Source organism: Salmo salar, chromosome ssa18 (genome assembly GCF_905237065.1).
Source record: "Salmo salar chromosome ssa18, Ssal_v3.1, whole genome shotgun sequence".
Lineage (NCBI taxonomy): Eukaryota > Metazoa > Chordata > Actinopteri > Salmoniformes > Salmonidae > Salmo > Salmo salar.
The window spans coordinates 67,259,292-67,315,739 of NC_059459.1; the positions used below are offsets into that span (position 1 = coordinate 67,259,292).

At 41.2% G+C, this 56,448-nt stretch overlaps 2 protein-coding genes across 2 annotated transcripts; both read left to right on the forward strand.

Annotated features, from left to right (window-relative positions):
- Nucleotides 1-11,604: 11,604 nt before the first annotated feature.
- On the forward strand, nt 11,605-46,005 carry LOC106577784 (basement membrane-specific heparan sulfate proteoglycan core protein-like). Its single transcript, XM_045700592.1, is given in 32 exon segments — nt 11,605-11,784; nt 11,928-11,972; nt 13,260-13,520; nt 13,696-13,956; nt 14,172-14,456; nt 14,636-14,893; nt 14,984-15,256; nt 15,463-15,735; nt 15,827-16,147; nt 16,244-16,522; nt 16,697-16,942; nt 17,676-17,792; nt 17,911-17,935; nt 18,015-18,151; nt 18,277-18,327; nt 19,291-19,362; nt 19,479-19,541; nt 19,666-19,740; nt 19,840-19,902; nt 35,630-35,824; nt 35,917-36,237; nt 36,334-36,516; nt 36,771-36,965; nt 37,065-37,172; nt 42,876-43,130; nt 43,743-44,003; nt 44,179-44,439; nt 44,653-44,937; nt 45,091-45,363; nt 45,568-45,661; nt 45,663-45,838; nt 45,968-46,005. Coding segments are annotated over 32 exon segments (5,781 nt in total). The 5' UTR covers nt 11,605-11,753.
- Nucleotides 46,006-46,475: 470 nt separating this feature from the next.
- Nucleotides 46,476-56,232, forward strand: LOC106577810 (low affinity immunoglobulin gamma Fc region receptor II-b-like; the record flags this gene model as incomplete). Its single annotated transcript, XM_014156165.2, has 11 exons — nt 46,476-46,638; nt 46,737-47,015; nt 47,190-47,435; nt 48,158-48,273; nt 48,394-48,418; nt 48,498-48,595; nt 48,758-48,808; nt 52,945-53,016; nt 54,639-54,716; nt 54,818-54,889; nt 54,989-56,232. Coding segments are annotated over 6 exons (831 nt in total), but the record flags the coding sequence as incomplete, so codon positions are not given.
- Nucleotides 56,233-56,448: the final 216 nt, after the last annotated feature.

The following is a 56,448-nucleotide window of genomic DNA, read 5'->3' on the forward strand; positions in this document are numbered from 1 at the left end:
GACCATTTCCGGAGACCTTCTCCCTTACCTCACCTCGCTCATCAACTCATCCTTGACCGCTGGCTACGTCCCTTCCATCTTCAAGAGAGCGAGAGTTGCACCCCTTCTGAAAAAACCTACACTCGATCCCTCCGATGTCCACAACTACAGACCAGTATCCCTTCTTTCTTTTCTCTCCAAAACTCTTGAACGTGCCGTCCTTGGCCAGCTCTCTTGCTATCTCTTTCAGAATGACCTTCTTGATCCAAATCAGTCAGGTTTCAAGACTGGTCATTCAACTGAGACTGCTCTTCTCTGTGTCACGGAGGCTCTCCGCACTGCTAAAGCTAACTCTCTCTCCTCTGCTCTCATCCTTTTAGACCAATCTGCTGCCTTTGATACTGTGAACCATCAGATTCTCCTCTCCACCCTCTCCGAGTTTGGCATCTCCGGCGCGGCCCACGCTTGGATTGCGTCCTACCTGACAGGTTGCTCCTACCAGGTGGCGTGGCGAGAATCTGTCTCCGCACCACGTGCTCTCACCACTGGTGTCCCCCAGGGCTCTGTTCTAGGCCCTCTCCTATTCTCGCTATACACCAAGTCACTTGGCTCTGTCAAATCCTCACATGGCCTCTCCTATCATTGCTATACAGACGACACACAATTAATCTTCTCATTTCCCCCTTCTGATAACCAGGTGGCGAATCGCATCTCTGCATGTCTGGCAGACATATCAGTGTGGATGACGGATCACCACCTCAAGCTGAACCTCGGCAAGACGGAGCTGCTCTTCCTCCCGGGGAAGGACTGCCCGTTCCATGATCTCGCCATCACGGTTGACAACTCCATTGTGTCCTCCTCCCAGAGTGCTAAGAACCTTGGCGTGACCCTGGACAACACCCTGTCGTTCTCCACTAACATCAAGGCGGTGACCCGATCATGTAGCTTCATGCTCTACAACATTCGCAGACTACGACCTTGCCTCACACAGGAAACGGCGCAGGTCCTAATCCAGGCACTTGTCATCTCCCGTCTGGATTACTGCAACTCGCTGTTGGCTGGGCTCCCTGCCTGTGCCATTAAACCCCTACAACTCATCCAGAACGCCGCAGCCCGTCTGGTGTTCAACCATCCCAAGTTCTCTCACGTCACCCCGCTCCTCCGCTCTCTCCACTGGCTTCCAGTTGAAGCTCGCATCCGCTACAAGACCATGGTGCTTGCCTACGGAGCTGTGAGGGGAACGGCACCTCCGTACCTTCAGGCTCTGATCAGGCCCTACACCCAAACAAGGGCACTGCATTCATCCACCTCTGGCCTGCTGGCCCCCCTACCTCTGAGGAAGCACAGTTCCCGCTCAGCCCAGTCAAAACTGTTCGCTGCTCTGGCACCCCTACGGTGGAACAAGCTCCCTCACGACGCCAGGACAGCGGAGCCAATCACCACCTTCCGGAGACACCTGAAACCCCACCTCTTTAAGGAATACCTAGGATAGGATATAGTAACCCTTCTAACCCCCCCCCCCAAAAAAAAAGATATATATGTACTATTGTAAAGTGGTTGTTCCACTGGATATCATAAGGTGAATGCACCAATTTGTCAGTCGCTCTGGATAAGAGCGTCTGCTAAATGACTTAAATGTAAAAATGTAAAATGTAACATCAGGAAATACTAACAGAAATACATATCAAGAACTTGAGAAATATGACATGCTTTCTCTGATAAAAATAGAGTGATGTGCAACATTTAATAACCCCCCTCATCTAAGACAGAAAGGACCTCTCACTATACTTTAACATTATACTTCTGTAGTTCTACAACCAACACATAAATGTCTTCACTGTTTTTAATAAACTGAAAAATGTAAATGTGGACATTCACACCTATGATTGCAAAGGGGTCTTCCAAGTAAACAAAGGCCAGACTCATAAGTCAGAATGTGATTTAAAACATGGTAACAATATTGAATGTTTCCATTACTGTGTTGAATTCCAAGTGCTAACCTACCTACCTATGCATGACTAACAGTTCTTACATATTGCCTCCTCATCATACAGACAAGGTCAAGGTGATTCATGACATTAGTGGTTGTCTGACTCTGATATTTACCTGCATGGTTGGTAAGATCACTGTTCCAGTTAGGGGGGTTATGTGTCTATGTGTTTAGACCTATGTGGTCAGACAGACAGACAGACAGACAGACAGACAGACAGACAGACAGACAGACAGACAGACAGATATTGTGTATAATAATGGATTTGAAAAATGTATCTGCACTGTATGTTTGTTAGCTAGCTAGCCAGACAGTTTTAGAGGAATGATAAAAAAATCGAATCAACTGCCAATATGTCAACATTCCATTCAAACAATGCAATCCACAGCCATACACTGGATGAAATCAGTTGACAATAGGACTTAGAAAAGTTTGAAATGCAACATGTACTGACATTGTGTAATAATAACTTGACAGCTTTCCAACAATACACAAATGTAGATATTTATAGTCTGTTCACATATACTGAGTATACTAAACATTAGGAACACCTTCCTCATGTTGAGTTGCACCCCCCGTCCCCCCTTTTTCTCTCAGAACAGACTCAATTCGTTGGGACATGGACTCCACAAAGTGTTGTAAGCATTCCTCAGGGATGCTGGCCCATGTTGACCAATGCTTCCCACAGTTGTGTCAAATTAGCTGGATGTCCTTTGGGAGGTGGACCACTCTTGATACACACAGGAAACTGTTGAGTGTGAAAAACCTAGCAACATTGCAGTTCTTGACACGCCTGGCATCTACAGTACTACTATACCCTATTCAAAGGCACTTAAATCTTTTGTCTTGCCTGTTCACCTCAATCCATGGCTCAATTATGTCAAGACTGAACCATCCTTATTTAACCTGTCTTCAACCCTTCATCTTCACTGATTTGAAGTGGATTTAACCAATTACTTCAGTGAGGGATCATAACTTTCACTTGGATTCACCTGGTCAGTCAATGTCATGGAAAGAGCAGGTGTTCTTAATGTTTTGGATAGTCTGTATATTTTAGAGGCTATTTATACAGACAATTGGTATAAAACCCATATAAAGTATATTTTGAATTATTTGACAATTATTTAGGTTGACACAATTTCTGATATCTTACATGCCTTACTTTTATTTTCCTGCATAAGTAAAATCAGGATTTAGCCTCTTCTGTCATTCATTCCAATTAGACTGGTTTGGATTTCTCCCTGAACAATATGGCTGCCATCTTTACCCCATTTTGGAACTTTGAGGGTCTATGACATAGCCTTAAGTCTTCTTGCGTATGATGCTAAAAGCTTGGCCCACCTGTATTTTGGGAGTTTCTCCCATTCTTCTCAGGCAGATCCTCGCAAGCACTGTCAGGTTGGATGGGGAGTGTTGCTGCACAGCTATTTTCAGGACTCTCCAGAGATATTTGATCGGGTTCAAATCGGGGCAAACAAAAAATGAGAAGTACAAAATGACTTTCCAACGCACTTCACCACGCTCATAAGACTAAGTTGCCCTTAAGGCCAGGACTTTTTCCTGTTCAAGAAAAAAACATGTCTTTCCTGATATACACTTCCTGATATACAATGATAGCATATACAATATTCAAACAGGCTTTGTGGATGCAGCACTACTTTAGTGTGGGGGGAGGGGATTCACTTTGTTGGCTTTTATTATAATATTTACATTGTGGAAAAAGTGAAGAAAAAAACATTCATGCCACGGGAGGAACCGGATCCGTCCAAATAGGACCCGGAACGAAACAGTCCAAAACGGAGAGGTGCCGGATCCTGTTCCGGCAGGATGCAGCTCAAATTAAGGATTACACATGCCTGAAAGCTTGCACACACACATCCCAGGAGAATGCTGAGAAAGGACTGTGGTGAGGTGCAATACAGAACTGATATTCAGTTCCTATTTTCCCCTGGACTTTATTTGATGTGGTACACTATAACTTCATTTGCATATGTGGTAATTTAGCAACCCTGTCAATGTACTGCAGTCATAATGATACCATCTCTAAAGGCAGTACCAAGACAATTGGCGTGTCATGCTCATTCAAACATCTGTAACGGTTGTCGGAAGAGAGAGTAGACCAAGGTGCAGCGGAGTTAGTGTTCATCTTGAAATTTAATTCGAATAAAGAGAACACTACAAAAATGAACAAAACACGACAGCAAAACAGTCCTGTTAGGAAACACTCTAAACAGAAACAATCCCCCACAAAACCCAAAGGAAAAACAGGCTCCTTATGTGTGACTCCCAATCAGCAACACGAACTTCAGCTGTGCCTGATTGGGAGCCACACACGGCCCAAAACAAAGAAATACAAAAACATAGAAAAATGAACATAGAACGCCCACCCATATCACACCCTGGCCTAACCAAAAACAGAGGAAAAAACCCTCTCTATGGCCAAGGCGTTCGAACATGGCCTGTAGTGTTTACTGTAGGTAGGATTCTAGCTGGCTGTAATTACTGTGTGTGTCCATCATCTTACACAGGGCAACACAGGGACTTTGGATGCTTATAAAATGCTCCCAGTATCGTTCATGATAGATGGTTAAAGAGAGCCTGATACTGACAGCTGTGGAAGCAACTGTTGTTTTCTGTGAATCTATTTGTATAACCGGTAACAGTGACACTATTCTCATATTTACATACTGTCTCTGTTGCTTGTTGTCCAAGGCAGGTACATGATGTGGTGAGGTGTATTCACATGAGGTATTAGTCCTTTGATCCTATTTCATGCTTTTAAAATGACCAAGCATGTACCAATGTGTATGAAATACTCAATTACTACTACTACTACTACTACTACTACTACTACTACTACTACTACTGTATCACCATGGCTCACAATACATTTTACATATAGCACTATACCCCACTGTGTTATTCTAGCATGACTCAACAAAAAGATAGATGGGTGTCAGTGCATTAATGTGGTATTGTTGTCAGATAACAGATCTCTGTAATGTGTTGCATGGAGAAGACATGTTGAGTTCCAGAACCATCTTACTGAATAGATACTGTCATCAGTTGTCCACATTCAATACATTCCACTAGGTGTCTCATCAGTGCCATTATTCACAATATTTACCTCAATAACAGTGGTAGTAGCAGAGACAGAAGAGGAAGCGGGTGACCTCACTCACTCCTTTTTTCTGCTTCATATACAGTCAGTCAATGAACTAAGCAGACCAGACCCAGCTGCTAACACATTGGTGTCTATGGGTGAGCCACCACTTAAGGCTTAAGCAGACCGGAGCTGTGACCATTTCTTTCAATGGTAAACTGCCTGAGTAAGACCTTCATTTATCCACCATCTTTGGTAGTAGTGGGCAGTGCACAGGTTTGCACAATTTCATTACAGGAGAGGTCAGAAAAAGCTTCTGCCACATTATCTATGATGTGGCTGAGAATGTGTTTCAGTTAAGCCTGATACAGAGGCTATTCCTTTTGGGCTGTGGCCTGTATATATTTAGTAAATCTAGACTGATATATTGTATGTCTATTATATGGTGCCTTCACTGTTGAATCAACAAGAACTGTTAATAAATGTACACTTTATTAAGCACTTCAACCTCAACTTAAGTCAGTTGTTTGTGTGTATGCCTCTCAAGACATAAAATGCTGTGTACAAAGCCTGAGAAACGTTACACTGGTTTGTCATAGTTACCACAAACCAACAACCCTCCTCAAACAGATAGGAGTTGAGTGGTTATGGTTTGATCTCTTCCTCTTTAGCAGTGAGGGTTTGTGAAGGAGGTCAGAGAGAGACAAATGGAGAAAGGGTTGTAGATGTCAAAATGATGAATAGGCCTATACATGAAAAGGTGTGTGGGGCTTTCTATGTTTATCAGAGAGATGAATGTCAATGTTATTTTAGCATACAGCATACAATAGTTCACTTGTCATATTCATTTCTCGTTTACATTGAATCTATCACTGACAGTGGCGGTCAGTGACCTTTAAGATGAGGGAGGACGATTTCTTTCCTTATGAGCATGGCCTTATTTCTATTACAGCATATTGGATGACTGTTATTCATATTCCATTCACACAGTTCAATGTAACAACGATAAGTTTAAGCTACTACATGATACAAACATTTTCCCTATACCCATCATGGGGTTGCTAGCCTATGACAAATTTGATGTGACAGACAGTGACACACTCTTGCCTGAATCTAGTTGATCTAGGGTGTAATCCTTAATCCTACAGTTGCAAACGAGAGTTTCTATTGGACGTATTTAGGTCCGTTTATCCCCGTTTGTTTCCGTATAAGAAACGTTTTTTTCAACAGAATCAGCGGAATGAATACACACCTGATCACGTGTAAACATGGGTCACTTTCATAGCAGCCACATTGTATTCCTTCTTGCATCAATGAGCTCTCCTCCTCTCACCTTTTCTCTTGTCCAGGCAAAAAAAACGTTCCAAGCCAAACCATGCCATAACCGCTACACACAGCCTACATCGTTGTAATGATAATAGCTAAAGTAACGTCATAGTCAACATAGCTAATAGAACTAAAGCGTTAGTAAACCTGCTTCAATCATGCAGTAACGTTACAGTGTACAGTCACTAAGCAGTTTAGCGATTACACCAGCTGGCCCCGGTGGCAATAAATTAGTAAAACCAAAAGCAAATCTTGACTTGGAAGAGTTCCAGTTTTGTGTTGGATAGTCATAGCCAGCTAGCTAATATAACCTCCCTCTGTTTGAGCAGGGTGTTTCAGTAGGCTAAACTACCTAGCTGCATTTGCTGGCTAAGTAAGGGAAAGTGAACGTGAATTTTTGTAACTAATTTTCTCGCTCTTGCTTCTCCTTAATTTTGGAAGAAATGAATTTGTTCAAAACTGTTCAACTATTGTCTTTCTCTCTCTTTGAGTCAACTACTCACCACATGTTATGCACTGCAGTGCTAGCTAGCTGTAGCTTATGCTTTCAGTACTAGATTAATTCTCTGATCCTTTGATTGGGTGGGCAACATGTCAGTTCATGTTGCAAGGACTCTGATAGGTTGGAGAACATCCTCCAGAAGTTGTCATAATTACACTGTAAGTCTATAGAATGGGGTGAGAATGATGAGCCTCCTAGGTTTTGTATTGAAGTCAATGTACCCAGAAGACGACAGAAGCTAGCTGTCCTCTGGCTACACCATGGTGCTGCCTACACAGTGCTGTTGAGGCTGCTGTAGACCTTCATTGCAAAACAGTGTGTTTTAAACAATTATTTGGTGACCTGAATATATTTACTATAGTTTGATCTAAAAAGGATGACTTTTTAAATGTTTTAAAATATGTATTTTTATGAAATTCACAGAGGAGGATTGTCCTCCCCTTCCTCCTCTGAGGAGCCTCCACTGCAGTCTGACAACTCATTTCCTGTGTTATTCCTCTGAACAGTTGACAGACATGCCTTGTAACGCAAGAATCTTCACACACAGCTAACTTCTAAATAGCTCCTAAACCATGAAGTCAACCCTTTGACACCTCTCCACCTCTCCTACTGACATTAATAAAGATTCTACTGAAAATGTAAACATGACCTGGTATGGTCAATGCAATGTTGCCTTTCGCACAAATATAATTTTATCATCAATGCTCCTTCCTCAGATCATTACTTTAGTTTTGTTAGATCTGTCTTCCACCAACAATAAGACCACAGTGTTGCTGTGTCTGCTCCTTTTACAGAAAGAGGAAGTTGAGTCAAGATGAAAATGACATCAGATGCAAATTCTTTCTGTTTCTCTTTAAGGATCTGTAGCTTTCTAATCCTGACAAAGACCCATTTGTGTCACAGCCACAGGAACTGTAGGGGTCCAGTCCAGAGGAAGCGCTGGTGCTCAGAATCGAGCACATTTCCTTTATTGGATGAGAATTTGTTTCATTTATAGAATATGAAGTATGTCAACCATGCACAATACATATGGCATCAGATGATGACTTTGTTTGGTAATACTGTGTTACATAGGAATGGAGTTGTTGGTCACTGCAGCTTCTAATTCGGTTGTTGCATGAGCCTGAGAAACATTAGAAATCTATAGACATTGTGTAGTTTTTTACCAAATATATTTTTTAGATTCAATAAAATTGTATAGTATTGGTCTTCTAGCTCATTTCCTGTTCTCAGTCTCTCAATGTAATTTAGTCAGTTCTCTCTGTTTTTCTCCCTCTTTAACTCTCCCTCTATCTTTCTCGCTCTCTCTATTTCTCTTTTTCTCTCTCGTTCTCCCTCTCCGTCTCTCTGTCTGTGTTTAAGTGCTTTCTGCATTTCATCACTCTAACCCGATACAACCACACAAATGGTTCACTAACTGAACATGACAAATTCTCAGATAACTTTTCTTTAAAGAGTAATTTGAAATAGCTACTCGTATCCAGTTTAAGTAATGTATAGCATGTGTCTAATCTGCAAATCTATTTTTTCTCAGCCCTGCCCAGCTATACTGACAGTAAATATCAACTTATTTTAGAAGAAATAGGGAATTATTTAAGAAAAGTGCAAGGGTGCCAATATATTTGGCTGCAACTGTATGTACACCTAAAATGTACTTTAATCAAAACTCTACAAAAACAGCTAAACTGTTGGAAATGAATCGACATCATGTGTATCAAATAATGTTCACATCATCTGATTCATTTGATTCTCTTCTCTCACAGCTCTTTCCAAAGCGACAGTGAGTGACATACAGGGGGGAGGAGACTCTGACTGGAACTACAGATGGTATAAGAATAGTCAGTTAGTGATCCCCTTTAACACAAAGCCTGAGTACAGAATCAGTCCTGTCTACATGTCTAACAGTGGATCATATAACTGGGAAACAAGATCTCCAATAACAGTGATGCTGTACAACTGACTTTGTCTGGTAAGTCTATCGAATGATGTAAACATCTCCATGGGCAACTAGAATATTTTCTTAGATTAGAAGTTTTTAACCTGTCAACTGCCTAATGACAGATCAGCCACAACCTGTCCTGAGTATCTCTCCTCAGTGGCTGAACCCTGGAGACTCAGTGACTCTGAGCTGTGAAGTTGACAAGACGTCTACAGGCTGGAGGTTCTCCTGGTACAGGACTGTTCCCTACAGAGCTGGGTTACCCTCCCTATCAGACAAGTCTTACTCTCTACAGCCCCTATCTGACAATGTGACTACTGAAGACTCCTACACTCTGATCCCTGCTGGTCCTACTCCCACAGGAGGATATGTGTGTAGAGCTGGGAGAGGAGACCCAGTCTATAACACACTCTACAGTGAACCTCAGTTTCTCTGGTCAGGAGGTAACTAACTGCATTGAATCATATTTAAGTTCCCACTCGGGTGTGTAATATATATCATTATATCACTGAAGGTTTGACTCTGTCTCTTTGTTTCAGATCTGCAGCCTTCAGTGTCTCTCAGAATAAGTCCCAACACAACCCAACACTTTAGATCAAAGTCTCTCTCACTGAGCTGTGAGGAGAAGGGGAACTCTACTGGATGGAGACTGATGAGATACACAGAGAGAGGAGTAGAGTCAGGGTGTGTCTCTAACTGGGGATCAATAACAGGGTCCACATGTACCATCAGCTACACGTACGTACACATGGGACAGTGGAGTGTTCTGGTGTGAGTCTGGATCAGGAGAGTACAGTAATGCTGTCAACATCACCTTGGATGTTATGTTTATTGCAACTAACATGTTTTGCATACTGTATGCATGATAGGATGTTCAATTCAAGTCACCGTATGGATGGTGGCAGGTTTCCTCCAGACGTGATGCTTGCCTTTCAGGACAAAGAGTTCATTCTTGGTTTCATCAGACCAGAGAACCTTGTTTCTCATGGTCTGAGAGTCCTTTAGGTGCCTTATGCAAACTCCAAGTGGGCTGTCATATGCCTTTTACTGAGGAGTGGCTTGGTTATACTTGATTGGCCGAACCTATTATAACTAATTTGTAACATGTATAGTTTGTTATTAACTAAATGAATGCATATTTCTATATACATATATACTGTCTATGTAAGTCTATTAATTGTTGTATTTTTACAGTAGTTGTTATAGGAGCCAGATGAGTGTTCCACTATGTAAGTGTAATGGAGAAGGTAGGTTGTATTTTGTATTAATTTTCATATATAAAATAAAAAGTGATCATTTCCTACATCATTGTATTGATTTTAAATAACATTTGATGTAAGGGCATATTCATTTTACTGTCTGTATTGCCGAGTTGAAACAATGCATTTTCTACTTGAAAATTCCTATTCATTTATAATTATGCAAAGCAACACTCTCTAACAAAATCTCTATGCACCACAGTGCAGTCAGTCTACTGTAAACCACATTCAGATTGTCTTCTACTGATATGAACCCATACAGAAGTGTTCCATGTCTGTACTATTATGATGAGATAGAGAGAGGAAGGAATAAGAGGGCAGACCCAGTACACTGAGGGGTTATGTTGTTGCTATGTGACCAATGACCATATTAGTTTATATTGTCTGTAAGAAATTGTAACCTCCATTTATATTTGGACAGTACTGTTGTATATTCTGTTGCCCCTTCTGTTGACAAGGCTCTTTCAGAGCTACAATTTGACTTTTTTGCTTTGCCGAAACCCTTTGTTGAACAGAAATTGGTGCTTAATGCAGCTTAGACTAAAACCTTAAAAATGTACCTGATTATTTATCCATATTGGAAAATGCCCAGATTGATCACATTATAGTGATAGTATGTCTGACCTCACAAACAATGTAAAGTATGTATAGATAGGTGTAATATAGAGACAAGCCTGTTGATTTTTTATCTGAGGGGATCCTGCTATTGACACACTTGTTGAATTATGAAGTGAACTTGACAACAACAATAATTAAAGAGGCAGTCCAGACAACGCAGATGAGTGCAGGTAGGGTAGACAGAGCAAGTGTTTACTGGTGGCAGCCATGTTCCTCCACTTTATGTTACTTTAGTCATATTTACTAATATACCTGGTGTATTTATGCAAATGACACATACTTGTTTTTATTTGAAGACAAAATACAAAAAAACTGATACAATAACTAAATGTTTATATTATGTGCTATATTCAACAAAAAACACAGACACGTGTTCACAATAAATGAACAATTGACACACTGACACACATCACATAAACAAACAAATTGAAACACAACCATAAACAACACAATAACAAAGACATATCTATGTAGACAGTATCTAACTAAAAGTGTCCCTCAGAATCATCTGACTAATGAACAAGTCAACCACCAAACCCCTGAGAAGAGTCAGCTAGCTGACTGTGGTTCTGACACATGCTCCTCCTATAGAAATAGTGTATGTGTGTATGGAGGGGATAGCTGAAGCTGAGGCTAGCTGGGATACCAGTAGTCACCATAGCAAAGGTTTGAGGGGAGGCATCTATCTGTGCATGGTGGGTGTAAAAATGAACTAACATCTGCACATACTGATATCAAACCACAAGTTCTGATCTCATCTCAGATCTCTTTTCTCCTTCCATTCTCCCTTAATCCAATAATGAGGAAGTAACCAGTGTGAGGTCATGTAGCCAACCATAAGAAGAAGTTGGTCAGATATTTAACACGCCATCAACCGCTACTCTTTTTTTTCTTTGTACGTTTCTCAATAATTTTCTCTCTGTTTTCTGTGTGACGGTGAAGAGGTGTGATCTAAACAGACTGTCATCATATAGGAAGTAGAGGGGTTTGTCAGAAGAACTGTAGTTGTAGAGAAAGTCACTTGTCAGTGGGACAGAATGGACAACACATTGCTCTGTGTGCTGCTCTGTAAGTACTGACGTTGTATTAGTGTTTGTGTGTTTGTCTATGAGCACAATGCACTAATATTAATATTACTACTCTATTACTATAGTAGTATACACTTCTGTATTACTTCTGTACTGTAATGACTTTCTTTGTCTTTGTTGAAGTGCTGAGTATCCTCATCTACTGTGGACACTGTGGTGAAGATGATGGTAGATATTCATTTATTTGATCAAACCTCCGTCTCTTTATGTTTCATCATCTTTGTCTCTGCTTTTCCTTCCTCACGTTCATTAATGTTATGAGAAAAGGTGATTCAGTTGTGTATGTATGATCTGTAAAGAGGTATGAAACATAGTTTATGTACATGTTTTACTTGACTGATAGGTAATTGTGGTATGATGGTTGTGTTTATGCAGGTAGACTAAAGCCTGTATTGGAGCCAGTATGATACGTCATACCAGTTGTATTTCTGTCTGTTTGAACTCCAACAACTCAGATACAAATGAAAACATGAAAAGACCCAGGGAATCAATAGAACATCATTTAGAGATGCACAAAAACATTATAACATTCAAAATGGGTGAACCTTTCCTTTAAGTTGGAAAAAATGTGGCAATTTTGTCATGTGAAAATCCACCCTCCAACCTAACTGGACCCAGATATTCAGAGGAGATACTGTCACTATGAGATGTAACATACAGGGGGGAGGAGACTCTGACTGGCAGTATGAGTGGCATAATAACAGGAAGTTAGTCTACTCTAATAAAAATCCAGAGTACAGAATCAGTCCTGTCTACACGTCTAACAGTGGTTCATATACCTGTCAGGGTGTGAAGGGAATCAAGCGCTCTGAAACAGTGATGCTGAACAATTGACCATTTCTGGTAAGTCTAACTAATCATGTAAACCTCTCCATGGGTAACTATAATAATTTACAGTGAGTGTAAAAAAACATTAAGAACACCTTTCTAATATTGAGTTGCAACCGTCCACTTTTTGCCCTCGAAAGAGTCTCAATTCGTCAGGGCATGGACTTTATGAGGTGTCAAAAGTGTTCAACAGGGATACTGCCCCATGTCGATTCCAATGCTTCCCATAGGTGTGTCAAGTTGGCTGGATGTCCTTAGAGTGGTGGACCATTCTTGATACACACGTGAATCTGTTGAGTGTGAAAACCCCAGGAGCGTTGAAGTTCTTGGCGCAAACCGGTGCTCCTGGCACCTGCTACCATACCTCATTCAAAGGCACTTCAATCTTTTGTCTCACCCATTCACCCTCTGAATGGCACACATACACAATCCATGTCTCAATTGTCTGAAGGATTAAGAATCCTTCTTTAACTTGTCTTCTCTCCTTCATCTACACTGATTGAAGTGGATTTAACAGGTGACATGGATGGATTTACCTGATTTACCTGGTCAGTCTATGTCATGGAAAGTTCATCATGTTTTGTACACGCAGTGTATATTGCATATATTTTGTTTGTGTTTCCACAGCTCTGCCCAGAGCCTCAGTGAGTGTCTCTCCTCAGGGTCTCCTCTACTCTGGAGATACAGTCACTCTTCAGTGTGACATACCAGACTACACAGACTGGATGTACTACTGGTACATAAACAACCAACCAGGTTACAGTACACATGATAAAACCCTCACCATCTCTCTCCCTGACCATGCTGGTCAGTACCAGTGTTGGGGGACCAGGAGAGATCAGCCCCAGAAGTCTCAACTCAGCAGAGCCCTCTCTATCCAGCTCACTGGTGAGCTTGAGACTAAATCATTGACAAAGAGTAAAAAGAGGCCTTATGTACAAACTCCAAATGCATTTATTCCCAATGATAACCTTTTTGAATCAGTACCATGGTAGCAAGATTCCACAATAACTGTTCTCATCTTATGTATGAATCAACAACTAACTGCATTGTCTTTCAACAGCTCTGCCCACGGCCTCAGTGAGAATCTCTCCTCAGGGTCTCCTCTACTCTGGAGATACAGTCACTCTGCAGTGTGACATACCAGACTACACAGACTGGACATACCACTGGTACATAAACAGCCAACAGCTTTCCAGTCAGACCAGTGAAACCATCACCATCTCTCTCCCTGACCAAGCTGGTCAGTACCAGTGTTGGGGGACAAGGACAATGCGGCCCCAGTGGTCAAATCTCAGCTCGTCTCTCCCCATCATCGTCACTGGTGAGCTATTTTCAATCTTGACATTCTCAAGTCTGAGCCAATGTGGGTTAATCTTACTGAATACAGACATGCATACTGTAAATTCTAAATAAATCGAGTCAACATACACCCTACGGAAAATATATTTTATCAAAACTTTACAGCAACAGGTCAATTATTTTCAATCACCAAGCATATATGCAGATGTTTTAATATTCTGCTCTGAATTTACTCAGCTCTGCCTGAACCTACACTGACTGTAGAGCCAAACCCTGTGTTCCCTGGAGAGACAGTTACTCTGACGTGTTCAGTAGAGTCTGACAGTATCTGGAACTATCAGTGGTACAAAGACAGGAATGATAATGTAGTACCTCAGTCTGTCAGACACACTATAACAGGAGACAACCTCACCATCAGTAGAGTTACTGAGTCTGACCAGGGTCTCTACTGGTGTCAGGGAGAGAGAAGATCCAGACCCACATCTTCACAACCAAGTAATGTTATTACCCTCACTGTGAATGGTGAGTTACTTTGTTGTGTCTCTCTTGTGTGTCAAACACTATTTATATTGAGTCAATCAAATAGACATTGTCAGTGTGTTAATATTTAGTTACTGTATTACCTACTGAAGTAAGATCATCATCTGGAAAGATTGGTTCTCTGACTACATATGTCTTAATATTTAACTGTGTTTCTACAGCTCTGCCCACGGCCTCAGTGAGTATCTCTCCTCAGGGTCTCCTCTACTCTGGAGAGACAGTCAGCATGCAGTGTGACATATCAATGTCCACAGACTGGACGTACAGCTGGTTTATAGGCTACAACCTCAAATCCAGTACGCCTGATAAAACCATCACTACTCTGTCTAACCAGGCTGGTCAGTACAGATGTGTTGGGGGGAGGACAGGTCGGCCTCAGAGGTCTCAACTCAGTGCTTTCCTCCCCATCAGAGTCACTGGTGAGTTCACTATTGACGCTCCATCACTAACTTGTCGTACTGTATCAGGACACTGGATCTTTACACTCAAACCTATTGCAATACCAACAGATTATCAGCCGTCGACTACACTGACTTCAGACAAGGAGGACGTATTCACAGGAGACAGTTTGACACTGAGCTGTACTGTAGAGTTTTCTGGATGGAAGTTTTACTGGTACAGACACAGACCAGACTCTACACCAGTAACCACAACCTCTGGATACTCCTACACACTCAGCAGGGTCAGTGTCTCTGATGGAGGACAGTACTGGTGCAGAGCTGGGAGAGGAGACCCAGTCTACTACACCCTGTACAGTGACCCAGTCCAGATACATGTTACTGGTGAGTCTAAAACGGTGTAATGATAAATAAGATGCTATTTTACATTGATAGAAAGGTAATTTAGGGTATAATATTTTGTCTGCTTACTGTATCCCAACAACTGTAGCTAACTTGAAGCTATATTCATGAGTAGAACTATTAATAAAAAAATACATGTATAATTGTGCAACTTTGTTCAGTTAGTTGTCTGTGTTCTGTCTGTGCAGAGAGACCTGTTGCTGTTCTGACCCTTCAACCCAACTGGACCCAGATATTCAGTGGAGAGATTGTCACTATGAGATGTGACATACAGGGAGGAGGAGACCCTGACTGGAACTACAGATGGTATAAGAATAGTCAGTTAGTGATCCCCTTTAACACAAAGCCTGAGTACAGAATCAGTCCTGTCTACAGGTCTAACAGTGATTCATATACCTGTGAGGGTGTAAAGGGAAACAAACTCTCCAATACCAGTGATGCTGTACAACTGACTGTGTCTGGTAAGTCTATTTAAGCCTATACTAGTCATGATGGTTGTCTAGAATATTTTTTTATATTAAAAGTTTGAAACCAGCTTTTCCTTCATAACAGATAAACCCAAGGCTGTCCTGAGTGTCTCTCCTCAGTGGCTGAACCCTGGAGACTCAGTGACTCTGAGCTGTGAAGTTGACAAGATGTCTACAGGCTGGAGGTTCTCCTGGTACAGGACTGTTCCCTACAGAGCTGGTTTACCCTCCCTATCAGACAAGTCTTACTCTCTACAGCCCCTATCTGACGATGGGACTACTGAAGACTCCTACACTCTGATCCCTGCTGGTCCTACTCCCACAGGAGGATATGTGTGTAGAGCTGGGAGAGGAGACCCAGTCTATAACACACTCTACAGTGAACCTCAGTTTCTCTGGTCAGGAGGTAACTAACTGCATTGAATCATATTTAAGTTCCCACTCGGGTGTGTAATATATATCATGATATCACTGAAGGTTTGACTCTGTCTCTTTGTTTCAGATCTGCAGCCTTCAGTGTCTCTCAGAATAAGTCCCAACACAACTCAACACTTTACATCAAAGTCTCTCTCCCTGAGCTGTGAGGAGAAGGGGAACTCTACTGGATGGAGACTGAAGAGATACACAGAGAGGGGAGTAGAGTCAGGGTGTGTCTCTAACTGGGGATCAATAACAGGGTCCACATGTACCATCAGGTTCACATACACATGGTTCAGTGGAGTGTTCTGGTGTGAGTCTGGATCAGGAGAGTACAGTAATGCTGTCAACATCACAGTGCATGGTACGTCTATTGTACAACATTCACACACAAAAAACAACAACATTTCAATGTATGATATGTTGTTCAATTCTGTAACTGAATTGCATCTCTTATAAAATACAAGATCATAATATTTTGAGGGTGATGACTCCAGTATTCAGATTTACAGTATTATTTATATATTATGTTAAACAGCTGGTGATGTGATCCTGGAGAGCCCTGTCCATCCCATGACTGAAGGAGACTCTGTGACTCTGACCTGCAAATACTGGACAACCAGCTCAAACATCAAGACTGATTTCTACAAAGATGGAGTACTCATCAAGAATGAGACCACAGGAGAGATGACCATCCCTGCAGTATCCAAGTCAGATGAAGGATTCTACAAATGCAAATCCCCTGACAAGGGAGAATCACCAGAGAGCTGGATGACAGTGAGAGGTGAGAAAACGATTATGATCTCAAGTTACCTTTTCCTCATCTGTGTGATAGTGATTTTAGTGTTGATGTTAACATAAGTTTGGATTTGTATTCCCATAGAAAATATGACCTCTCAACTAAATTAGCAAAAGATACAGTCTGGTCTATACACCTATTTGACTAAAATATAAACGCAACATGTAAAGTGTTGGTCCCATGTTTAATGAGCTGAAATAAAAGATCCCAGAAATGTTCCATATGCACAAAAAGCCTATTTCTCTCAAATTTAGTGAAGAAATGTGTTTACATCCCTGTTAGTGAGCATTTCTCCTTTGCCAAGATAATCCATCCACCTGACAGGTGTGGCTTATCAAGAAGCTGATAAAACAGCATGATTATTACACAGATTATTACCTCACAACCACAGACCAAGTGTAACCACGCCAGTCCAGGACCTCCACATCCGGTAATCTGAGGGGGGGGGGGTTCTGTATTTAATAACGCACTTTCAGGGGGAAAACTCATTCTGATTGACTGGGCCTGGCTCCCCAGTAGGTGGGCCTATGCCCTCCCAGGCCAACCCATGGCTGCACCCCTGCCCAGTCAGTAAAATCCATAGATTAGAGCCTAATATTATTTTTCAATTGACTGATGTACTTATATGAACTGTAACTCAGTAAAAACATTGAATTGTTGCATGTCGAGTTTATATTTTTGTTCAGAGTCTGATGGTGTTGTGCTGTTCTCTCTCCAGTCGTATCTCCTGGATCCTCTACATCAGTCCTAGTAGGAGTGGTTGTGGGTCTGGTTGTTGCTGGTGTTCTACTGGTCATTCTCCTCATCCTGCTGGGGAGATTTAAAAACACCAAAGGTGAGATTTTATTATTAATCATTAAACGTTTTAGTTCATGTTTAGTTAGAAAAATGTGTAATTACAATAGTTCAAAACAGCAATGACCCGATATAATCGTATGCATTTCTCATTACAGGTTCCTGTTTTAACAGAATATTCTTGTGAGTACACCTGTCTCTCAACTATGTTAATTCAGTAACATATCATCTTAGTCCTTCATGAGTATATCTCTCCCTCTAGGCACCCCCAGCCCCAGAGCACCAACCAGGACCCCCAACAGGACCAAGGATCTACCCAGGGCCAGGCTCCTGATGCTGGGTATACACTTCTGCAGCATGGTCGGTTTCTCAACCCAGACCTCTACCACTCCTCTCTATGTAACCTCATACACTAACTCATGAACATCCACTTTATTATCAACATGTTACTGTACTCTCTGTCCCTCGACAAGCTGAGGGATAACCAACCTAACCAACCTGTCTCTCTCTACTTTGACCAACAGGTGGTGCTCACATCTATGATACGATCAATCCCTCAGACAACAATGTTAATGGTACTGTATTGTGTATGTTACGTTTAATATGAATACAGTATAGAGTTACTGCTGCTGTTCTTCATGTGTTTAATATGAATACAGTATAGAGTTACTGCTGCTGTTCTTCATGTGTTTAATATGAATACAGTATAGAGTTACTGCTGCTGTTCTTCATGTGTTTAATATGAATACAGTATAGAGTTACTGCTGCTGTTCTTCATGTGTTTAATATGAATACAGTATAGAGTTACTGCTGCTGTTCTTCATGTGTTTAATATGAATACAGTATAGAGTTACTGCTGCTGTTCTTCATGTGTTTAATATGAATACAGTATAGAGTTACTGCTGCTGTTCTTCATGTGTTTAATATGAATACAGTATAGAGTTACTGCTGCTGTTCTTCATGTGTTTAATATGAATACAGAATAGAGTTACTGCTGCTGTTCTTCATGTGTTTAATATGAATACAGTATAGAGTTACTGCTGCTGTTCTTCATGTGTTTAATATGAATACAGTATAGAGTTACTGCTGCTGTTCTTCATGTGTTTAATATGAATACAGTATAGAGCTACTGCTGCTGTTCTTCATGTGGTTAATATGACTACAGTATAGTTACTGCTGCTGTTCTTCATGTGTTTAATATGAATACAGTATAGAGTTACTGCTGCTGTTCTCCATGTGTTTAATATGAATACAGTATAGAGTTACTGCTGCTGTTCTCCATGTGTTTAATATAACTAACACACTAAGACTAAGGGCTGTATTCAGTCCGTATCGTGGAAGTTCAGCGTTTCAGTGTGATTTAAATTTAAAGGCAATGTTCCCACATTAGTGGAGACGACATTCAAGGTAAACGCTGTATATGTCGGCTCAATCAGAAATGACCTTTACATTTCTGTCAGTCAATCTGTAACCCTTCATCAATACAGACTGAATAGAGTCCTAAGTAGAGATATTAGTGTATTACCTGTCTGTTTCAGATGCTGCTGCAGGACCAAGTCATGTGACATACGCCCAGATTCAACTCAAAAAGTTGGACAAGAAAAAGAAAGGTGACTTTCAACTGTGACATCAATTAATAATGTGCAGTGTATGAAAGTTGCAACATTTACATATTTGAAAATAAAACCAAATCTACAAAACTTCAGCCCATCTTCCTCCTCCTCAGAAAAGCCAGCTGATCCAAAAGAAAGTCCAGTCTACTCTGAGGTGAAGACAGGGAAAGTCACAGGTAAGACCCATTCTACAAGTTGGCAGTTAGTCAATAAATTCACAATTTGAGATTTTTTTTTGAAGAGGCAGAATATGCAATAAGCTAATTTCTTTATTTATTGACTGGAAATGTCCATTGTCAGCAGCAGCTGGACCTGTTGATGTGACCTATGCTGAGGTTGACCTCCAAAAGAAGACCAAAGCCAAGAAGAAGCGAGGTAAGACTGGACATCCCTCCCTCCATATTCCCCCTATCAGAACCTCACACCTCTGACCCCATATTGAATATCTATGTATTTTGTCCTCACTCCCTACAGAAACAACAACCCCACCAGAGGCAGATTCAGTCTATTCTCAACTGAAGCCAGACACAACCCCAGGTAAGATGCTATTGATACTAATATGTAACCCTCTCACCATAGACTTGGATAGATCAGCAAGGGAATAATGGTGAAAAGTACATCTCAGTGTATAAACCTTTATGATATTGACTCACTAGAGGAAACAAGAGGCTAGGGATATTACTAATAGATACATAAAGGCTTATATTACTGTTTTCAGAATGTTTCTGACACTACAAAATTAATGACTCATTGAAAATACAAACACACACAGAATGCAATTTAACGTGAATATATTTTGATTAAAACATTTGCAGTTACACAAATACCACACAATCAATTACAATATAGGAATAAAGATAATATAACCCCGGGTACAGAGAGTGTACTCTTAAAACTCAGTCACTGACACTGTTGGACCTAGCAAGCAGCAAAACAGCTCCTGATCTGACAAGGTAAGCTACCGTGACAAAGTTCTCCACACAGCAGCAGGTCAATTCAGGTAAATTCTATAGATATTTAACAAGACTTTCTGTACACTTGTAAGAGGTAAGTGAAATTGAACAACAGTCTCTTTGCTAAATGCAATCCATAATCCCTTCAAATGGAAAAGTTGTAAGTTCAACAACTATAATGTCCGTCTCAGTTCTCCTCGTGTCTCGAGTAGCATCATCCCTTCCAGTGCCTCAAAAGTCACGTGTTCACGCGATAGGCCCATTTAGTTTATGATAATGCCCTTTTAGTTTAAGAGCTGTTTTGAAAAGACCAATAGAAATTTCCACCTGTTTTGGTGGGATGGAGGTTTGGCCTTCCATGGTGACATCACCATGTCCAAAATGTGTTAAACACCAATAAGAAAGAGTTCCGAACAGCTCTGCCAATAACAGCTAATTTTCAGTTTTCCCCTCCCCACTCAGACCACTTCCAGAGAGTCCTAGAAAATTCTTGCTTGAGAAATGACCCTTTCCAAAGAAGCTTTTTGTTTATTTTTGACCATTTTAATTGAAAACAATCACAGGTTGGTACTTAATTGTTACCCAGAAATGATTTGATATTGAGATGAAAATGGCTGCATTGGATCTTTAAATTACTGATGTTTTTCTTTGAAGTTTGCACATGAAAGTAATACAACATAGGCTGAACAACAGAGGTTTGTAGTAAAACAACATGTTTCTAATACATGGTATATACATGGTATATACTGTCAATAGATACAGTATATCTCTGTTTTATTCTCTGTTTTATTCTTAGGACTTTGTTTGACTGCATGCACTAAAACATGTTGTGTGTTGATATGTTACAGGTCCTTGAAGGAGATGGAGGGATAAATAACTTTGTGTGGTGAAATGTTACAGGTCCTTGAGGGAGATGGAGGGATAAATAACTTTGTGTGGTGATATGTTACAGGTCCTTGAGGGAGATGGAGGGATAAATAACTTTGTGTGGTGATATGTTACAGGTCCTTGAGGTAGATGGAGGGATAAATAACAGTGTGTGGTGATATGTTACAGGTCCTTGAGGGATAAATAACTTTGTGTGGTGATATGTTACAGGTCTTTGAGGGAGATGGAGGGATAAATAACTTTGTGTGGTGATATGTTACAGGTCCTTGAGGGAGATGGAGGGATAAATAACTTTGTGTGGTGATATGTTACAGGTCCTTGAGGGAGATGGAGGGATAAATAACTTTGTGTGGTGATATGTTACAGGTCCTTGAGGGAGATGGAGGGATAAATAACTTTGTGTGGTGATTTGTTACAGGTCTTTGAGGGAGATGGAGGTATAAATAACTTTGTGTGGTGATATGTTACAGGTCCATGAGGGAGAAGGAGGGATAAATAACTGTGTGTGGTGATATGTTACCGGTCCTTGAGGGAGATGGAGGGATAAATAACTTTGTGTGGTGATATGTTACAGGTCCTTGAGGGAGATGGAGGGATAAATAACTTTGTGTGGTGATATGTTACAGGTCCTTGAGGGAGATGGAGGGATAAATAACTGTGTGTGGTGATATGTTACAGGTCCTTGAGGGAGATGGAGGGATAAATAACTTTGTGTGGTGATATGTTACAGGTCCTTCAGGGAGATGGAGCGATAAATAACTTTGTGTGGTGAAATGTTACAGGTCCTTGAGGTAGATGGAGGGATAAATAACTTTGTGTGGTGATATGTTACAGGTCTTTGAGGGAGATGGAGGGATAAATAACTTTGTGTGGTGATATGTTACAGGTCCTTGAGGGATAAATAACTTTGTGTGGTGATATGTTATAGGTCTTTGAGGGAGATGGAGGGATAAATAACTTTGTGTGGTGATATGTTACAGGTCTTTGAGGGAGATGGAGGGATAAATAACTTTGTGTGGTGATATGTTACAGGTCCTTGAAGGAGATGGAGGGATAAATAATTTTGTGTGGTGAAATGTTACAGGTCCTTGAGGGAGATGGAGGGATAAATAACTTTGTGTAGTGATATGTTACAGGTCTTTGAGGGAGATGGAGGGATAAATATCTTTGTGTGGTGATATGTTACAGGTCCTTGAAGGAGATGGAGGGATAAATAACTTTGTGTGGTGATATGTTACAGGTCCTTGAGGGAGATGGAGGGATAAATAACTTTGTGTGGTGATATGTTACAGGTCCTTGAGGGAGATGGAGGGATAAATAACATTGTGTGGTGATATGTTACAGGTCTTTGAGGGAGATGGAGGGATAAATAACTTTGTGTGGTGATATGTTACAGGTCCTTGAGGGATAATTAACTTTGTGTGGTGTTATATTACAGGTCCTTGAGGGAGATGGAGGGATAAATAACTTTGTGTGGTGATATGTTACAGGTCCTTGAGGGAGATGGAGGGATAAATAACTTTGTGGTGATATGTTACAGGTCTTGAGGGAGATGGAGGGATAAATAACTTTGTGTGGTGATATGTTACAGGTCCTTGAGGGAGATGGAGGGATAAATAACTTTGTGTGGTGATATGTTACAGGTCCTTGAGGGAGATGGAGGGATAAATAACTTTGTGTGGTGATATGTTACAGGTCCTTGAGGGAGACGGAGGGACACACCATCAGAGGAGAAGCAGGATCAATCTGGGAACATGGGTTATGCATGCTCAACGCACGCAAGCACACACACATGCAGGCATGCTCACACACACACACAAATAAAAACGCGCACGTACACACACACATGCCCACGAACACACAAATACAGAAAAAACACATTCATTTTTACAAGTGAACATGTGCAGTATTCCAAAAGCACTTGTGATCTTATGTTAGGTTAATGTGATCACATGTGATCTTATGTTAAGTTAATGTGATAACGTGATCTTATGTGAAGTTAGTGTGATAACATGTGACAACATATGAAGCAACATGTGATGACAGAAACTGCACATGTGAAAACGTGATTTCACTTTACATTCTCATGTGTTTTTTCTGTGAGGGACACACACACACACACAATAACACCTTGTACATTAAGGATTTGTATGTTATTTTAATTTATCAGATAAATACAACCAATATATTACATTTAACCGTGTGTATTACTGTAAAAGCTTAAATAAATGATATGGTGTAATGATAGATCTTATAAACAGCTACAGTAATTCTATCTGCTTTGTATTGTGTATTACTGTAACAGCTTAAATAAATGATATGGTGTAATGATGATAGATCTTATAAACAGCTACAGTAATTCTATCTGCTTTGTATTGTGTATTGAATTGTTGGGTTGTAAATGTACTGAAATGTATTATCATTGATTCATTATTTCTGTCATTCAGATGATAGAATAACATATTTTCTATATGAATGTCACATATACATGTTCGCTTCTAATGATCTGTACTTTTACAATATCTTTGCATCATGCTTTTTTATTAAACTTTAATTTTTTTATCCACCAGATAGAATGAATGCTTTGTTACAGTAAACAGATATTGTCCTCATGGTCAACTGTTCCATACAACCAACCTACTTTGTTCAGCCCTCCTTTCAGCCTAATAGAGTTGTTGGGCAACATTACAGGAAAAGTGTTAGGAAGACAACATTTCAGCGTTTAATTAAACTACATTGTTGACAGCAAAACTCTATAATGAAATTTCAGGTATTACATTTGACACTGACTACACAACTAATACCCCTGATAATATAATGGAATACAATACAGTATAATGCAATACAATAGAACTCTCCAAACTACTACTTTAGGTTGATCAGTTATAGTTCAGCTATACTTGTCTTTGTCATAGTTTGATAATTGTGTAGTTTAGAGTAATTATCGAGGTTAGTTAGCCAGCTATTTTCGTCCCCCGCGACGCCATTTTTCCAAACCTAGCCAACTATTACCGACGAGCAGCATTGTAGAAACTAAATACATTACAAAGGAACGTCTTGATTAGTGTTATGTTAGCTAGCTACATAGTTGCCATTGTATCATGATAAAGGTGTAGTACTGAAACTATCGAGGTTACCTAGCCAGCTACACTTTCAAAGTCAACAACGCAGCCACTGCTAGCTAGCCTACTTCATCAGCCAGCGGTACTGTATCATTTTAGTCATTTTAGTCAAGATTTTTGCTACGTAAGCTTAACTTTCTGAACATTCGAGACGTGTAGTCCACTTGTCATTCCAATCTCCTTTGCATTAGCGTAGCCTCTTCTGTAGCCTGTCAACTATGTGTCTGTCTATCCCTGTTCTCTCCCATCTGCACAGGCCATACAAACGCTTCACACCGCGTGGCCGCTGCCACTCTAACCTGGTGGTCCCAGCGCGCACGACCCACGTGTTGTTCCAGGTCTCCGGCAGCCTCTGGAACTGCCGATCTGCGGCCAACAAGGCAGAGTTCATCTCAGCCTATGCTACCCTCCAGTCCCTCGACTTCTTGGCGCTGACGGAAACATGGATTACCACAGATAACACTGCTACTCCTACTGCTCTCTCCTCGTCTACCCACGTGTTCTCGCATACCCCGAGAGCATCTGGCCAGCGGGGTGGTGGCACTGGAATCCTCATCTCTCCCAAGTGGACATTCTCTCTTTCTCCCCTGACCCATCTGTCTATCACCTCCTTTGAATTCCATGCTGTCACAGTTACCAGCCCTTTCAAGCTTAACATCCTTATCATTTATCGCCCTCCAGGTTCCCTTGGAGAGTTCATCAATAAGCTTGACGCCTTGATAAGTTCCTTTCCTGAGGATGGCTCACCTCTCACAGTTCTGGGTGACTTTAACCTCCCCACGTTTACCTTTGACTCATTCCTCTCTGCCTCCTTCTTTCCACTCCTCTCCTCTTTTGACCTCACCCTCTCACCTTCCCCCCCTACTCACAAGGCAGGCAATACGCTTGACCTCATCTTTACTAGATGATGTTCTTCCACTAATCTCATTGCAACTCCCCTCCAAGTCTCCGACCACTACCTTGTATCCTTTTCCCTCTCGCTCTCATCCAACACTTCTCACTCTGCCCCTACTCGGATGGTATTGCTTCGTTGCAACCTTCGCTCTCTCTCTCCCGCTACTATCTCCTCTTCCATCCTATCATCTCTTCCACCTGCTCAAACCTTCTCCAACCTATCTCCTGATTCTGCCTCCTCAACCCTCCTTTCCTCCCTTTCTGCATCCTTTGACTCTCTATGTCCCCTATCCTCCAGGCCGGCTCGGTCCTCCCCTCCTGCTCCGTGGCTCGACGACTCATTGCGAGCTCACAGAACAGGGCTGTGGGCAGCCAAGCGGAAATGGAGGAAAACTCACCTCCCTGCGGACCTGGCATCCTTTCACTCCCTCCTCTCTATATTTTCCTCCCTCCTCTCTTCTCCAGACCATTTCCGGAGACCTTCTCCCTTACCTCACCTCGCTCATCAACTCATCCTTGACCGCTGGCTACGTCCCTTCCGTCTTCAAGAGAGCGAGAGTTGCACCCCTTCTGAAAAAACCTACACTCGACCCCTCCGATGTCCACAACTACAGACCAGTATCCCTTCTTTCTTTTCTCTCCAAAACTCTTGAACGTGCCGTCCTTGGCCAGCTCTCTTGCTATCTCTTTCAGAATGACCTTCTTGATCCAAATCAGTCAGGTTTCAAGACTGGTCATTCAACTGAGACTGCTCTTCTCTGTGTCACGGAGGCTCTCCGCACTGCTAAAGCTAACTCTCTCTCCTCTGCTCTCATCCTTTTAGACCTATCTGCTGCCTTTGATACTGTGAACCATCAGATTCTCCTCTCCACCCTCTCCGAGTTTGGCATCTCCGGCGCGGCCCACGCTTGGATTGCGTCCTACCTGACAGGTTGCTCCTACCAGGTGGCGTGGCGAGAATCTGTCTCCGCACCACGTGCTCTCACCACTGGTGTCCCCCAGGGCTCTGTTCTAGGCCCTCTCCTATTCTCGCTATACACCAAGTCACTTGGCTCTGTCAAATCCTCACATGGCCTCTCCTATCATTGCTATGCAGACGACACACAATTAATCTTCTCATTTCCCCCTTCTGATAACCAGGTGGCGAATCGCATCTCTGCATGTCTGGCAGACATATCAGTGTGGATGACGGATCACCACCTCAAGCTGAACCTCGGCAAGACGGAGCTGCTCTTCCTCCCGGGGAAGGACTGCCCGTTCCATGATCTCGCCATCACAGTTGACAACTCCATTGTGTCCTCCTCCCAGAGTGCTAAGAACCTTGGCGTGACCCTGGACAACACCCTGTCGTTCTCCACTAACATCAAGGCGGTGACCCGATCATGTAGGTTCATGCTCTACAACATTCGCAGACTACGACCCTGCCTCACACAGGAAGCGGCGCAGGTCCTAATCCAGGCACTTGTCATCTCCCGTCTGGATTACTGCAACTCGCTGTTGGCTGGGCTCCCTGCCTGTGCCATTAAACCCCTACAACTCATCCAGAACGCCGCAGCCCGTCTGGTGTTCAACCTTCCCAAGTTCTCTCACGTCACCCCTCTCCTCCGCTCTCTCCACTGGCTTCCAGTTGAAGCTCGCATCCGCTACAAGACCATGGTGCTTGCCTACGGAGCTGTGAGGGGAACGGCACCTCCGTACCTTCAGGCTCTGATCAGGACCTACACCCAAACAAGGGCACTGCATTCATCCACCTCTGGCCTGCTGGGCACAGTTCCCGCTCAGCCCAGTCAAAACTGTTCGCTGCTCTGGCACCCCTACGGTGGAACAAGCTCCCTCACGACGCCAGGACAGCGGAGCCAATCACCACCTTCCGGAGACACCTGAAACCCCACCTCTTTAAGGAATACCTAGGATAGGATATAGTAACCCTTCAAACCCCCCCCAAAAAAGATATATATGTACTATTGTAAAGTGGTTGTTCCACTGGATATCATAAGGTGAATGCACCAATTTGTCAGTCGCTCTGGATAAGAGCGTCTGCTAAATGACTTAAATGTAAAAATGTAAAATGTAACATCAGGAAATACTAACAGAAATACATATCAAGAACTTGAGAAATATGACATGCTTTCTCTGATAAAAATAGAGTGATGTGCAACATTTAATAACCCCCTCATCTAAGACAGAAAGGACCTCTCACTATACTTTAACATTATACTTCTGTAGTTCTACAACCAACACATAAATGTCTTCACTGTTTTTAATAAACTGAAAAATGTAAATGTGGACATTCACACCTATGATTGCAAAGGGGTCTTCCAAGTAAACAAAGGCCAGACTCATAAGTCAGAATGTGATTTAAAACATGGTAACAATATTGAATGTTTCCAATACTGTGTTGAATTCCAAGTGCTAACCTACCTACCTATGCATGACTAACAGTTCTTACATATTGCCTCCTCATCATACAGACAAGGTCAAGGTGATTCATGACATTAGTGGTTGTCTGACTCTGATATTTACCTGCATGGTTGGTAAGATCACTGTTCCAGTTAGGGGGGTTATGTGTCTATGTGTTTAGACCTATGTGGTCAGACAGACAGACAGACAGACAGACAGACAGACAGACAGACAGACAGACAGACAGACAGACAGACAGACAGACAGACAGACAGACAGACAGACAGACAGACAGACAGACAGACAGACAGACAGAGGTCATAGTGTCACTGCCATAGAATTAGGAATTAAAATACTAGAATGGACATGAACCTTATGATGCGATAATGTCAGCCATTTTAGTTAGGGAGTTGCTCAATCATGGTTCGCCAGTTCTGTGATAAGATATTGTGTATAATAATGGATTTGAAAAACGTTATCTGCACTGTATGTTTGTTAGCTAGCTAGCCAGACAGTTTTAGAGGAATGATAAAAAAATCGAATCAACTGCTAATATGTCAACATTCCATTCAAACAATGCAATCCACAGCCATACACTGGATGAAATCAGTTGACAATAGGACTTAGAAAAGTTTGAAATGCAACATGTACTGACATTGTGTAATAATAACTTGACAGCTTTCCAACAATACACAAATGTAGATATTTATAGTCTGTTCACATATACTGAGTATACTAAACATTAGGAACACCTTCCTCATGTTGAGTTGCACCCCCCGTCCCCCCTTTTTCTCTCAGAACAGACTCAATTCGTTGGGACATGGACTCCACAAAGTGTTGTAAGCATTCCTCAGGGATGCTGGCCCATGTTGACCAATGCTTCCCACAGTTGTGTCAAATTGGCTGGATGTCCTTTGGGAGGTGGACCACTCTTGATACACACAGGAAACTGTTGAGTGTGAAAAACCTAGCAACATTGCAGTTCTTGACACGCCTGGCATCTACAGTACTACTATACCCTATTCAAAGGCACTTAAATCTTTTGTCTTGCCTGTTCACCTCAATCCATGGCTCAATTATGTCAAGACTGAACCAACCTTATTTAACCTGTCTTCAACCCTTCATCTTCACTGATTTGAAGTGGATTTAACCAATTACTTCAGTGAGGGATCATAGCTTTCACTTGGATTCACCTGGTCAGTCAATGTCATGGAAAGAGCAGGTGTTCTTAATGTTTTGGATAGTCTGTATATTTTAGAGGCTATTTATACAGACAATTGGTATAAAACCCATATAAAGTATATTTTGAATTATTTGACAATTATTTAGGTTGACACAATTTCTGATATCTTACATGCCTTACTTTTATTTTCCTGCATAAGTAAAATTAGGATTTAGCCTCTTCTGTCATTCATTCCAATTAGACTGGTTTGGATTTCTCCCTGAACAATATGGCTGCCATCTTTACCCCATTTTGGAACTTTGAGAGTCTATGACATAGCCTTAAGTCTTCTTGGGTATGATGCTAAAAGCTTGGCCCACCTGTATTTTGGGAGTTTCTCCCATTCTTCTCAGGCAGATCCTCGCAAGCTCTGTCAGGTTGGATGGGGAGCGTTGCTGCACAGCTATTTTCAGGACTCTCCAGAGATATTTGATCGGGTTCAAATCGGGGCAAACAAAAAATGAGAAGTACAAAATGACTTTCCAACGCACTTCACCACGCTCATAAGACTAAGTTGCCCTTAGGGCCAGGACTTTTTCCTGTTCAAGAAAAAAACATGTCTTTCCTGATATACACTTCCTGATATACAGTGATAGCATATACAATATTCAAACATGCTTTGTGGATGCAACACTACTGTAGTGTGGAGGGAGGGGATTAACTTTGATGGGTTTTATTATAATTTTTACATTGTGCAAAAATGTGAAGAAAAAAACATTCATGCCACGGGAGGAACCGGATCCGTCCAAATAGGTCCCGGAACGAAACAGTCCAAAACGGAGAGGTGCCGGATTCTGTTCCGGCAGGATGCAGCTCAAATTAAGGATTACACACGCCCGAAAGCTTTCACACATACACACGTCCCAGGAGAATGCTGAGAAAGGGGTGTGGTGAGGTGCAATACAAAACTCATATTCAGTTCCTATTTTCCCCTGGGCTTTATTTGATGTGGTACACTATAACTTCATTTGCATATGTGGTCATTTAGCAACCCTGTCAATGTACTGCAGTCATACTGATACCATCTCTAAAGGCAGTACCAAGACAATTGGCGTGTCATGCTCATTCAAACATCTGTAACGGCTGTCGGAAGAGAGAGTAGACCAAGGTGCAGCGGAGTTAGTGTTCATCTTGAAATTGAATTTGAACAAAGAGAACACTACAAAAATGAACAAAACACAACAGCAAAACAGTCCTGTTAGGAAACACTCTAAACAGAAACAATCCCCCACAAAACCCAAAGGAAAAACAGGCTCCTTATGTGTGACTCCCAATCAGCAACACGAACTTCAGCTGTGCCTGATTGGGAGCCACACACGGCCCAAAACAAAGAAATACAAAAACATAGAAAAATGAACATAGAACGCCCACCCATGTCACACCCTGGCCTAACCAAAAACAGAGGAAAAAACCCTCTCTATGGCCAGGGCGTTACAACATGGCCTGTAGTATTTACTGTAGGTAGGATTCTACCTGGCTGTAATTACTGTGTGTGTCCATCATCTTACACAGGGCAACACAGGGACTTTGGATGCTTATAAAATGCTCTCAGTATCGTTCATGATAGATGGTTAAAGAGAGCCAGCAGATAATACATTATTTCCAGAATCCTAATATAATACTGTATATAACATAATATATCATCAAATCATTTCTAATAATAATACATTTCATAATGACAGAACCTTTCAATGTCACTCTTTTTGTCGTCTCTCTTGGAGCCTGATACTGACAGCTGTGGAAGCAACTGTTGTTTTCTGTGAATCTATTTGTATAACCGGTGACAGTGACACTATTCTCATATTTACATACTGTCTCTGTTGCTTGTTGTCCAAGGCAGGTACATGATATGGTGAGGTGTATTCACATGAGGTATTAGTCCTTTGATCCTATTTCATGCTTTTAAAATGACCAAACGTACCAAAGTGTATGAAATACTCAATTACTACTACTACTACTACTACTACTACTACTACTACTACTACTACTACTGCTACTACTACTGCTACTACTACTACTGCTACTACTACTACTACTACTACTGTTACTACTACTACTACTACTACTGTTACTACTACTGCTACTACTACTACTACTGTATCACCATGGCTCACAATACATTTTACATATAGCACTAAACCCCACTGTGTTATTCTAGCATGACTCAACAAAAAGAGAGATGGGTGTCAGTGCATTAACGTCATGGTATTGTTGTCAGATAACAGATCTCTGTAATGTGTTGCATGGAGAAGAAAGGTTGAGTTCCAGAACCATCTTACTGAATAGATACTGTCATCAGTTGTCCACATTCAATACATTCCACTAGGTGTCTCATCAGTGCCATTATTCACAATATTTACCTCAATAACAGTTGTAGTAGCAGAGACAGAAGAGGAAGCGGGTGACCTCACTCACTCCTTTTTTCTGCTTCATATACAGTCAGTCAATGAACTAAGCAGATCAGACCCAGCTGCTAACACATTGGTGTCTATGGGAGAGCCACCACTTAAGGCTTAAGCAGACCGGAGCTGTGACCATTTCTTTCAATGGTAAAGTGCCTGAGTAAGACCTTCATTTATCCATCAACTTTGGTAGTAGTTGGCAGTTTGGCAATGCACAGGTTTGCACAATTTCATTACAGCAGAGGTCAGAAAAAGCTTCTGCCACATTATCTATGATGTGGCTGAGAATGTGTTTCAGTTAAAAGGAGACACCAGCCTATGCCAATTTCCCAAGAAGATTGTGTACTGACCCTGGACAGCAAAAGTAGCCTATGTTAGGAGGAAGCACACTCAGCCACTCAAGAATAGAACGCACATATTTAATACCCTTATAAATAGTTTGGCGCGTTCATGTTTTCCCCATGTATTTAATAATGAATTTCTCCAAATATATTGTTGTTCTTTTTTCAATTTTACCAGTATGATGAGTATTTACTGTGCGCAAGTCCAATCATGTGTCGAGGAAATGTTTGGTCAAGTTATTGGTGCATTTATCTTTAATATTTAATTGCAGTAATTTACACGTTTGCAATCCTCCAAGTGGACACGATGTTCAGGTGGACATGAACACTCGCTACACTTACAGAAATACATTTAGTTTATGTCCATAGTGTAACTTTTCCTTTATTTGTAATTTGTGCATCTCCGCTCCATGTCTGTCAGTGTCTGTCATGTCTGTGGGTAATGGGAGCTCACGCCTCAGTGCGCAAAGACATAGAGTATGTGGCCTGCGTGCAACGTTTGGGAGTCAGTACTGTTAAAAACATTTAAACCATTGTTCACTTCATGTACTGTGATGAAATAGTATGATTCAATCTGATTTAAACAAATTTAGGGATGTGAAAATATCCTTTTACATTTAAAACCAGTTTAGTGTTTGTACTTGCCAATTGGGTATTGGTCAGGTCCTGGGTGGGGCCAAGTGCATAATGTTCCTGTTTGAGGTCCTGTGAGACAGATTAGATGTGGTTTCTCTCAGTCTCTCCCTCTACCTATAGATAGGACAGGTTAAGCCTGATACAGAGGCTATTCCTTTTGGGCTGTGGCCTGTGTATATTTAGTAAATCTAGACTGATATATTGTAGGTCTATTATATGGTGCCTTCACTGTTGGATCAACAAGAACTGTTCATAAATTGACACTTTATTAAGCACTTCAACCTCAACTTAAGTCAGTTGTTTGTGTGTATGCCTCTCAAGACATAAAATGCTGTGCACAAAGCCTGAGATACTTTACACTGGTTTGTTATAGTTACCACAAACCAACAACCCTGCTCAAACAGAGAGGAGTTGAGTGGTTATGGTTTGATCTCTTCCTCTTTAGCAGTGAGGGTTTGTGAAGGAGGTCAGAGAGAGACAAATGGAGAAAGGGTTGTAGATGTCAAAATGATGAATAGGCCTATACATGAAAAGGTGTGTGGGGCTTTCATTGTTTATCAGAGAGACTAATGTCAATGTTATTTTAGCATACTGCAGTACTGCAGTTCACTTGTCATATTAATTTCTCGTTTACATTTAATCTATCACTGACAGTGGCGGTCAGTGCCGTTTAAGATGAGGGAGGACGATGTTTTTCCTTATGAGCATGGCCTTATTTCTATTACAGCATATTGGATGACTGTTATTCATATTCCATTCACCCAGTTCAATGTAACAACGATACATTTACGCTACTACATGATACAAACATTTTCCCTATACCCATCATGGGGTTGCTAGCCCATGACAAATTTGAGGTGACAGACAGTGACACACTCTTGCCTAAATCTAGTTGATCTAGGGTGTAATCCTTAATCCTACAGTTGCAAACGAGAGTTTCTATTGGACAAATTTAGGTCTGTTTATCCCCGTTTGCTTCCGTATAAGAAACGTTTTTCAACAGAATCAGCGGAATGAATACACCCCTGATCACGTGTAAACATGGGTCACTTTCATAGCAGCCACGTTGTATTGCTTCTTGCATCTATGAGCTCTCCTCCTCTCACCTTTTCTCTTCTCTTGTGGACTTCAATGCACAACACATCAGCTGTATGTGACCAGGCAAAAAAAAACTTTCTAAGCCAAACCATGCCATAACCGCTACACCAAGCCTACATCGTTGTAACGATATTAGCTAAAGTAACGTCATATTCAACATAGCTAATATAACTAAAACGTTAGTAAACCTGCTTCAATCATGCAGTAATGTTACAGTGTACAGTCACTAAGCAGTTTAGCGATTACACCAGCTGGCCCCGGTGGCAATACATTTGTAAAACCAAAAGCTAATCTTGACTTGGAAGAGTTCCAGTGTTGTGTTGGATAGTCATAGCCAGCTAGCTAATATAGCCTCCCTCTGTTTGAGCAGGGTGTTTCAGTAGGCTAAACTACCTAGCTGCATTTGCTAGCTAAGTAAGTGAAAGTGAACGTGAATTTTTTTAAACTAATTTTCTCTCTCTTGCTCTTGCTTCTCCTTAATTTTGGAAGAAATTAATTTGTTCAAAACTGTTAAACTATTGTCTTTCTCTCTCTTTGAGTCAACTACTCACCACATGTTATGCACTGCAGTGCTAGCTAGCTGTAGCTTATGCTTTCAGTACTAGATTAATTCTCTGATCGTTTGATTGGGTGGGCCACATGTCAGTTCATGTTGCAAGGACTCTGATAGGTTGGAGAACATCCTCCAGAAGTTGTCATAATTTCTTTGTAAGTCTATAGAATGGGGTGAGAACCATGATCCTCCTAGGTTTTCTACTGAAGTCAATGTACCCAGAAGACGACTGAAGCTAGCTGTCCTCTGGCTACACCATGGTGCTACCTACAGAGTGCTGTTGAGCCTACTGTAGACCTTCATTGCAAAACAATGTGTTTTAAACAATTATTTGGTGACCTGAATATATTTAATATAGTTTTATCTAAAAAGGATCACTTTTTAAATGTTTTAAAATATGTATTTTTATGAAATTCACAGAGGATGATTGTCCTTCCCTTCCTCCTCTGAGGAGCCTCCACTGCAGTCTGACAACTCATTTCCTGTGTTATTCCTCTGAACAGTTGACAGACCTGCCTTGTAACGCAAGAATCTTCACACACAGCTAACTTATAAATAGCTCCTAAACCATGAAGTCAACCATTTGACACCTCTCCACTTCTCCTACTGACATTAATAAAGATTCTACTGAAAATGTAAACATGACCTGGTATGGTCAATGCAATGTTGCCTTTCGCACAAATATAATTTTATCATCAATGCTCCTTCCTCAGATCATTACTTTAGTTTTGTTAGTTCTCTCTTCCACCAACAATAAGACCACAGTGTTGCTGTGTCTGCTCCTTTTACAGAAAGAGGAAGTTGAGTCAAGATGAACATGACATCAGATGCAAATTCTTTCTGTTTCTCTTTAAGGATCTGTTGCTTTCTAATCCTGACAAAGACCCATTTATGTCACAGCCACAGGAACTGTAGGGGTCCAGTCCAGAGGAAGCGCTGGTGCTCAGAATCGAGCACATTTCCTTTATTGGATGAGAAATTGTTTCATTTATAGAATATGAAGTATGTCAACCATGCACAATACATATGGCATCAGATGATGACTTTGTTTGGTAATACTGTGTTACATAGGAATGGAGTTGTTGGTCACTGCAGCTTCTAATTCGGTTGTTGCATGAGCCTGAGAAACATTAGAAATCTATAGACATTGTGTAGTTTTTTACCAAATATATTTTTAGATTCAATACAATTGTATAGTATTGGTCTTCTAGCTCATTTCCTGTTCTCAGTCTCTCAATGTAATTTAGTCAGTTCTCTCTGTTTTTCTCCCTCTTTAACTCTCTATCTTTCTCGCTCTCTCTATTTCTCTTTTTCTCTCTTGTTCTCCCTCTCCGTCTCTCTGTCTGTGTTTAAGTGCTTTCTGCATTTCATCACTCTAACCCGATACAACCACACAAATGGTTCACTAACTGAACATGACAAATTCTCAGATAACTTTTCTTTAAAGAGCAATTTTAAATAGCTACTTGTATCCAGTTTAAGTAATGTATAGCATGTGTCTAATCTGCAAGTCTATGTTTTCTCAGCCCTGCCCAGCTATGCTGACAATAAATATCAACTTATTTTAGAAGAAATAGGGAATTATTTAAGAAAAGTGCAAGGGTGCCAATATATTTGGCTGCAACTGTATGGACACCTAAAATGTACTTTTATCAAAACTCTCCAACAACAGCTAAACTGTTGGAAATGAATCCACATGATGTGTTTCAAATAATGTTCACATCATCTGATTCATTTGATGCGCTTCTCTCACAGCTCTACAGGGAGGAGGAGACTCTGACTGGTACTACAGATGGTATAAGAATAGTCAGTTAGTGATCCCCTTTAACACAAAGCCTGAGTACAGAATCAGTCCAGTCTACATGTCTAACAGTGGCTCATGTACCTGTGTGGGTGTAAAGGGAAACAAGCTCTCCAATACCAGTGATGCTGTACATCTGAATGTGTCTGGTAAGTCTATTTAATCATGTAAACATCTCCATGGGCAACTAGAATATTTTCTTAGATTAGAAGTTTTTAACCAGTCAACTGCCTAATCACAGATCAGCCACAACCTGTCCTGAGTATCTCTCCTCAGTGGCTGAACCCTGGAGACTCAGTGACTCTGAGCTGTGAAGTTGACAAGACGTCTACAGGCTGGAGGTTCTCCTGGTACAGGACTGTTCCCTACAGAGCTGGGTTACCCTCCCTATCAGACAAGTCTTACTCTCTACAGCCCCTATCTGACGATGGGACTACTGAAGACTCCTACACTCTGATCCCTGCTGGTCCTACTCCCACAGGAGGATATGTGTGTAGAGCTGGGAGAGGAGACCCAGTCTATAACACACTCTACAGTGAACCTCAGTTTCTCTGGTCAGGAGGTAACTAACTGCATTGAATCATATTTAAGTTCCCACTCGGGTGTGTAATATATATCATTATCTCACTGAAGGTTTGACTCTGTCTCTTTGTTTCAGATCTGCAGCCTTCAGTGTCTCTCAGAATAAGTCCCAACACAACTCAACACTTTACATCAAAGTCTCTCTCCCTGAGCTGTGAGGAGAAGGGGAACTCTACTGGATGGAGACTGAAGAGATACACAGAGAGGGGAGTAGAGTCAGGGTGTGTCTCTAACTGGGGATCAATAACAGGGTCCACATGTACCATCAGCTACACATACACATGGTCCAGTGGATTGTTCTGGTGTGAGTCTGGATCTGGAGAGTACAGTAATGCTGTCAATATCACCTTGGATGTTACGTCTATTGCAACTAACATGTTTTGCATACTGTATGCATGATAGGATGTTCATTTCTGTATTATTGCATCTCTTATAAAAAAAGGTTTATAAGAATTTGAAGGTGATCTTCCAGTTTGCAGATTTACAGAATTGTTTATATATTATGTTACACAGATGGTGATGTGATCCTGGAGAGCCCTGTCCATCCCATGACTGAAGGAGACTCTGTGACTCTGACCTGCAAATACTGGACAACCAGCTCAAACATCAAGGCTGATTTCTACAAAGATGGAGTACTCATCAAGAATGAGACCACAGGAGAGATGACCATCCCTGCAGTATCCAAGTCAGATGAAGGATTCTACAAATGTAACTCTGATCAAGGAGAGGTCAGAAGAGCTGTGCGTGTGTGTATGTGTGTTTGTTCAAGTGTCTTGATGGTAAAACATGTTTTTCTAGTCCCTCCAGGTTCTGTTGTCTCCATCTCTCTGCCCAGGCTGCTGTGTGGTCTACTGGTGGTGTCTCCATTTCTACTGGTGTCCATCGTGCTGATGGTGAAATGCTGCAGGGCTCGAGGTGAGAACTTTCTTTCAGTGTCTCTACAATCAGTTTATCCAGCTGGAGATTCTCCTTCTTTATGGCATGCTTTTATATCACTGTTAAAGTAATGTGGAATGAAATGGTTCATTTCAAATGTAAATAGACAAAGTGTCCAGGGGCAGATATTTCTGTTAAATGTCATTTATGGAAGTGTTTCCTCACAAAAAGGCAAACTAAAGATTTCATAATGTAGCCTGGCGAGAGTAACAACTAAAACAGTTACAACTAAAACATGTGCTGGGGCACAGAACAAACAAATGTGGGGTTGTGTATTCAGTGAAAGCTTACATTTAAAATAGGATAATGTAGGAGGGAAATCACAGCAAGGTGAAGTCACCATAAAGTAAAGTTCAGTCTAAATCACCATCTAGTAAAATAAATCTGTTAGTAAAGTGCATAAAAACAATCTGAGTACAATAAGTACAAAGTAAAATGCATAAACGGTAGTGGCTCTACTTTCTATAAAATAACAAGAAAATACAGAGACCACAATGTTCACAGTTAGAATGGACTTTCCAACATTTCAAATACCTGAGAACAAGATGTCCATAAAACAAAATGACTTTGTGCATAAAAAACTAAAAATATATTTAGTCATAAAACGGAATGAATAGTTACAAACACACTGTCCACATGATACACTAACCACACATGATACCCTAACCCCACATGATACCCTAACCCCACATGATACCCTAACCCCAAATGATACCCTAACCCCACATGATACCCTAACCCCACATGAAACCCTAACCCCACATGATACCCTAACCCCACATGATACCCTAACCCCACATGATACCCTAACCCCACATGATACCCTAACCCCAAATGATACCCTAACCCCACATGATACCCTAACCCCACATGAAACCCTATCCCCACATGATACCCTAACCCCACATGATACCCTAACCCCACATGATACCCTAACCCCACATGATACCCTAACACCACATGATACCCTAACCCCACATGATACCCTAACCCCACATGATACCCTAACCCCACATGATACCCTAACCCCAAATGATACCCTAACCCCACATGATACCCTAACCCCACATGAAACCCTAACCCCACATGATACCCTAACCCCACATGATACCCTAACCCCACATGATACCCTAACCCCACATGATACCCTAACCCCACATGAAACCCTAACCCCACATGATACCCTAACCCCACATGATACCCTAACCCCACATGATACCCTAACCTCACAAGGAACAGTAGATCCTCATCTCACCCATACTGCACTGGGGTAAATGTCATATCAACATATAAATTACAACTCAAAAATGAAACAAAATACACCACCATGAAGCTTTACATGAAATAAAATGTAATTATGATAATTACTCACGCTTCAAATAATGTTATTATCAACTCCACAACGTGGTTCTGAGAACACTGGTATTCAGCTAGCAAGAAGCTAACTTCCTCATGTCAATGTGAAAGTATCAACAGGTTAACATGACCATCTGGCATAAATATTACAAAAACTCTTATACGCTGCAGATGATTCAAAATAGGATATATTCCGGTACAAGAGTAAGATAAAAAGTATTATTTACCCATCTAAAGTAACGTTGGACCCACAATGGATTTAAAAGGCTCTACAGTGTAATTGCTTGCTCTCACTCTTACACAATGCTCATGCACAATCCCATGCACACATTATTTATGGACTCTCTTAAAGGGACAGTGTCATCTAGTGGATATTTAAGCAAAAAGGCCGTAGGGGTGTGGTATATGGACAATATACCAAGGCTCAGGTCTGTTCTTATGTACAACGCAACGAGGAGTACCTGGATACAGCTCTTAGCCGTGGTATATTGGCCATATACCACAAACCCCAGAGGTGCCTTATTGGTATTATAAACTGGTTATCAAAGTAATTAGAGCAGTAAAAATAAATGTTTTGCCATACCCTTGGTATACGTTCTGATTTACCACAGCTGTCAGCCAGTCAGCATTCAGGGCTTGAACCACCCAGTTAATAAAAATGAATTTTACCACATGGCTACAGTTACTTCTGATGGATGACATTTTAGAGCTTTGTACAGTTGAAAGAGCAGTTTGATCAGTTAAACTCTAATGCTACTCTCCATCTGTTTTCTACCTGTAGGTTTGTGTTCAACAGTCAAATCTCCTCAAGACCAGATATGATCTGATGATGTCATCGAACAGACTGAATCATCCGTTTGATTATAACAGTATGAACTGTAAACAGAACAACAGTTTTTATAATTTTGACATTTTGCCATTGCCTTGCCATTGATATATGATAGTGTTTACTGAGTTTAATATCATTGAATGGAATTTCACAAATGCTGAATGTTATTGTTTTGTAAGGTGATATTTTTTTGCTTTTGGTGGCTCATATGCTTTCCTTTGTTATTGTTGTTGGTCTTGTTTTTTCTTGAAATATTACACGTCTCTCTTTATTTCAGTTTGTTAATTAAACAATAGTGTAGTGCCTGTTTATGTTTAAAAGTGGAATTTGCTGTATTTTTTTATGTTGTGTTTTACATAAAACCATGCTGTTTACATACAGGGGCATACAGTGCATTCGGGAACTATTTAGACCCCTTCACTTTTTCCACATTTTGTTACATCACAGACTTATTCTGAAATGGAATTTAAAAAAAAGTTTTTCCCCTTCATCAATCTACACACAGTACCCCATAATGACAAAGCAAAAACAGGTTTTTAGACATTTTAGCAAAAACAAATCCTGAACTATGACATTTACAAAGTATTCAAACCCTTTACTCAGTGCTTAGTTTTAGCACCTTTGGCAATGATTACAGCCCCGAGTCTTCTTGGGTATGATGCTAAAAGCTTGGCACACCTGTATTTGGGAAGTTTCTCCTATTCTTCTCTGCAGATCCTCTCAAGCTCTGTCAGGTTGGATGGGGAGCGTCGCTGCACAGCTATTTTCAGGTCTCTCCAGAGATGTTAGATCGGGTTCCATTCCGGACTCTGGCTGGGCCACTCAAGGACATTCAGAGACTTGTCCCGAAGCCACTCCTGCATTGTCTTGGCTGTATACTTAGGCTCGTTGTCCTGTTGGAAGGTGAACCTTCGCCCCAGTCTGAGGTCCTGAGCGCAGGTTTTCATCAAGGATCTCCCTGTACTTTGCTCCGTTCATCTTTCCCTTGATCCTGACGAGTCTCCTAGTCCCTGCCTCTGAAAAACATCCAAACAGCATGATGCTGCCACCACCATGCTTCACCGTATGGATGGTGCCAGGTTTCCTCCAGACGTGATGCTTGGCATTGAGGACAAAGAGTTCAATCTTGGTTTCATCAGACCAGAGAACCTTGTTTCTAATGGTCTGAGAGTCCTTTAGGTGCCTTATGCAAACTCCAAGTCATTTGTCATTTGCCTTTTACTGAGGAGTGGCTTGGTTATACTTGATTTGCTGACCTGTTATAACTAATTTGGAACATGTATAGTTTGTTATTAACTAAATTAATGCATATTTCTATATACATATATACTGTCTATGTAAGTCTATTAATTGTTGTATTTTTACAGTAGTTGTTATAGGAGCCAGATGAGTGTTCCACTATGTAAGTGTAATGGAGAAGGTAGGTTGTATTTTGTATTAATTTTCATATATAAAATAAAAAGTGATAATTTCCTACATCATTGTATTGATTTTAAATAACATTTGATAAGAGGGCAGACCCATTACACTGAGGGGTTATGTTGTTGCTATGTGACCAATGACCATATTAGTTTCTGTGTTGTCTGTAAGAAATTGTAACCTCCATTTGTATGCGGACAATACTGTTGTATATTCTGTTGCCCCTTCTGTTGACAAGGCTCTTTCAGAGATACAATCTGACTTTTTTGCTTTGCAGAAACCCTTTGTTGAACAGAAATTGGTGCTTAATGCAGCTTAGACTAAAACCTTAAAAATGTACCTGATTATTTATCCATATTGGAAAATGCCCAGATTGATCACATTATATGTCTGACCTTGCAAACAATGTAAAGTATGTATAGATAGGTGTAATATAGAGACAAGCCTGTTGATTTTTTATCTGAGGGGATCCTGCTATTGACACACTTGTTGAATTATGAAGTGAACTTGACAACAACAATAATTAAAGAGGCAGTCCAGACAACGCAGATGAGTGCAGGTAGGGTAGACAGAGCAAGTGTTTACTGGTGGCAGCCATGTTCCTCCACTTTATGTTACTTTAGTCATATTTACTAATATACCTGGTGTATTTATGCAAATGAGGAACACATAATTGTTTTCATTTGAACACAAAATACAAAAAACTGATACAATAACTAAATGTTTATATTATGTGCTATATTCAACAAAAAACACAGACACATGTTCACAATAAACAAACAATTGACACACTGACACACATCACATAAACAAACAAATTGAAACACAACCATAAACAACACAATAACAAAGACATATCTATGTAAAGAGTATCTAACTAAAAAGTGTCCCTCAAGACCATCTGACTAATGAACAAGTCAACCACCAAACCCCTGAGAAGAGTCAGCTAGCTGACTGTGGTTCTGACACATGCTCCTCCTATAGAAATAGTGTATGTGTGTATGGAGGGGATAGCTGAAGCTGAGGCTAGCTGGGATACCAGTAGTCACCATAGCAAAGGTTTGAGGGGAGGCATCTATCTGTGCATGGTGGGTGTAAAAATGGAACTAACATCTGCATGTTCTGATATCAAACCACAAGTTCTGATCTCATCTCAGATCTCCTTTCTCCTTCCATTCTCTCTTAATCCAATAAAGAGGAAGTAACCAGTGTGAGGTCATGTAGCCAACCATAAAAAGAAGTTGGTCAGATATTTAACACGCCATCAACCGCTGCTCTTTATTCTCACAGTCTTTGTACGTTTCTCAATAATTTTCTCTCTATTTTCTGTGTGACGGTGAAGAGGTGTGATCTAAACAGACTGTCATCATATAGGAAGTAGAGGGGTTTGTCAGAAGAACTGTAGTTGTAGAGAAAGTCACTTGTCAGTGGGACAGAATGGACAACACATTGCTCTGTGTGCTGCTCTGTAATTATTGACGTTGTATTAGTGTTTGTGTGTTTGTCTATCAGCACAATGCACTAATATTAATATTACTACTCTATTACTATAGTAGTATACACTTCTGTATTACTTCTGTACTGTAATGACTTTCTTTGTCTTTGTTGAAGTGCTGAGTATCATCATCTACTGTGGACACTGTGGTGAAGATGATGGTAGATATTCATTTATTTGATCAAACCTCCGTCTCTTTATGTTTCATCATCTTTGTCTCTGCTTTTCCTTCCTCACATTCATTAAATGTTATGAGAAAAGGTGATTCAGTTGTGTATGTATGATCTGTAAAGAGGTAGGAAACATAGTTTATGTACATGTTTTACTTGACTGATAGGTAATTGTGTTATGATGGTTGTGTTTATGCAGGTAGACTAAAGCCTGTATTGGAGCCAGTATGATACGTCATACCAGTTGTATTTCTGTCTGCTTGAACTCCAACAACTCAGATACAAATGAAAACATGAAAAGACCCAGGGAATCAATAGAACATCATTTAGAGATGCACAAAAACATTATAACATTGAAAATGGGTGAACCTTTCCTTTAAGTTGGAAAAAATGTGGCAATTTTGTCATGTGAAAATCCACCCTCCAACCTAACTGGACCCAGATATTCAGAGGAGAGACTGTCACTATGAGATGTGACATACAGGGGGGAGGAGACTCTTACTGGCAGTATGAGTGGCATAACAACAGGAAGTTAGTCTACTCTAACAAAAAGCCAGAGTACAGAATCAGTCCTGTGTACACGTCTAACAGTGGTTCATATACCTGTCAGGGTGTGAAGGGAATCAAGCGCTCTGAAACCAGTGATCCTGTACATTTGACAATTTCTGGTAAGTCTAACTAATCATGTAAACATCTCCATGGGTAACTATAATAATTTACAGTGAGTGTAAAAAAACATAAAGAACACCTTTCTAATATTGAGTTGCAACCGTCCACTTTTTTCCCTCGAAAGAGTCTCAATTCGTCAGGGCAAGGACTTTATGAGGTGTCAAAAGCGTTCCACAGGGATACTGCCCCATGTCGATTCCAATGCTTCCCATAGGTGTGTCAAGTTGGCTGGATGTCCTTAGAGTGGTGGACCATTCTTGATACACACGTGAATCTGTTGAGTGTGAAAACCCCAGGAGCGTTGAAGTTCTTGGCGCAAACCGGTGCTCCTGGCACCTGCTACCATACCTCATTCAAAGGCACTTCAATCTTTTGTCTTGCCCATTCACCCTCTGAATGGCACACATACACAATCCATGTCTAAATTGTCTGAAGGATTAAGAATCCTTCTTTAACTTGTCTTCTCTCCTTCATCTACACTGATTGAAGTGGATTTAACAGGTGACATGGATGGATTTACCTGATTTACCTGGCCAGTCTATGTCATGGAAAGTTCATCATGTTTTGTACACTCAGTGTATATTGCATATATTTTGTTTGTGTTTCCACAGCTCTGCCCAGTGCCTCAGTGAGTGTCTCTCCTCAGGGTCCCTTCTACGATGGAGATACAGTCAGTCTGCAGTGTGACATACCAGACTACACAGACTGGATGTACTACTGGTACATAAACAACCAACCAGGTTACAGTACACATGATAAAACCCTCACCATCTCTCTCCCTGACCATGCTGGTCAGTACCAGTGTCAGGGGAACAGGAGAGATCAGCCCCAGAAGTCTCAACTCAGCAGAGCCCTCTCTATCCAGCTCACTGGTGAGCTTGAGACTCAATCATTGACAAAGAGTAAAAAGAGGCCTTATGTACAAACTCCAAATGCATTTATTCCCAATGATAACCTTTTTGAATCAGTACCATGGTAGCAAGATTCCACAATAACTGTTCTCATCTTATGTATGAATCAACAACTAACTGCATTGTCTTTCAACAGCTCTGCCCACGGCCTCAGTGAGAATCTCTCCTCAGGGTCTCCTCTACTCTGGAGATACAGTCACTCTGCAGTGTGACATACCAGACTACACAGACTGGACATACCACTGGTACATAAACAGCCAACAGCTTTCCAGTCAGACCAGTGAAACCATCACCATCTCTCTCCCTGACCAGGCTGGTCAGTACCAGTGTCTGGGGAAAAGGACAACGTGGCCCCAGTGGTCAAATTTCAGCTCATCTCTCTCCATCATCATCACTGGTGAGCTATTTTCAATCTGGACATTCTCAAGTGTGAGCCAATGTGGGTTAATCTTACTGAATACAGACATGCATACTGTAAATTCTAACTAAATCGAGTCAACAAACCCTACGGAAAATACATTTTATCAAAACTTTACAGCAACAGGTCAATGATTTTCAATCACCAAGCATATATGCAGATGTTTTAATATTCTGCTCTGAATTTACTCAGCTCTGCCTGAACCTACGCTGAGTGTAGAGCCAAACACTGTGTTCCCTGGAGAAACAGTTACTCTGACGTGTTCAGTAGAGTCTGACAGTATCTGGAACTATCAGTGGTACAAAGACAGGAATGATAATGTAGTATCCCAGTCTGTCAGACACACTATAACAGGAGACACCCTCACCATCAGTAGAGTTACTGAGTCTGACCAGGGTCTCTACTGGTGTCAGGGAGAGAGAAGATCCAGACCCACATCTTCACAACATAGTAATGTTATTACCCTCACTGTGACTGGTGAGTTACTTTGTTGTTGTTGTTGTTGTTGCTGCTGTTGTTGTTGTTGTTGTTGTTGTTGTTGTTGTTGCTGCTGTTGTTGTTGCTGTTGATGTTGTTTGTGTGTGTCAGTAAAGTGGATCTTCCCACTCAAACCTATTTCAATACCAACAGATTATCAGCCGTCGACTACACTGACTTCAGACAAGGAGGAAGTATTCACAGGAGACAGTGTGACACTGAGCTGTACTGTAGAGTCTTCTGGATGGACGTTTTACTGGTACAGACACAGACCAGACTCTACACCAGTAACCACAACCTCTGGATACTCCTACACACTCAGCAGGGTCAGTGTCTCTGATGGAGGACAGTACTGGTGCAGAGCTGGGAGAGGAGACCCAGTCTACTACACCCTGTACAGTGACCCAGTCCAGATACACGTTACTGGTGAGTCTAAAACAGTTTTATGATAAATGGATACTATTACATTGATAGAAAGTAATTCAGGGTATAATATTTTGCCTGCTTACTGTATCCCGACAACTGTAGCTAACTTGAAGATGTATTCATGAGTAGACCTATTGGTAAATAAATACATTTATAGATGTGTAACTATTTATTCAGGTAGTTGTCTGTGTTGTGTCTGTGCAGAGAGACCTGTTGCTGTTCTGACCCTCCAACCTAACTGGACCCAGATATTCAGAGGAGAGTCTGTTACTATGAGATGTGACATACAGGGAGGAGGAGACTGACTGGAAGTACAGATGGTATAAGAATAATCAGTTACTGATCCCCTTTAACACAAAGCCTGAGTACAGAATCAGTCCTGTCTACATGTCTAACAGTGATTCATATACCTGTGAGGGTGTAAAGGGAAACAAGATCTCCAAGACCAATGATGCTGTACAACTGACTGTGTCTGGTAAGTCTATTTAATCATGTAAACATCTCCATGGGTAACGAGAATCATTGCTAAGACTGAAAGTTTGAAAACGTACTCTCTCTGGCCTAAAAACAGATAAACCCCAACCTGTCCTGTGTCTCTCCTCAGTGGCTGAACCCTGGAGACTCAGTGACTCTGAGCTGTGAAGTTGACAAGACGTCTACAGGCTGGAGGTTCTCCTGGTACAGGACTGTTCCCTACAGAGCTGGGTTAACCTCTCTATCTGACTCATCATACTATGTTGAGCCCCTATCTGACAGTAGTTGTCACGACTCCTGCCGAGGGTGACTCCTCTCCCTGTTCGGGTGGCGCCCCGCGGTCGTCGTCACCGGCCTACTAACTGCCACCGATCCCTTTTTCCCTGTTCTGTTGGTTTTGTCTTGATTGTTTGCACCTGTGTTTGATTAGTGTTTAGTTGAGTATTTAAACCGTTTCTCCACCTGTTCTGTGTGTGGGATTACTTTCTGTTGTCGTCTGTTGTTTATGCAGTGGTACATGTTATTGGAGCCTTGTGTGTTTTGGATCAAACCCAGTTGTGTTTTCGTGGGTGTACTTTTCCTTTACGGTGCAATTCATTAAAAGCCCGTTAGCAACTACTCCTGTTTCCTGCGCCTGACTCCACACCCACTACTGCAAGTGTTACAGTAGTACTGGAACTACAGAGAGCATCTACACCCTGAGTCCTGCTGGTCACACAGGAGGATATGTGTGTAGAGCTGGGAGAGGAGACCCAGTCTATGACACACTCTACAGTGAACCTCAGTTTCTCTGGTCAGGAGGTAACTAACTGCATTGAATCATATTTAAGTTCCCACTCGGGTGTGTAATATATATCATGATATCACTGAAGGTTTGACTCCGTCTCTCTTTGTTTCAGATCTGCAGCCTTCAGTGTCTCTCAGAATAAGTCCCAACACAACTCAACACTTTAGATCAAAGTCTCTCTCACTGAGCTGTGAGGAGAAGGGGAACTCTACTGGATGGAGACTGATGAGATACACAGAGAGAGGAGTAGAGTCAGGGTGTGTCTCTAACTGGGGATCAATAACAGGGTCCACATGTACCATCAGTTACACCTACACATGGTACAGTGGAGTGTTCTGGTGTGAGTCTGGATCCGGAGAGTACAGTAATGCTGTAAATATCACAGTGGATGGTACGTCGATTGCACGACATTCACACACAAAAAACAACAACATTTCAATGTATGATAGGATGTTCAATTCTTTAACTGAATTGCATCGCTTATAAAATACAAGTTAATACGATTTTGAGGGTGATGACTCCAGTATGCAGATTTAAAGCATTATTTATATATTATGATAAACAGCTGGTGATGTGATCCTGGAGAGCCCTGCCCATCCCATGACTGAAGGAGACTCTGTGACTCTGCACTGCAAATACCGGACAAACAGCTCAACCATCAAGGCTGATTTCTACAAAGATGGAGTACTCATCAAGAATGAGACCACAGGAGAGATGACCATCCCTGCAGTATCCAAGTCAGATGAAGGATTCTACAAATGCAAATCCCCTGACAAGGGAGAATCACCAGAGAGCTGGATGACAGTGAGAGGAGAGAAAACGATTATGATCTCAAGTTAACTTTTCCTCATCTGTGTGATAGTGATTTTAGTGTTGATGTTAACATACATTTGGATTTGTACTCAAATCAAAAAGATACATGCCAGTCTATACTTCTATTGTCACGTCCTGACCAGTAAAGGGCCTATTTGTTATTGTAGTTTGGTCAGGACGTGGCAGAGGGTATTTGTTGTACATGTTTTTGGTTATGTGTTTATGTAGAGGGTTATTTTGTGTAGAGTGTTTCTGGGTTTGGTGGTGTATCTATGTAGAAAGGGTATTTGATTTAAGTGGTTCGGGGTTTATTAGATATGTATTTATGTAAGGTGGGGTGTTTGATTTAGGTGTTCCGGGTTGTTGGGTATGTTCTTGTATTGTATTTCTAGGGGGCTGGTCTAGTGTTGTATTTCTGTGTTGGCCTGGTGTGGCTCTCAATCAGGAACAGCTGTACATCGTTGTTGCTGATTGAGAGTCATACTTAGGTCGCCTGTTCTCACCTGTTAGTTGGTGGGAGATTGTGCTGTGTATAGCTTTGTGCCTTACTGGCCTGGTGTTCGTCGCTGTGTTTTTCGTATACGTGTATGTTTTGGGTTTTCCTTCTTTGTCCGTAATAAAGGAGATGAGTATACATTTTCCCGCTGCGTCTTGGTCTCTACCTTGTGACACCTATATTACCTCTCTGAGGCTGATGGTGTTGTGCTGTTCTCTCTCCAGTCGTATCTCCTGGATCCTCTACATCAGTCCTAGTAGGAGTGGTTGTGGGTCTGGTTGTTGCTGGTGTTCTACTGGTCATTCTCCTGGTCCTGCTGTGGAGATTTAAAAATGGCAAAGTTGAGATTTTTATTTTTCATCATTTAACACTGTAGTTCATGTTTAGTTAGAAAAATGTGTAATTACAATAGTTCAAAACATAATTTACCTGATATAATAGTATGCATTTCTCTTTACAGGTTCCTGTTTTAACAGAATATTCTTGTGAGTACACCTGTCTCTCAACTATGATAATTCAGTAACATATCATCTTAGTTCTTCATGAGTATATCTCTCCCTCTAGGAACCCCCAGCCCCAGAGCACCAACCAGGACCCCCAACAGGACCAAGGATCTACCCAGGGCTGGGCTCCTGATGCTGGGTATACACTTCTGCAGCCTGGTCAGTTTCTCAACCCAGACCTCTACCACTCCTCTCTCTGTAACCTCATACACTGACTCATCAACATGCACTTTATATAACATGTTACTGTACTCCCTGTCCCTAGATAAGCTGAGGGAGAACCAACCTAACTAACCTGTCTCTATCTTCATTGACCAACAGGTAGTGCTCACATCTACGACATGATCAATCCCTCAGACAACAATGTTAATGGTACTGTATTGTGTATGTTACGTTTAGTATGAATACAGTATAGAGTACTGCTGCTGTTCTTCATGTGTTTAATATGACTAACACACTAAGACTAAGGACTGTATTCAGTCCGTATCATGGAAGTTCAGCGTTATAGTGTGATTGAAATTTAAAGGCAATGTTCCCACGTTAGTGGAGGCAGCATTCAAGGTAAATGCTGTATATGTCGGCTCAATCAGAAATTACCTTTACATTTCTGTCAGTCAATCTGTACCCCTTCATCAATACAATCAAATGTATTTATATAGCCCTTCTTACATCAGCTGATATCTCAAAGTGCTGTACAGAAACCCAGCCTAAAACCCCAAACAGCAAGCAATGCAGGTGTAGTAGCACGGTGGCTAGGAAAAACTCCCTAGAAAGGCCAAAACCTAGAGAGGAACCAGGCTATGAGGGGTGGCCAGTCCTCTTCTGGCTGGGCCGTGTGGAGATTATAACAGAACATGGCCAAGATGTTCAAATGTTCATAAATGACCAGCATGGTCAAATAATAATCACAGTAGTTGTCGAGGGTGCAACAAGTCAGCACCTCAAGAGTAAATGTCAGTTGGCTTTTCATAGCCGATCATTGAGAGTATCTCTACCGCTCCCGCTGTCTCTAGAGAGTTGAAAACAGCAGGTCTGGGACAGGTAGCATGTCCGGTGAACAGGTCAGGGTTCCATAGCCGAAGGCAGAACAGTTGAAATTGGAGCAGCAGCACGGCCAGGTGGACTGGCGACAGCAAGGAGTCATCACTTCAGCTAGTCCTGAGGCATGGTCCTAGGGCTCAGGTCCTCCGAGAGAGAATGAAAGAGAGCATACTTAAATTCACACTGGATAAGACAGGCGAAATACTCCAGATATAACAGACTGACCCTAGCCTCCGACACATAAACTACTGCAGCATAAATACTGGAAACTGAGACAGGAGGTGTCAGGAGACACTGTGGCCCCATCCGATGATACCCCCAGACAGGGCCAACAGGAAGGATATAACCCCACCCACTTTGCCAAAGCACAGCCCCCACACCACTAGAGGGATAACTTCAACCACCAACTTACCATCCTGAGACAAGGCCGAGTATAGCCCACAAAGATCTCCGCCACGGCACAACCCAAGGGGGGGGCGCCAACCCAGACAGGAAGACCACGTCAGTGACTCAACCCACTAAAGTGACGCACCCCTCCTAGGGACGGCATGGAAGAACACCAATAAGCCAGTGACTCAGCCCCTGTAATAGGGTTAGAGGCAGAGAATCCCAGTGGAGAGAGGGGAACCGGCCAGGCAGAAACGGCAAGGGCGGTTTGTTGCTACAGAGCCTTTCCGTTCATCTTCACACTCCTGGGTCAGACTACACTCAATCATAGGACCCACTGAAGAGATGAGTCTTCAATAAAGACTTAAAGGTTGAGACCGAGTCTGCATCTCTCACATGGGTAGGCAGACCATTCCATAAAAATGGAGCTCTATAGGAGAAAGCCCTGCCTCCAGCTGTTTGCTTAGAAATTCTAGGGACAATTAGGAGGCCTGTGTCTTGTGACCGTAGCGTATGTGTAGGTATGTACGGCAGGACCAAATCGGAAAGATGGGTAGGAGCAAGCCCATGTAATGCTTTGTAGGTTAGCAGTAAAACCTTAATCAGCCCTTGCCTTAACAGGAAGCCAGTGTTGGGAGGCTAGCACTGGAGTAATATGATCACATTTTTGGGGTTCTAGTCAGGATTCTAGCAGCCGTATTTAGCACTAACTGAAGTTTATTTAGTGCTTTATCCGGGTAGCCGGAAAGTAGAGCAATGCAGTAGTCCACCTTAGAAGTAACAAAAGCATGGATTCATTTTTCTGCATCATTTGTGGACAGAAAGTTTCTGATTTTTGCAATGTTACGTAGATGGAAAAAAGCTGCCCTTGAAGCAGTCTTGATATGTTCTTCAAAAGAGAGATCAGGGTCCAGAGAAACGCTGAGAACCTTCAGTTTTATTTGAGACGACTGTACAACCATCAAGATGAATTGTTAGCTTTAACCTCTCTAGGGTCGGCGGGACGAAATCTTCCCACATACTCAACAGCCATTTGAATAACGCGCCACGGGATTCAACACCTTAGAAATGCTATTACTTCAATTTCTCAAACATATGACTATTTTACACCATATTAAAGACAAGACTCTCGTTAATCTAACCACACTGTCCGATTTCAAAAAGGCTTTACAATGAAAGCAAAACATTAGATTATGTCAGCAGAGTACCCAGCCAGAAATAATCAGACACTCATTTTTCAAGCTAGCATATAATGTCACATAAACCCAAACCACAGCTAAATGCAGCACTAACCTTTGATGATCTTCATCAGATGACAACCCTAGGACATTATGTTATACAATACATGCATGTTTTGTTCAATCAAGTTCATATTTATGTCAAAAAACAGCTTTTTACATTAGCATGTGACGTTCAGAACTAGCATACCCCCCGCTAACTTCCGGTGAATTTACTAAATTACTCACGATAAACGTTCACAAAAAACATAATTATTTTAAGAATTATAGATACAGAACTCCTCTATGCACTCGATATGTCCGATTTTAAAATAGCTTTTCGGTGAAAGCACATTTTGCAATATTCTGAGTAGATAGCCCGGCATCACAGGGCTAGCTATTTAGACACCAACCAAGTTTAGCCCTCACCAAAGTCAGATTTACTATAAGAAAAATGTTATTACCTTTGTTGTTCTTCGTCAGAATGCACTCCCAGGACTTCTACTTCAATAACAAATGTTGGTTTGGTTCAAAATAATCCATAGTTATATTCAAATATCCTCTGTTTTGTTCGTGCATTCAAGACACTATCCGAATGGTAAAGAAGGGTGACGCGCACGACGCATTTCGTGACAAAAAAATTCTAAATATTCCATTACCGTACTTCGAAGCATGTTAACCGCTGTTTAAAATCAATTTTTATGCCATTTTTCTCGTTAAAAAAAGCGATAATATTCCGACCGGGAAAGCGTGTTTAGGTTCAAAGACGAAAGAAAATAAAAACATGGGGTCGACTCGTGCACGCGCCTCAGCCCATTGTCCTCTGATAGAGCACTTACAAAAGGCGCTAATGTTTTTCAGTTAGTGGCTGGAATTACATCATTCAGCTTTTTCCTGGGTTCTGAGAGCCTATGGGAGCCATAGGAAGTGTCATGTTACAGCAAAGATCCTCAGTCTTCAATAAACAGAGTAAAAAAGCTCAAGGAATGGTCAGAGAGGGCACTTCCTGTACAGAATCTTCTCAGGTTTTTGCCTGCCATATGAGTTCTGTTATACTCACAGACACCATTCAAACAGTTTTAGAAACTTTAGGGTGTTTTCTATCCAAAGCCAATAATTATATGCATATTCTAGTTTCTGGGCAGTAGTAATAACCAGATTAAATCGGGTACGTTTTTTATCCGGCCGTGCAAATACTGCCCCCTATACCCAACAGGTTAACAAAGATCTCTTTGTTTCTTGGGACCTAGAAAAAGCATCACTGTTTTGACCGAGTTTAAAAGTAGAAAGTTTGCAGCCATCCACTTCCTTATGTCTGAAACACAGGCTTCTAGCGAGGGCAATTTTGGGGCTTCACCATGTTTCATTGAAATGTACAGCTGTGTGTCATCCGCATAGCAGTGAAATTTAACATTATGTTTTCGAATGACATCCCCAAGAGGTCAACTATATAGTGAAAACAATAGTGGTCCTACAATGGAACCTTGAGGAACACCAAAATGTACAGTTGATTTGTCAGAGGACAAACCATTCAGAGACAAACTGATATCTTTCCGACAGATAAGATTTAAACCAGGCCAGAACTTGTCCGTGTAGACCAATTTGGGTTTCCAATCTCTCCAAAAGAATGTGGTGATCGATGGTATCAAAAGCAGCACTAAGATCTAGGAGCACGAGAAAAGATGCGGAGCCTGGTCTGACACCATTAAAAGGTAATTTACCACCTTCACAAGTGCAGTCTCAGTGCTATGATGGGGTCTAAAACCCCATCATAGGGCCAAGCACAGGAAGCAGCTCTTTCAGTAGTTTAGTTGGCTGAATAGTCCTAAGTAGAGATATTAGTATATCAACTGTATGTTTCAGATGCTGCTGCTGGACCATGTCATGTGACATACGCCCAGATTCAACTCAAAAATTTGGACAACAAAAAGAAAGGTGACTCAACTGTGACATCAATTATTAATAATGTACAGTGTATCAAAGTTTAGTGCCTTGCAAAAGTATTCACCCCCTTGGCATTTTTTCTTTTGCATTACAACCTGTAATTTTAATAGATTTTAATTTGGATTTCATGTAATGGACATACACAAAATAGTCCAAATTGGTGAAATGAAAAAAATTACTTGTTTCAATTTTCTTTTTAATATTTATAACAGAAAAGTGGTGTGTGCATATGTATTCATCCCTTTTGCTATGAAGCCCCTAAATAAGATCTGGTGCAACCAATTACCTTCAGAAGTCACATAATTAGTTAAAGTCCACCTGTGTGCAATCTAAATGTCACATGATCTGTCACATGATCTCAGTGTATATATACACCTGTTCTGAAAGTTCCCTGAGTCTGCAACACCACTAAGCAAATGGCACTATGAAGACCAAGGGGCTCTCCAAACAGGTCAGGGACAAAGTTGTGGAGAAGAACAGATCAGGGTTGGGTTATAAAAAAATATCCGAAACTTTGAACATCCCACGGAGTACTATTAAATCCATTATTAAAAAGTGTAAAGAATATGGCACCACAACAAAACTGGCAAGAGAGGGTTGCCCACCAAAACTTGCAGACCAGGCAAGGAGGGCATTAATCAGTGAGGCAACAAAGAGACCAAAGACAACCCTGAAGAAGCTGCAAAGCTCCACAGCGGAGATTGGAGTATCTGTCCATAGGACCACTTTAAGCCGTACACTCCACAGAGCTGGGCTTTACAGAAGAGTGTCCAGGAAAAAAAATAAGCAAACACATTTGGTGTTTGCCAAAAGGCATGTGGGACACTCCCCAAACATATGGATGAAGGTACTCTGGTCAGATGAGACAAATTGAGCTTTTTGGCCATCAAGGAACCCAACCCAACACCTCTCATCTCACACCATCGGCAGGGACTGGGAAACTGGTCAGAATTGAAGGAATGATGGATGGTGCTAAATACAGGGAAGTTCTTGAGGGAAACCTGTTTCAGTCTTCCAGAGATGTGAGACTGGGACAGAGGTTCACCTTCCAGCAGGACAATGACCCTAAGCAACACTCAAGCCGTTTAAGGGGAAACATTTACATTTCTTGGAATGGCCTAGCCAAAGCCCAGACCTCAATCCAATTAAGAATCTGTAGTATGACTTAAATATTGTTGTACACAAGTGGAACCCATCCAACTTGAAGGACCTGGAGCAGTTTTGCCTTCAAGAATGGGCAAATCCCAGTGGCTAGATGTGCCAAGCTTATAGAGACAGCCCAAGAGACTTGCAGCTGTAATTGCTGCAAAAGGTGACTCTACAAAGTATTGACTTTGGGGGGTGTATAGTTATGCACTCTCAAGTTTTCAATTTTTTTGTCTTATTTCTTCTGTGTTTCACACAAGAAAATATTTTGCATCTTCAAAGTGGTAGGCATGTTGTGTAAATCAAATTATACAAACCCCCAAAAATGTATTTTAATTCCAGGTTGTAAAGCAACAAAATAGGAAAAATGCCAAGGGAGGTGAATACTTTTGCAAGTCACTGTAGTTTTATTTTTAAATATTGTAAATGTTTCAATCTACAAAATCTCTTCCCATCCTCCTCCTCAGGAGGAATGATCCAAAAGAAAGTCCAGTCTACTCTGAGGTGAAGACAGGGAAAGCCAAGACCTATTCTACAAGTTGGCAGTTAGTCACTAAATTCACAATTTGGGAGTTTTGATGAAGAGGCAGAATATACAATAAGCTAATTCCTTAATTTGTTGACTGGAAATGTCCATTGTCAGCAGCAGCTGGACCTGTTGATGTGACCTACGCTGAGGTTGTCCTCAAAAAGAAGACCAAAGCCAAGAAGAAGAGAGGTAAGACTAGACATCCCTCCCTCCATATTCCCCCTATCAGAACCTCACACCTCTGACCCCATATTGAATATCTATGTATTTTGTCCTCACTCCCTACAGAAACAACAACCCCACCAGAGGCAGATTCAGTCTATTCTCAACTGAAGCCAGGCACAACCCCAGGTAAGATGCTATTGATACATATGTCAGCCTCTCACTATAGACTTGGATAGATCAGCAAGGGAATAATGGTGAAAAGGACATCTCAGTGTATGAACTAGTATGATATTGACTTGCTAGGGGAAAAACAAGAGGCTAGGGATATTACTAATAGATACATAAAGGCTTATATTACTGTTTCCAGAATGTTTTCTGACACTACAAAATGAATGACTCATTGAAAATATAAACACACACAGAATGCAATTTAACGTGAATATATTTTGAATAAAAGATTTGCAGTTACACAAATACACAAGGTAAGCTACCATGACAAAATTATCCACACAGCAGCAGGTAAATTCTATAGATATTTAACAAGACTTTCTGTACACTTGTAAGTGCAATTAAGCAACAGTCTCTTTGCTAAATGCAATCCTTAATCCCTTCAAATGTATAAGTTATACATCCAAAAACAATAGTGTCTGTCTCAGTTATCCTCGTGTCTCCAGCAGCATCACCCTTTCCAGTGCCTCAAAAGTCCTCTGCCACAGCAAACCAGGAGTTTACGCAATTGGCCCAGAACTTTAACAAGGCTTGTCGTTGGCTAAACCAAATCAGTTTACTTAGTTTACATGAACATAAAACATGTCCAAATAATTGAGTGGACTGTACATCAAAGAATTCAACAAACTGTGACTCTTAGAGGCCCAGTGCAATCAAAAACATGATTTTTCTATGTTTTATATATATTTCCACACTGATGTTGCAATAATACTGTGAAATTGTTAAATTTATAACAGTGCCCATTTATTTTAAAAGCGAAAAGACCGATCGACATTTCAGCCTGTTTTGGTGGGAAGGAATTTTTTACATGTCATTTCTTTGACGCTTGCACATGACAATGATATAACATAGGCTTAACAGCAGAGGCTGTAGTAAAATGACATGTTTCTAATACATGGTTTATCAGGGTATTACACTTACATGGAACTGATGCTCATATATCATAGTATACTGTATCTATTTACAGTATATCTCTGTTTTATTCTTAAGATTTTGTTTGACTGCATGCACAAACAAATGTTGTGTGGTGATATGTTACAGGTCCTTGAGGGAGATGGAGGTATAAATAACTGTGTGGTGATATGTTACAGGTCCTTCAGGGAGATGGAGGGATAAATATCATTGTGTGGTGATATGTTACAGGTCCTTGAGGGAGATGGAGGGATAAATAACCTCTTGACGTTACCCTAGGATAGGGGGCGCCACAGCGCATTTTGGAAAAAATTCGTGCCCATTGTCAACGGCCTACTAATCAAACTCAGAAGCTAGGATATGCATATAATTAATACCTGTGGATAGAAAACACCCTAAAGTTTCTAAAACTGTTTGAATGGTGTCTGTGAGTATAACAGAAC